At 40.0% G+C, this 72,089-nt stretch overlaps 4 protein-coding genes across 5 annotated transcripts in view; 3 read left to right on the plus strand and 1 right to left on the minus strand.

The window, feature by feature from the left end:
* LOC133648498 (adenylate kinase 9-like) overlaps positions 1 to 1,962 on the plus strand; it is a 45,606-nt gene extending 43,644 nt beyond the window's left edge. Inside the window, exon 34 of the mRNA XM_062044660.1 lies at positions 889 to 1,962. Within this exon, the coding sequence (XP_061900644.1) occupies positions 889 to 1,097 (209 nt within the window). The 3' untranslated portion in view covers positions 1,098 to 1,962. The remainder of the gene's footprint in view (positions 1 to 888) is intronic.
* Positions 1,963 to 9,970: 8,008 nt separating this feature from the next.
* LOC133648500 (structural maintenance of chromosomes protein 6-like) lies at positions 9,971 to 23,406 on the plus strand. 2 transcript variants are annotated; one of them, XM_062044663.1, is made up of 28 exons: positions 9,971 to 10,060; positions 10,121 to 10,223; positions 10,319 to 10,500; positions 10,560 to 10,695; positions 12,069 to 12,174; positions 12,653 to 12,789; positions 13,153 to 13,214; positions 13,295 to 13,375; positions 13,710 to 13,811; positions 16,573 to 16,692; positions 18,401 to 18,499; positions 18,561 to 18,707; positions 18,805 to 18,893; positions 18,976 to 19,140; positions 19,208 to 19,386; positions 19,462 to 19,663; positions 19,752 to 19,866; positions 20,428 to 20,588; positions 20,675 to 20,810; positions 20,882 to 20,962; positions 21,025 to 21,195; positions 21,300 to 21,437; positions 21,520 to 21,665; positions 21,785 to 21,910; positions 21,990 to 22,095; positions 22,174 to 22,326; positions 22,746 to 22,843; positions 22,940 to 23,406. In XM_062044663.1, exons 3-28 carry the CDS (start codon positions 10,366 to 10,368, stop codon positions 23,034 to 23,036), a joined length of 3,288 nt encoding a protein of 1,095 aa, XP_061900647.1. In that variant the 5' UTR covers positions 9,971 to 10,060; positions 10,121 to 10,223; positions 10,319 to 10,365; the 3' UTR covers positions 23,037 to 23,406. The 2 variants fall into 2 exon arrangements, with proteins under 2 accessions (XP_061900647.1, XP_061900646.1); XM_062044662.1 differs by having other exon boundaries at positions 10,004 to 10,223.
* A 9,712-nt stretch (positions 23,407 to 33,118) lies between these two features.
* LOC133647808 (transmembrane protein 18-like) lies at positions 33,119 to 40,221 on the plus strand. The gene is made up of 5 exons (XM_062043512.1): positions 33,119 to 33,382; positions 33,504 to 33,621; positions 39,525 to 39,579; positions 39,672 to 39,765; positions 39,837 to 40,221. The coding sequence occupies exons 1-5, from the start codon at positions 33,290 to 33,292 to the stop codon at positions 39,933 to 39,935; spliced, it is 459 nt and encodes a 152-aa protein (XP_061899496.1). The 5' UTR covers positions 33,119 to 33,289; the 3' UTR covers positions 39,936 to 40,221.
* Positions 40,222 to 44,716: 4,495 nt separating this feature from the next.
* On the minus strand, positions 44,717 to 65,516 carry blk (BLK proto-oncogene, Src family tyrosine kinase). The gene is made up of 13 exons (XM_062043514.1): positions 65,486 to 65,516; positions 65,248 to 65,360; positions 65,004 to 65,034; positions 60,632 to 60,725; positions 55,491 to 55,589; positions 55,325 to 55,428; positions 53,889 to 54,038; positions 49,969 to 50,121; positions 49,718 to 49,897; positions 49,577 to 49,653; positions 49,311 to 49,461; positions 45,274 to 45,405; positions 44,717 to 45,199 (listed from the first exon to the last, which is right to left on the minus strand). The coding sequence occupies exons 2-13, from the start codon at positions 65,332 to 65,334 to the stop codon at positions 44,997 to 44,999; spliced, it is 1,461 nt and encodes a 486-aa protein (XP_061899498.1). The 5' UTR covers positions 65,335 to 65,360; positions 65,486 to 65,516; the 3' UTR covers positions 44,717 to 44,996.
* Between the last annotated feature and the right edge of the window lie 6,573 nt (positions 65,517 to 72,089).

The following is a 72,089-nucleotide window of genomic DNA, read 5'->3' on the forward strand; positions in this document are numbered from 1 at the left end:
GTCAAACCGCCTGACCGGAATCGGAAATGGTTCGAGGGCCGCCTTTGTGTGCCGGTGGACTTTGGCGCGCTGACATGCCACGCATGCGGCTGCCCACTGCCTAACATCCTTCCTAAGGCCAGGCCAAACAAACTTGGCACCAACCAACTTGACGGAAGCCCGAACGCCAGGGTGCGACAGGGAGTGTATTGCGTCAAAAACCCGGCGGCGCCGAGGGCGGCCAGTGGAAACATCGCAGAGGAGGGCGGGACCGCCATCCTGAACTACCACCTCCTCGAGCACTAGCGCTGTACCGTCAGTTTTGAGTGCGCGGATGTCGGGGTCGTCGGGCTGGTCAGCGGCCATTCCCAAAAAATCTAAACCGAGCTGCACACAAGTACGCGTGAGAGACAGTCAGCCACAGGGTTGGCCTTACCGGCCACATGCTGAATGTCCGTAGTGAACTCTGAGATGGCCGACAAGTGACGCTGCTGACTACAATATACCCACCATGGGGCCAAAGAATGTTGGAAGTTGTAGCATACTGTTTGTAGAGTCACAACAGTGAGACACGTTGTTCGGTAAAGCACAGTCACTCGCGTTGGAAAACGTCTGTTGAGAAAAAAAGGCGAGTGAGCACATCGTTGTTGGTGCGTTCTTAGCTATAACACCAGTGCTAGTACTTTGATAAAGAAGGTGGGAAACACTTTTTAATTTGTGTAGCTAAGTAGAAAGGTGGCTCTTTTGTGGCTCTTATTTCTTACAGGAAAAATGGCTTTGATGGTCTTTGTCTGAGGTTTTTTACCACTTTGGTAACACTAATTTCATTCTAAATGATTAAATTCATAATAACAAGTGAAGTACGTAACAGAAAACAAAGTTACTGTTTCTTTGGTTTCTTTTCCACAGCGTTCAACCATCGCAGCACAGTGCACATTCGCCAGATGTACAAAAAGAAGTTGGCCTCATTTGAGGAGAGTTGCACACTCATTCCCTACCTGAGCTCGTTGATGAAAGCACCTTATAAGTTCCCCAGTGAACAACCAATTGACTTTGAGTTCAAGCTGAACAAGTTCCTAGCCTTGAATGACTCTCCTGAAGACGAAACCGAGCTCTAGCCAACATGCCTATATCAGAAATTCAATCTACAGAGTGTTTCTCTGGTTGAGGAATGTTTCTAGAATATTGTCAAAGTGTGACGAGGGCCTTAAACTTCAGAGTGGTCACAGTAGCGTGAGAAAAAAAAAAAAAACATGTTTCATAAATTCAGTGAAGCCAAAGGCACAAGTTATGTATTTGACCTTCTATGGTGAGAGAATGTACACTACCGTTCAAAAGTTTGGGGTCACCCAAACAATTTTGTGGAATAGCCTTCATTTCTAAGAACAAGAATAGACTGTCGAGTTTCAGATGAAAGTTCTCTTTTTCTGGCCATTTTGAGCGTTTAATTGACCCCACAAATGTGATGCTCCAGAAACTCAATCTGCTCAAAGGAAGGTCAGTTTTGTAGCTTCTGTAACAAGCTAAACTGTTTTCAGATGTGTGAACATGATTGCACAAGGGTTTTCTAATCATCAATTAGCCTTCTGAGTCAATGAGCAAACACATTGTACCATTAGAACACTGGAGTGATAGTTGCTGGAAATGGGCCTCTATACACCTATGTAGATATTGCACCAAAAACCAGATATTCGCAGCGAGAATAGTCATTTACCACATTAGCAATGTATAGAGTGTATTTCTTTAAAGTTAAGACTAGTTTAAAGTTATATTCATTGAAAAGTACAGTGCTTTTCCTTCAAAAATAAGGACATTTCAATGTGACCCCAAACTTTTGAACGGTAGTGTATATTACAGAAATATAGTTTTCTGGGGCAACTCTTATACATTGTCTGAGGGAGGCTCACTGTGCCACACATTGGACAGACTCCCCATGTAAAGTATTTTTTCTCCACTTAAATCATAGCTAAAAACCAACCAATAAACATGACTCTTACAGTGTGTTGTTCTCTCACTGCATATACTGTATTTTATCTTTTTTGGATTGTATTTTACCCTAATAACCTTGTCCAAATGGTCTCTCAGAGGCCTCAAAGTCAGGAGATCACGGTATTCTCCAGGTGTACTCTGGTTTCCTCTCACATACCAAAAACATACATATATAATTGGAGGCTGTAAATTGTGATGCCTATATGTGCCTTGCAATTGGCTGGCGACCAGTCTAGTGTAAAGCCTGTCCCTGGATAGGCTCCAGCTCACCTCTGACCTTAATGAGGACAATTGGTATAGAAAATGGATGGTTTATGAACAAAACACTAGCCCCATTATACAGTAATACAGCAGAACCATGTGGTTTTTTTCAAGCCAATCAACAAATATGGGTAATGATAACAATGAAAATGTATTTCATATCATTAAAAAAATTACAGTTATAGATTATTTTTGAGATGCATGTTCTCTCCGTGACTGCGTGGGTTCCCTCCGGGTACTCCAGCTTCCTCCCACCTCCAAAGACATGCACCTGGGGATAGGTTGATTGGCAACACTAAATTGGCCCTAGTGTGTGAATGTGAGTGTGTTTACACCAATACCAGTACAAGAGTTATCAACCCTGACGGAGAAACTGGGTCGTTTGAAATCAGTGCTGGCAGGGAGATACTCTAGCCCCTTTTCTTTTTATCATTGTCCTCGATTACGTCCTCCACGTCTCTCTTGATGCTAACAACAACATGGGGCTGATATTAAAGCCCCAAACTAGCCGCAGACACCCGGCGGAATACATCACAGATTTAGATTTTTGCAGATGACATTGCAATACCATCCAACTGGTCGGCAGATGCAGAGGCCCTTCTCCATGATCTAGAGGATGCTGCTAACTGTGTTGGTCTCCACTGCAACTCCTTGAAGACAGAATTTGCCTCAACCGAAACTGCTGTACAACTGTCCTCCAAATCTGGAGCCCCACTTAAGCAAGTTAACGATTTTAAGTACCTCTGTTCCTGGATCATGGATTCCGGTAATGAACTTCCGTACCAGGAAAGCCCAAGCCAGAAAGCATGTAATAAAATGGACAGCATATGGCACTCCAACCTGCCCAATTCACTTAAGCGAGACCTCTTCAAGTCTACCATCGTACCCATCCTCATGTACAGCTCCGAGACCTGGACCCTCAGCGCGCGCCTACACAAACGCCTTGACGGTTGCTATACCAACCTGCTTCGAAGGGTTCAAGGCTTGTTGTGGCAGTCCCATCCCACCTTGGACCAAATATGCGGCAACCTACCTCGAGCAAGCACCCGTCTGAGCCAACGTTGCGCTCAGTTTGCTGGTCACTGCTTCCGTGCCAAGACGGAGCTGATATCACAGCTTCTCCTTTGGAAACAATCTACCAGGGGTCGCCTCACCTACCCCGAAGTAATCGCACGGGACACTGGGATCCTTGTTTCAGAGCAGGGCTCTGCCATGGGTGACCCTGACTGCTGGCTAAGGTTTGTGCAAGGTCTCTCGGCTACGGCCGCACATTGATGATGATGATGAGTGTGAATGTTGTCTGTCTATCTGTGTTGGCCCTGCAATGAGGTGGCGACTTGTCCAGGGTGTACCCCGCCTTCCGCCCGTGTGCAGCTGGGACAGGCTCGAGCGCCCCCCGCGCCCGCATAAGGGACAAGCGGTTGAAAATGGATGGATGGATATTCAAGCAATGTACTATAAGTAGTAATAAGTAGTGTAGTGGTAGAGTCTAGGTCAATCTGTGGCTCCCGAGTAGCATGTGACTTAAAACCTCCTTGTTCTGGCTCCCTGAATATATCAATAATTAGTCAATAATTTCACACTAACATAAGTGTTATATTTTTTTACCTGAACCTAACCAATATTCAAATATTTTTTTCAGAAGTTGATAATATATTAATACTATGACACACTACAACTACAGTATGATGTAATAAACCAATGCAACTCTTCCCTTTCCCAGCAATAAAAACAAGAGTGACATGTAAATAATACCAGTTATGCAAATTGTCACTTCTTTTGTCAGAAAAGTTTTGTTAAGCTGTGATATCAATATTAAAGTTCTAGATCATAGGGTGTGTTATGTTTTGTCGCTCCTGACTATTTTCCTTTAGTTAAAGAGGGGTGTTGATAGAAAAGGTTATTGCTGCCAACCCCTTTCGTGTTTGCAAGAAAAAAAAATCATATATTGCCCAGAAAAATCAAAGCGTATGTTGTTGATTTTAAAGTAAGATGGGTCCATTAAAATGTTGACATGTTTGGATTTAAGCACTTTTTAGTTTTAAAATTACATCAATATTAGTGTTGACAAATGATCACCTTTTTTAATCAGACAAATCACACTTTAGCATTTTAATTAATTGCAGTAAATTATTTGAGTTCATCATTTAAATTCCATCCATCCATTTTTCTACCGTTTAACCTAGACATGGCAACACCGGTGTTGGTTGACCCAGGACAAGTCAGATTGATTCGGGCAACTTAGCCCGTCCATGGAAAGACAGTCATCGATGAATCAAATTTCTAGGTGTAATAAAAGATGATAAAATGAAATGAAAAAATACAACATAAAGTGGCAAGAAATACTTCAATAATGAAGAAAACAAAATATGTTCTGGACCAAAAATCACCCCATATTCTCTATTGCTCGTTAGTGTTATCATATCTAAGTTAGCATGTAGAAATATGCAGAAATAATTACAAAAGTACTCTTAAATCACTAATTGTGTTACAAAAAAGTTCAGTTAGGATGATACATAATGTTTGTTACAGAGAACATTCAAAACCGTTTATAGAGTCAAAAATATTAAAATTCTATGATTTTGTGCATTTGCAAACAACAGTTATGCACAAAGCAAACTATAACCTGCTACTTAAAATGTGCCAACAATTGCTCTTAACAAAAATAGACAAATATAAACTTAGATAAAAATCAACTTAAAGCATGTGTACCTTACCTTCAGTATATCAGTAAATTATGGATTGGATTAATAAACAATTTACTGATATGATTCAGTTACTTTTCAAATTTGGTGTTTACAAAGAACAAATATGTGATATTGTAAGTACATGTTCAAAATAAACCACCATAATGCCACAACCATAAAACATACTGCCTCCCCAGGCCACCATAGCATATATCAAAGTGGGTGTGTCTTGAATCAATCAATCAAAGTTATTTATATAGCCCTTAATCACAAAAGTGTCTCAAAGGGCTGCACAAACCACAACGACATCCTCGGCTCAAATCCCACATCTTGGCAAGAAAAAAGTAAATCCAATGGGATACAATGAGAAACCTTGGAGGGGACGCAGATGTGGGGACCCCCCGGGGCGACCGGTGCAATGGACGTTGAGTGGATCTAGTTAATAGTGTGAGAGTCCAGTCCATAGTGGATCTAGTTAATGGTGTGAGTCCAGTCCATAGTGGGGCCAGCAGGAGATCATCTTGAGTGGAGACAAGTCAGCAGCGCAGAGACGTCCCCAACTGATGCATAGATGAGTGGTCCACCCCGGGTCCCGACTTTGAACAGCTAGCGCATAGACATGGAGTTAACAGAGAGGAGAGAGTGGAAAGAAGATGATGAGGTGCCCATGGGCGAAAGATATGTGAAAACGAGATTCTATGGTTTCCTAAATATTTATAGAGACTGCTCAAAGGACCTGGTATCAGGAAACGTTGGGGAAGGAGTGTATATTCCAGATGTTGATGTGTCAATATGAAAAGTACTTTGTAATACCTGTCACTAGTCACAGCTGTAATGGTCGCTATCATACTAGCACTACAATGGATAGAGAAAATACAACCGCTGACAGCAGTGAACGGACACAAACATTTGACAGACAGTAAGTGAACGGGGACATACAGTTGACAGACAGTTGCAATAGCCAATCAGATCACGAGTTTTTGTCAGTAAGGCCTTCTAGCTGGCCTAAGGCAGATATACAGTATTGTGATGTTATGAGCTAGGTAATATAAGAACACCATTACCCAGCATGCCACAGTAGTGAAGAGCATGTGCAGTAGCCCCGTTTAGGTTGTTGAATGTAGACATGCCGGCAGCTTGATGTTATTGATGAGCACACTGTGAAGTAAACTTTAAGAACTCAGCCAACACGCCTCGTCTGCATCTTTTATGATTAGACAAGACAACACATATATTTGCAAGACCATTTTTAAGAAGGATATTTAAAGAGAAATTACATATTGTGAGACGATGTCGGCCAACCCCGGAAGCTAGCTCAGCTGTCCCGGCGATGAAATGTGAGTTCAGATATTTTATTTGTATGTATGTATTATTTTCGGGTCTCCCTCTGTCTAGCATTAAAAGATTACAGTTGGTAGAAAATGCGGCTGCTAGACTTTTGACAAGAACAAGAAGTTTGATCATATTACGCCTATAGTGTAAATACCTTTATCTACCTATATACACATATACCTAAATATATACCTATACTGGCTCACCTGCACTGGCTTCCTGTGCACTTAAAGGCCTACTGAAACCCACTACTACCGACTACCCAGTCTGATAGTTTATATATCAATGATGAAATCTTAACATTGCAACACATGCCAATACGGCCGGGTTAACTTATAAAGTGCAATTTTAAATTTCCCGCTAAACTTCCGGTTGAAAACGTCTATGTATGATGACGTATGCGCGTGACGTCAATCATTGAAACGGAAGTATTCGGACACCATTGAATCCAATACAAAAAAGCTCTGTTTTCATCTCAAAATTCCACAGTATTCTGGACATCTGTGTTGGTGAATCTTTTGCAATTTGTTTAATGAACAATGAAGACTGCAAAGAAGAAAGTTGTAGGTGGGATCTGTGTATTAGCGGCTGGCTCCAGCAACACAACCAGGAGGACTTTGACTTGGATAGCAGACGCGCTAGCCGCCGCTAGCCACCGACCGCACGGATGATCGGGTGAAGTCCTTCATTCTTCCGTCTGTCGCTGGAACGCAGGTGAGCACGGGTGTTGATGAGCAGATGAGGGCTGGCTGGCGTAGGTGGATAGCTAATGTTTTTAGCATAGCTCTGTGAGGTCCGGTTGCTAAGTTAGCTTCAATGGCGTCGTTAGCAACAGCATTGTTAAGCTTCGCCAAGCTGGAAAGCATTAACCGTGTATTTACAGGTCCATGGTTTAATAGTATTGTCCATCTTCTGTCTATCCTTCCAGTCAGGGGCTTATTCCGTCTGTTTCTATATGCAGTTAAGCACGATGCTATCACGTTAGCTCCGTAGCTAAAGTGTTTCGCCGATGTATTGTCGTGGAGATAAAAGTCACTGTGAATGTCCATTTCGCATTCTCGACTCTCATTTTCAAGAGGATATAGTATCCGAGGTGGTTTAAAATACAAATCTGTGATCCACAATAGAAAAAGGAGAGAGTGTGGAATCCAATGAGACCTTGTACCTAAGTTACGGTCAGAGCGAAAAAAGATACGCCCTGCACTGCACTTCAGTCCTTCACTCTAACGTTCCTCATCCACAAATCTTTCATCCTCGCTCAAATTAATGGGGTAATCGTCGCTTTCTCGGTCTGAATCGCTCTCGCTGCATTGAAAACAATGGGGAAATGTGAGGAGCCCTTCAACCTGCCACGTCACGCTACTTCCGGTCCAGGCAAGGCTTTTTTTATCATTGACCAAAAGTTGCGAACTTTATCGTCGTTGTTCTCTACTAAATCCTTTCAGCAAAATATGGCAATATCGCGAAATGATCAAGTATGACACATAGAACGGATCTGCTATCCCCGTTTAAATAAAAAAAATTAATTTCACTAAGCCTTTTTTTTTTTTTCCTTTTTTTTGTCCTGTCCAGCTTCTCAGGCAAATCATATAGTTGATGTAGATGCCCATATCGGCTGTTCAGATTTACTTTACAAAAGAGAAGTGTAGGATACTTCTCTTGTTGCCTTATTTGTATTTGACTTTATTAAATGTATTTATATTATCCTTTGGTGCAGCCGGGCCGGAGCAGGAGGGGATAGAAAGAGAAAAAAAGGAAGACAGAGGGGGGAATTGTGGGGACAAGAGGGGGATTAGACAGAGAGACAAAAACAACAACGGCAAACACAACAACGACAACAACAACAATAGAGCAACATCAGCAAATACGACATGTACAAATATGATGGTAAAAGTAATAGCAAATAAGCAGTTAGCGAAAATAAAAAATAATACAGAAATGACAATGAGCATTATTACACTAAAAATGGAGCAATACAAATACCAATAGAAATAGCGCTATTGATAATTAACATTGTTCATTTCAGTAGGCCTTTAAGATGTGACTTTAAGGTTTTACTACTTACGTATAAAATACAAAACGGTCTATCTCCATCCCATCTTGCCGATTGTATTGTACCATATGTCCCGGCAAGAAATCTGCGTTCAAAGAACTCCAACTTATTAGTGATTCCCAGAGCCCCAAAAAAGTCTGCGGGCAATAGAGCGTTTTCTATTCGGGCTCCAGTACTCTGGAATGCCCTCCTGGTAGCAGTTAGAGATGCTACCTCAGTAGAAGCATTTAAGTCCCATTTAAACTCATTTGTATAGTCTAGCCCAGTGTTTTTCAACCTTTTTGGAGCCAAGGCACATTTTTGTTCATTGAAAAAATGCGGAGGCACACCACCAGCAGAAAACATTAAAAATGCAAAATTGGTAGTTGATATTGACAGTAAAAAGTAATTGTTGCAATTGTTGGATATGAATTCAAATCATAACCAAGCATGCATCAATATAGCTCTTGTCTCAAAGTAGGTGTACTGTAACGATCTGTCACATCACGCCGTGACTTATTTGGAGTTTTTTGGGGTTTTCCTGTGTGTACTACGTCTTGCGCTCCTATTTTGGTGGCTTTTCCTGTTTTGTTGGTATTTTTCAGTAGCAGTTTCATGTCTTCCTTTGAGCGCTATTCCCCGCACCTGCTTTGTTTTAGCGATCAAGACTATTTCAGTAGTGCAGACGCTATCCTTCTGTGTGGAAATTGTTGAATGTCATGTCATGTACGGATGTACTTTGTGGACGCCGTCTGCTTCACACGCTGTAAGTCTTTGCTGTCGTCCAGCATTCTGTTTTTGTTTACTTGTAGCCAGTTCAGTTTTAGTTTCGTTTTCCATAGCCATCCCTAAGCTTCAATGCCTTTTTTAGGGGCACTCACCTCTTGTTTATTTTTGGTTTAAGCATTAGATACTACGTTTACAAAGCAATTAGCTACCTGCTTCCACCTACTGATATGGAAGAGTATTACACGGTTACTATGCCGAGCTCTAGACAGCACCGACACTTGCAGGTTATAATTACTGGCTGGCATAAAATATTTTTAACCCAAATAGGTGAAATTACATAATCTCCCACGGCATACCAGACTGTATCTCACGGCACACTGCCGTGGCACAGTGGTTGAAAAACACTGCTCTAGCCTTTAAATAGACCCCCCTTTTAGACCAGTCGATCTGCCGTCTCTTTTCTGCTCTGCCCCCCTCTCCGTCGTGGAGAGGGGGGCTAGCTGTTCAAAATCGGGACCCGGGGTGGACCACTCATCTGTGCATCAGTTGGGTACGTCTCTGCGCTGCTGACTTGTCTCCACTCAAGATGATCTCCTGCTGGCCCCACTATGGACTGGACTCTCACACTATTAACTAGATCCACTCGATGCCCATTGCACTGGTCGCCCAGGGGGTCCCCACATCTGCGGTCCCCTCCAAGGTTTCTCATTGTATCCCAATGGGTTGAGTTTTTTCTTGCCCTGATGTGGGATCTGAGCCGAGGATGTCGTTGTGGCTTTGTGCAGCCCTTTGAGACACTTATTTAGGGCTATATAAATAAAGTTTGATTGATTGATTGATTTATTATCAATAATATTATCATTATTATTATTATTATTATCATTATGTGTTATTAGGCTTTAGGTTTTGTGTAACCCAAGTACTCAGCATGAGAATACATCCTCCAGCAGGTGGCGGTGTGTACCTAATAACGTTGGTTGCGCCCTGCAATAAAACTAAAAAGACGAAGAAGAAGACAATGACATCCGGCCGGCTGACAGAACGGCGCCATGTAAGTACAACCTAAGTGTCCACCTCTGTCCAGTTCAAAAGTCCCGCCAACTTATTTCAGAAACGTATAAACAAACTCAAGACAAGAAACTAAACAATCGCTAGCTTTTTTGTCGTCATCACGATCCGTTTGGACAGCTGAGCTAATGCTATGTAGCTAGCAGGTGCGTATATCCGCCTTGATTTCGTTTCTCACTGTCTAATAAAATAGTGTTTGTAAAGGTGCCATACTTCTGCTGTGTATCTCGTAAACTGGCAGTGAACGAACAGTTGTCCCTCCATCTTTGGGTTGACTTGGAGCGAAGAATGTCAAAGAAGAAAAATAGTCCTGGTGGAGTCAACGCCTGCAAACGGGCCAAACCAGCAGAACATGACGAAGAGGAGGATGCAATGCAAGTTGATCACGACACTAATAAGAGAGATGCTCGATTTAGTAAACAGGTACGAAAGTATTTTGTCTTTTAAGTTTTTGATGGCGTGCTCAAACTGAACTCGTTTAGGTGCTCTTTGGTGGAGAGGTAGTGAGTGATGCAGGGATTGTGGAGAGCATCACACTGAAGAACTTCATGTGCCACTCCGTCCTTGGACCTTTTCCCTTTGGATCCAATGTCAACTTTGTGGTCGGCAAAAATGGAAGTGAGTGTAACCAGCATTTTCAGGAAATTCAATTATCATCCATCAATTTTCTACACGGCTTGATTAAGGGTCACAGACCACATAATAACTCACGTTTACTCAGTGGCGGGCCGTGCGTTTCCCACCTAGGCCTTCAGTGATGTCCGACTTCAATGCCCATCCATCCCATCCATTTTCTATCACTTGTCCCTTTTGGGGTCGTGGGGGGTGCTGGCATACTTGCCAACCCTCCCGATTTTCCCGGGAGACTCCCGAATTTCAGTGCCCCTCCCGAAAATCTCCTGGGGCAACCATTCTCCCGAATTTCTCCTGATTTCCACCCGGACAACAATATTGGGGGCGTGCCTTAAAGGCACTGCCTTTAGCGTCCTCTACAACCTGTCGTCACGTCCGCTTTTCCTCCATACAAACAGCGTGCCGGCCCAATCACATAATATATGCGGCTTTTACACACACATAAGTGAATGCAACGCACACTTGGTCAACAGCCATACAGGTCATACTGAGGGTGGACGTATAAACAACATTAACACTGTTACAAATATGCGCCACACTGTGAACCCACACCTAACAAGAATGACAAACACATTTCGGGAGAACATCCGCACCGTAACACAACATAAACACAAGAGAACAAATACCCAGAACCCCTTGCAGCACTGACTCTTCCGGGACGCTACTATATACACCCCCGCTACCACCAAACCCCACCCCTCCACCCCCCATCTCCCGAATTTGGAGGTCTCAAGGTTGGCAAGTATGGGTGCTGGAGCCTATCTCAGCTGTATTCGGGCGGAAGGCGGGGTAGACCCTGGACAAGTCGCTCCCTCATCGCAGGGCCAACACAGATTATTATCTCTGCCGTGAAATTTGCAGGACACAGCTAGAATGTGTCATCATCATGCATTATCTCGATGTAACGATACTATTAGAAGCTCTAGCGTTGGCCAAATTAACCCCACACTAAACTATGAAGTGAAATAGAGGGCCAAAAAATATGGGCTTGTGGACCACAAATAGCCCGCATGTCGTGAGTTTGAGACCACTGAGGATCCTCCAAGCGTAATTTTTATGGCTGTCACGTGGCCAGTAAAACATGGCCACAACGTGGAAATACTTAACTAAAGTGAGAGTAACATACATACTCCGTGTCAGGATTTGTTTTTTTAATTTAGTGTCCTTGGATTTACTAAAAAAAAGAGGTCGGTAGGTGAAAGTTGTCTTCTCGGAGAAGGATGAGGTAATAAGGGTCATGAGAGTCCTGTAAATCAGAATATAAAGTGTCAGCTCATAAGACAAACCTGAGTAGTTTTTTTTTTTAGTGATGTGGCTTTTTACATGCAGTGTGTTTAAGGTGCTCATTTTCTGTGCAGGTGGAAAGACTGCCATCCTGACAGCCCTCATAGTCTCGTTAGGTGGGAACGCACTGGCCACAAACAGAGGAGCGTCTCTCAAGGGTTTTGTGAAGGAAGGCGAAAGGTACAAATTAGTGCTGTCAAATCATTTTTGATTAATTGAATATGATCTGTAATTAATTAATCTATTTTTTAATATTACCTAAACAATGCAGTACTAAGAAAAACCCTCAACCTTGGGTATTTTTATTTAAAGTTATTACATTATTATAAGTGGAGATATATAATAACAAAAAATGTAGCCTGAAACCCATCCTGAAACCCAGAAGTGCCCGGATGTGCCTCGAGGTCACGTGATTGCAACCCACCTATTAAAAGTTTTAAGAAGTGAACTGCATCTCAACACATCTCAGTGTGATGCGATTAAATTTTGCACCGCCACCGTTATTTTGTAAAGAAAATTTTTTTGCTAAAGGACTGCGTTTCATTGGGTTACATGCGTGTCCCCTAGCAAAGTGTTTGATGTACTGTACGTATTTTTAGAGAAATTCTATGTCATTAACACACAAAGAGGCTAACCTGTTATTGCTTTCTTCTCCCAGCTCGGCTGATGTATCCATCACCCTGCGCAACAAAGGAAGGGATGCCTACAAATCTGAGGTGTACGGTCAAGCCATCATTATAGACCTGAGGATAACCCGTGATGGAGCGAGAACATATAAACTTAAGAGCAAAACTGGTAAAAAAAAGAAGTAACTACAGAGTTTTGACTTAAATCATGTCCACACAATCACTACTTTTTTGGTAGCCTTTTATTTTTGCGCCACTGTCAGTCCACAAGTATTATCCCCCCTTTCCACATTTTATCATTACTGGGTCTTTTCCGGAAATTAATTTCCTTCAAATTGTCCAAAATGGGGTTATTGAATCGCCTGTTGCTTCGGTATGTTCTTGACAACCAGCAAACAAAAAATGTGTGTTGACTTTTTTTAATACCTGTGAATGTGTGGACATAACATTAGGCAATATTTATATTTTCACAGTACAATATGTCTCCCTGTAAAAATGCAAGATGGTTCATTCAGAATATTTTTTCTTGTAGGCCATATTATCTCCACCAAAAAGGAGGAGCTTGACTCGATGCTGGACAATTTTAATATTCAGGTATGAACTGTTGTGGCGCAGGATACAGATTAATATTGTTCATAAGAGAAATAACCTAACCTGTTTTTTCCCCCAAAAAGGTCAACAATCCTGTGTCAGTTCTCACCCAAGAGATGAGCAAATACTTCCTGCACTCCAAAGGAGAGGGGGACAAATACAAGGTTTGCTTGCCTAACTTTTCTTGGTGAATTTGTGTTTGTTCATTGAAGAAATACATTATTTTACAAAATGAAGTACACTTGTCACATTTGAAGAATATTTTTGTCATAAAGGGTAATACTAAAGAAATACAATTTGAGAACACTAGGCAGTGTATGATTTGCTTAACAGTATATATGTACAATTCACTGAAAATGACTGAAAACACAGCCAGTATTCTTTAATACCATACTGGTAGAAGTGTCACTGTCTGTGGCTGCATGACTGCCGCTGGCACTCTGCAACGACAGTTCATGGAGATACTGTATTTGAAGGTGTTTCTCCTTTCTTGTTCAGTTTTTCATGAAAGCCACACAACTGGAGCAGATGAAGAAGGACTTTGTGCACATCAAAACTACCAAACATGTCACTGAAGATAAAGTGGATCAACATGGTGAGGTAAGTGTCCTAAAGGGATCATATTATAATGTTTTTCTTCATTTAAAACAGTTCTTTGTAGTCTACATAAGACGTAATAGTAGCTCTTTGGTCAAAATGTTGCATAGATTATGTTTTACAGACCGTCTTCCAGCCGCCTTGTGACCGTCTATTCAGGATGCGTCGACTTGTGGGCGGTCTTATTTACGTGCCTCCACTTTGACTGTGTCTTCTTTCCATAAGCCATTTTGTAGTTTTCAGCGCTTCTATATCTATTGCAGTGACAGATATAAGTTAGAACTATACTCTACTTTGTATCAAGATCGTTACTAGGAATTTTGGGCACTTTGAAAGAGTATCGGTGTGGGCCCCTCTACCCCATTTATTGCCACCTTCAATGTTCTTGTTTTTTTAGTGTTCTTGATGGTGCCTTGTGTACCCAATTTTACTTTTTTGTATTTAGGCTATTAACATTTCCCACTAATAACACATTTTACACCACCACATTGAACACTTCATGATAACATAACTGACCTTCGTCAGATGCTCATAATTACTAATATGAGTATCTGACAAAAGTCATTATTTAGTTTCTCTGTAAATATTAACAGGGATGTAACAATATCAAAATATCATGGTATGATATTATCACAGTATTAAGGCCACTATATGATCTTATTGTGGTTTATGTCCCAAAAAATACTTAAAAATGCCGTAGTGTGTAAAATGAAGTGGCAGGAATGTTTAGAATAAACACACTTACTGTTATTGAACACATAATGCTAAAATGTTCTAATCATATTTTTTACTACAAACAAGTATTTATAATTGCAAACAATTGTGCGGGAACACCCACTGTGTCTCAACGTTTACGTCAGACAAGCAGTGTCTACACTATGGACATTTTTTATCAGTTTTGAAAAGGCAGTTTCTCAGAAAAGATAACTCACATTTTAACTTTTAATAATGTAAATACCTCAAAAAAATACATTTAACTTCGCTGGCTTCATCTTTTCCGGGTGATGGTAGCTTATCAAGTAGTTTGATGTGCAGCTAATGCTTTCCAAGATCTTAGTAGGAGGCACTTGTCAGTAAAAGACAATTGTTTTTTTTACCACCTTAAAACTTGACACAAACTGCAGTGTGTGCTAGTAACTAAAAGGGTCAGAGGGAATATTGAACAACAAACCAATGATTGAAGTGATAAACTTGCCATCCAAACAATACCCTGTTTGTTGACAAGAACATGCAGTCATGGAAGCAAATTGAGAGCTAACACAAACCAGTGAAAGATTAAACGAAGTTGACATCAAGGCTAACAAACTGCTCCTGCTAACCTGTTGAGCTAACAAAAACGACTTAAGCGAAGATGCCTGTGAGACTCAGACTTGGCGTGGACTTGCTGACGTCACTAGGCAACAGGCACTGCCATTTGGAGGCACACTGACAGACGCACACACTGTTCTCATATGAAACTAATCTCAACTGCATTATGCCAGATATCAACACGGTGGCTCAGGATCTTTCTGTGTGGAGTTTGCATGTTCTCCCCGTGACTGCGTGGGTTCCCTCCGCTTACTCCGGCTTCCTCCCACCGCCAAAAACCTGCACCTGGGGATAGGTTGATTGGCAACACTAAATGATCCCTAGTGTGTGAATGTGAGTGTGAATGTTGTCTTTGTGTTTGCCCTGCGATGAGGTGGCGACTCGTCCAGGGTGTACCCCGCCTTCCGCCCGAAAGCAGCTGAGATAGGCTCCAGCATCCCCCACGACCCCGAAAGGGACAAGCTGTAGAAAATGGATGGATTAGATTTATTTTTATTTTTTTTAGTACAGGGCATCCGCAGGGTCTTAAAAACTCTTAAAAAAACAACAAAAATAAAATAAAATTCTAAATTCCACAATTTTAATCTAAGGCCTTAAAATAATTTGCCTAAAATGTCATAAAAGGTCTTAAACATAATTTTGAAAGGTCTTACAACGATTAAAGTTACTTTTTTCTAAAACATGCATTGACTTCAGTCTTGCTTTTGAATATTTAGATTTTTTAGGGACGCTAAAATGTAACTACAAAACGGAACTAAAGTAGGCTCCTTGAGCTGCCTGGTCGGAAATTATCGATAACCACTAGCTAGTGAGCTGCGCGCGTGCAGCGGTATGTTGTTTTAGCTCAGCATAGCAGCAGCGAAAACTTAACGTAAGCCCACAGTAATGCCCAACTTGCAAATGATGGGTAAGTGCAATTTCAACTTTAAATTCGGGCCTCCAGATTTCCTTCATTTCTTTTGTACTTTTTTACCAGCCGTGACTAGGCAACAGTGGAGGATGCATTTGCATGTATGAGCCAGTCTGCCTCACAACAAGAGAATAGAGAAAAATAGGGAACTTATTGACTACAGCTTTGGACAACGATGGCGGACTTGCGCAAAGCTAGTCGGGTAAACATCTACCATTAAAGGAGAAACCTAACATGTTGAAAAAACGTCACAAGATTTGCAAATTCCAAATGGCTTGTTTGGAATAAGTATGAAGAAAGGCCAGAATGTTTTTTAAATATCTCCGCCATGCCTTCATGATGTGATTTCACATTTTCGGGACTAATGCAGATCACAAATTCACAAAAACAGGTACCAATTGGTAAGAAAAGTTGGTTTTGCCCAATAGGTCCTCTTGAAGTTAATTTGTTAAATTATTTTTTTTATTTGGTATGAAAAAAATCTGCCCTCACAGTCATTGAAGTATTAGGGTGCACTCACACTGGGTTTATGAATGTATGTCACAGTGCTTGAAAGAACTGAAGCGGAAGTCCTTGGAGAAAGAGGAGTGCTACAAGAACCTGGCATCGCTTGATGAGTTGCAAACCAAACTGGAGGACTTGCAGAAGCAGATGGCCTGGGCTGTGGTCAGATCATTTTATCCCACCTTTAAAGAGGGTGTTTGCCATCTTTACGTGGATTCTTACCTTCAATGTATTTTGGGCCGTATCCCGCCCACTTATGGCTTTTAGGACGTAATGACTAGGGGCGGCAGGAATTATCGACATCAATGTTTTAATTATTGTGATAACCGCCACAGGCTGAGGTTTTTTGTTTTTTTATCTCTCCGCCATCAGCGGCATTTGAGTGACAGCCATGTTCGCCAATCAGAATTGTGAAGCCTCGCGTTTGTTCGTCTCTTGCTTCAAACAAAGAGAAAGACGTCTCACTGTGCATCGCTCTCAGCACCTGAGCGTGTTTATTTAACAGTAGAACTAACTAAATGCAATGAGCCCTCGTTTCAATCTTTGTTTTGGTGGATGGAGAGCAAGACCGCCAGCTCCACTCGCACAGGAAGCACAGATAGTTTTGTGACTCGCCAGTAAGAAGTGCCACAAAGTAACAAAAAATAGGAGGAAAGAAATGATTACGAAGCCAAATGTACCCTTGTGGGAATATTTCAGCTTCAAATTGGACGAACACGGACGAACGAGCAAGAATGCCGTGATGACATGATGCCAATAAACAAAAAGACAACGTCCGACTTCGTTTTTCCAACTGGGAAAAAAAAATGCACTTTAAGATGTTTGTTTATTTTAGATTTCATTTTTGCTTACAGAATTAAGCGTCCATTTTATTGTTTGTTTGTTTATTTAGTATAACTAAGTTATTTAACTTCCAATTACACTACAATAGTTAACAATTATACTATAATGACAAACAAAAGTGTATATTCTTTTCAATGGTTACTTGCATTATTATTACCGTATATTGTGATTACATTACATTATAAACATTGTATAGTTGTTACCGGTTATTTATTCAGTTTCAGAGCATAATGATGTAGACCAAAGCTGTGAGTCTGTGCATGAAGCCAAATATTTTTGAAAGTAAATTATTGCATTTTGTTCTAATGTGTGGCACCTTGAGACAAGAATGTAGATTGACAGTCTTAAAATAAAATTTCTTCCTTCACTTGTTACTTTCGCAGTTTTATGCATTTATATTTATAAAATATAAAAATCGCAAATCGAATTGCAAGTTTGAAGAGAAATATTGCTATCAGGTTTTTTCTCAGTCGTGCAGCCCTAGTAATGACGTACACTACTACGTACGTACGTACACTACTACGTACGTACGTAACCGTTTGTGTTGTTGGCTAATGATAGTGATTTGGATAGATAACGTTAGATATTGTTTATATATTCTATGATAACATTATTTATGAAAATTATTTGCTTCTCTTAGAATGCTTTTGTGTGTGCGCACGCGCTCCCTGCGTGTACATGTTGACGAGACGTGTGTGACATGCCTGAACACCATACAAATTCCTCTGGGTGACTTTTTCTTTTCAATACAAATAATTGTGAACAATATACATTTACTTACTTAAGTAACTACAGTTACTTGCATGTTCGAAATAAACTCAAACTCAACTTAACTCATTTATATACATGTATATTTATAATTTATATATGTTCTGGTAAACAACTAATGGTAACATAAGCTAGCTAGGTGGTTTTGTAAAAAAAAAATTTTGTTTGAAAAATGTTACTGTGAGCAAGATGCAAACAGCCCCTTGAACTGCAGTAAGATTAGTATTTGTCTAAATGTTGTGGATTTGGTGACTTACAGGTAATTGAGATGGAGAAAGAGTTGGAGCCGATGAAAGTGAAGCTGCAGTCGGACAAACATACCACTGTAAAATATGATGAAAAATTGAAAGAATGGAAGGTAATGATTGCCTTGCACTTTTCTGACATGCATACAAAGTTCTCATCCAATCTGATTGTAGAACAAGGTCAAGGACTCCGAGAAGAAGTACAAACAGATCCAAGAACAGTTGGAGGTGATCACACAGCAGGTCCAGGAGCTCCAGCCTAAATGTGCTGAGCTCAAAGCCAATACCCAGAAACAAAGCACTCTTTTCAAGTCCAGTGAGGTCCGTGTTCTCATTACTAGCTTTTGCACAAGTTTAAATGACACTTTAATCTTTATAGTACTAAATCTACAAGTTTATTTTTATTTTTGTGTTCTAGGTCACCGTCCATAGATGCAAGGCTAACCTGAGGGCTTTAGAAAAGGACAAGGCCCAGTTGTCCTCCAAGATAAATGATCTCAGGCTAAAGTGTGGCCCCTGATGACACATTCAGTTTTTTTCAAAATGTAACATGAATAATACAGTATTATCATTCTATTGATCTATCCAGCATCAGTCAGGTAACGGGGTCAGAGAGCAAGGCCAAGGAGGAGCGTATGCAGCAAATACAGACCGATCTAGAAGATTTGATTCACCAGATCTCCACTCTGGATCAGCAAATTGATCAGTATCAATACGCCTACAGTCGTGCAAGAGAGGAACATGGAAAGATAAGGTGAGGTCTTTTAAACTAAACATTAATGAGAAATAGTTACAAGCACCAAATGCAAATATGCCTTCAGGAAAGAGCACAACATACTCAGGAATTCAATAGAAGCCAACGGTAAGCACTTGCGCACCATGGAAGGCAGTCGATCTAATCGTCTGCGGCGGTTTGGGGAGCAAATGCCCGCACTGCTCAATGCCATTGAAGATGCACATAAAAAGGGCCAATTCAAGCACAGACCTCGAGGACCCCTGGGTATGACTTGGTGGCCAATGGTGTGAAACATTTCTTTGCTTGCATCTCTGTCATGTCCATGCCTCCCTACACTAGGTTACCTTATCAACCTGAAGGACTCTGAGCTTGCTCTTGCCATAGAAGTGTGTCTAAAAGGTCTGGTGAAGGCTTTCACTTGTGACAACTACGAGGATGAAAAAGTGCTGAAGGGACTTATGGACAAAGTGTTTCCGGCTGGGCGAAGGCCTCCAATCATCACCAGCCAATTTTCCCCACATGTCTATAATACAAGCAAGCGGTAGGGGCAACAGTGCTACTGAGAATATTGGAAACCTTAAAACTCAACCTTCCAATCAAGAGTTCATTGTTTCATTTGTCTCTTCCAGGGCTGTGAATCACCCAGAATATCCATCTGCGCTTCAAGCTCTAGAAATTGAGGACCCGGTTGTGGCCAATTGCCTGATTGACCAGATGAGTATCGAGTGCGTTTTGCTCATTAAGGTAATAAGCCCTAAAGCAGAACTGTTTAATTGGCGGACCCGGGAATAACATCAGACTCATTTTGAATTCAGTTCAAAATTTTGGGAGAGAATAACATTTTTTACTGCAGATTCCCAAAAACTCTAAAGTGATGTCTTAAAGATCTTTAGTTTTTTTGCTTAATGGAAAACATTTTTCTCCAAATTTTATAACTGTAACAAAAAATAAGAGACCGAAAATAAATGGCTACTGCAGTGTACGCTCATTCTCATGAATATACAAATGAATAATTATGAAATACTAATATTGATAATAGTGTAGGCCGAAGTTCGGTACTTAGTTTTCTAGAATTATGCTCCCCATAATAATTTAGTTGAATAACCATGCCCGAAAGGAAAATGGGCATAATGAAACCATGTTTTTTTGGCTGTGCTTTAGCGACTCGGAGACTCGCTGGTTTATTGAGAAGAGGCACTAATTGGAGCATTTACTGAGAATTACAACTTCACCTTTCTAATATTTGCTGGGCAAGTGTCTTTTAACGTACAAGCAATTTGCATTTAGGATTTTGTGTGTGTGTAGAATCGCACTGAGGCCCGACAAGTGATGCAATCCAGACACCCTCCCCCCAACTGCCATGTGGCGTTCTCCATGGACGGCGACCAGATTTTCACTAATCGCATTTACACCGCCGAACAGACTCGAGCCAACCACCTTTCTAAGGATGTCGAGGATGAAATACGGTGTGTCTGTGTGTGTGCGTGGCCAGTCACCATCTACTTGACCAAACACATCTGCTGGCATAAATGTAATAATATGCTATTTGTAGACACCTCCAGAGAGAGTTGGAAAACCAGAAAACTCAGGCATCATCCTTGCAGCAACAAATGAAGAAGTTAGATGAGGACATCCGAGAGAACGAGAAGCTGGAGAAGAGAGCCCTTACAGAGCAGAAGCTTGCCAATGTATTACTTCTCCTTATGTAATGACTGATGTTAAGTTTTCTCAGTGGTAGACTATATTTAATTTGTTGCAGGATGAAGCCACAAAGTTAAAACTGGAGCTTTCAGACCTCCAGAATGAGGAAGAGCATCAGATGGAGGACCTCAACCCACTGGTTTGTACCATGCAGCAGATCCCTTGTTAACAGGAGAAAATGTTAACAAAACTCCATCACAGGAGGAGGATCTTCAGGAGATTGTCAATAAGATCTCATCAAAAAGCACAGAGTACAACGATGTGCAAGCTCTGATGAATGAGCTCAAGATGTCTTACGAAAAGGCCGAGCAGAAGTACAGGGAACACAAAGAGCGTATCAGCACAATTACTGAAGAGGCCGACGCAATCAAAGTAAGATGAGACGAGCCCTTGTATTGTGTCTGTCTCTGAACATCCAGTTTCTGTCTAATTGATCATCCATTTTGTCTCTAATTAATGGTTGTTTCTTCATAAAGGAGGAACTAACCAAGGCCGACCAGGAGGTGATGAAATGCAAGCATTACAAGAACCAGTATGATGAGAAACACAGCGCTCATCTGCAAAGCATCAAAATGCTGGAAGCCACGCTGCAGCACAAGGAGCAGGACATTCAGGTTGAGTGTGTTGGAACCAAGTTTTAAAAGATCCCTCCATGTTGCATCAGCGATTCACTAGTTTGCTTCCTCGAACGTCCAGGCTCATGTTTCCAAAGCCCAAGAGATTTGGCCTCAGCGCCTGAATGTGCGTCGGACTGCCAGGAGTCTGGACACGGAAATCAGCCGCCTCAAGGACAAGATTGCCAGCCAGCGAGAGCAAGAGGGGGACCGCGAGGAGATTGTTAGGTGTTTATTCTGCTGAACCTTTTTGTCATGCACTCACCATTGCTTTTGCTGCTAAGCCAGAAGTCTAACAACTTTGTCTCTGCTTATGTTGGTAACTTAATTTTATCATGAACACTCAGGCAGTACCATGAGGCGCTGAGGGAGTATAAGAATATGGCACAGCAATTGAAGAACCTCAAGATGTTCATCAAAAGCCTAGACAGTGTTATGAATCAAAGACTTCATGTTTACGCTGAGCTCAGGAGGTAAATGTGGCGAGGTTAAGTTGTAATTACCTCTGACAACTTTAAAAGAACCTCTTCTTCCTTTCCCGGTGTGCCTCAGGTTCCTCTCTGCACGTTGTAAATATTACTTTGACAGCATGCTGGCTCAGAGAGGCTTCACTGGAAGCATGGTCTTTGACCATAAGAACGAAACCCTCTCCATCTCCGTAAGAACATTCCAGAGCTGGCTTGCCTGTGGATTCAGAGTAGAACATTAACCAACCTCCTCCTTTCATTTTTTGCAGGTACATCCGAGTAAAGGAAACACGGCCGACATGAGCAACATGCGCTCGCTGTCAGGAGGCGAGCGCTCCTTCTCCACAGTCTGCTTTGTTCTCTCTCTCTGGGCCATTACCGAGGCACCATTCCGCTGCCTGGATGAATTTGATGTTTACATGGTAGTAACAGTTATTCTTTATCCGTGTCCAATGTGTTTGTATGCAAAACCCTTTTATCATTTTTCAGCATATTTAGGTAACAAAACAAGATTGGTTCACTAGTGGCCACATCATAATATATAAATGACATAGTACCTTATTGTTTACAAGAAAAAGTGGAAAAAGCCTAGTTGTCTTCGGTTTAAGAGATTTATATGTGCATACTAAACGACTTCTCCTGAAGTGAGTCAGAGCTGTTTTTCCTGTCACTCACACATACACTAATGACCTTGAGAGGTGCAGATAGAGATTAGCTGGGAAAAAAACGGTCCTGTTTTTGGTGTATTCAATTTTCTTGAAAAGGAAGGGTTGTCTTCTATTTGGGTCAATGTGGTATTTTTGAAAACCAATGCCCCCATGCTTTGTGTGATTTGAATTAGGACATGGTGAACAGGAGGATCTCTGTGGATATGATGCTGAAAGTGGCTGATGGCCAGCGCTACAGACAATTCATTTTTTTCACACCACTAAGCATGAGGTAATCACAAATATTGTCCCAAATGTACTTCCTTATTTTTCGCTTATTAGGCAGTGTAATATTAGTAAGTCACGTTTTCCTGCCTTTTTGTTTTAGTTCTCTCCCGGAGAGTGATCTCATCAGGATCCTCCGTGTCAATGGTCCCGCCCGGGACCAAAGCACAGAAGACGATCAAAATGAGGTCCAGACCTGATCAAATGTTATAAGTTACATCTTTATGCACAGCATGTTGGTTAACTGTTATATATTTTTCTATCCCTGTTCGCGTGCAAAATCAAAAGGTCCTTGTGTTATAGATTTGTTTCTGATTGTTGACCAGCTCTAAAGAATAAATGTTAGAACTTGCTTACTAAATGCATATTGTGGGGGGAGTTTGTTCAGATATTGCTAAAATAATAGCTTATGCAAAAGATGCTCAGTAAGTCAACAAAAGCAGAGTTCAGGCTCTATCATAACTCAGTAGCCAATCAAGAAAAAGTCAGAACCCACCCTTTCCCACTTGTTGCTAGGCAGAGTTTATAAGGCTCGATTATAACTGCCATTTTGGCCAAAATGAAATGTTGTCCTAAACCAGGCTCACATTTGTTGCTAGGCAGATTTCATTACTGACCCAATTGAGAAAAAAAATTGGTCATACATCAACCTAACCCATTTGTTTGCGGGCAGATTTCATAGCGCCTCAAGGCCGATTTTAAAGAAATCAAATACAAGCCATGCCTTTTTTCCCCATATACTAACTATGCCCACTTGTTGCTCGGTGGAATTAACAGGGTTCAATCACAACTGACTTAAAGGTCAATGGATAAATTGTCATGAACCCCCGTCACCCATTTTTAGGGTTTACTCATAACTACCCCATGGTTGTGATGTGCGAATTGATACTGATACCCCCAATACTAGATCTTTATGCTCTAATGGCGTTTCTCAAATCAAAATACCGATAACTTTGCAACTTCAGTTATCTTAGATAATGTATATCATTAACAGGAACACAGTGTAAAGTAACTAAATCATTGATATCTGGTGTAATTGAAGCCCAATTGGTGGAAACTACGTTTTTTTCCCCGCTTCGGTATGTACGTAATACGCAATGGCAGCAGCACGCTGTGCTTCCATCATTCAGTCTGTCATTTGTTTAAGAAATTTACTGGCAATTGAAATGAGTCGCTCAGTATTATAAACGGCAAGTGTATGTATTCTTTTATTGTAGGCTATTAAGAGACACCCCATACAGAGTTAAATATAAATACAATAACGTATTCAGTGCAGAAGTATATGTTTAGTTTGAAGATACCGGTAATTCCCAAAGAGCAGCAACACTTGAGATGTACTACTTTTTAAATTTTATCAAACACATTAGATATATTTGCACAGAAAGAAAATCAGTGGTATTGCACATCACTACCCCATGGGCTAATAAAAAAACTGAGCCTATGCCAGCGACGCCTACATAAATGCACCAAGAAATTTAGTCCCAATGAGAGGAATATAAACATTACGGATTTCCAAAATATAATTATTACTCTGTATTAAACATAAAAATGTACGGTGAGTCGATACAGGAGGAGGATTTGCACTTTTCTAATAGCTTTTTGCCAGCTCCTTTGCATAAAGCAGTTTAGAATCTGGAATGCACTTGCACTCATGCGAATAATGTCTGTTGACAACATACATGACCCCCTTCTGCGGGAACCTAAGTTGTTTTTACAGCCCCTCCTCCGCCTCCTCCCAACACTACATCCTTCAAAGCCTCCACAAATGCCATGAAGCCCAAAGGTGTTCCATGGAGGTCGCTACTGCCCAGAGATGCAGAAGCAACACCGTACCAGCGACATGTGGACTGCTGTGAGGAGGACCGTGATTCTGATGAGTCCACCGTGAATTGCACTGAGACGCCAGGATTGGGTTTCAAGACAGGACATTACCAGCCTCTCATTGACCAAGAGAAGAAGAAAAAGAAAGAAAAGTACAAAAAAGTCAGAAAGGTTAGTGTTGTTACGCAGTGATGCATGTTGAGTACTATCCAAACACAATTTCTTCAAGAACATTCAATGATAACACTTTTAAGATAGAACATAACATTCTATGCGTCGTTGGCTTGCTTGTGAATATATTTTTCCAAATCTTCAGACTTCATATCCCCCAGAAGTCAGCCCTTTCCTGTTCCAAGCAGCATACAATAGAGTTTACAACGCTCAGTCCGTGTTTAGGAAAGGGCTTAAAAACAAACCCCTACTGTGCTTTTGTCATTCAATGCTGCACCTCTTTGGTTCCACTGGCAAAAGAAAAAAACATTCATCATGTGTATCGGGCAGTTTCAAAAAATAAGATGCAGCAGCTTGAAAAACGAAAAAAAAAGTTGACACGTTAGAATAAAATGCATCAAGAAAGGAGACAGACTTAAAATGTTCAACTTTTTCTTTCAAATCATAGTTTTCCATCCATCCATTTTCTACCGCTTGTCTCTTTCGGGGTGGCGGGGGGTCGCTGAAGCCTATCTCAGCTGCATTCGGGCGGAAGGCGGTGTACACCCTGGACAAGTCGCCACCTCATCACAGGGCCAACACAGACAGACAGACAACATTCACACTCACATTCACACACTAGGGCCAATTTAGTGTTGCCAATCAACCTATCCCCAGGTGCATGTCTTTGGAGGTGGGAGGAAGCCGGAGTACCCGGACAGAACCCACGCAGTCACAGGGAGAACATGCAAACTCCACACAGAAAGATCCCGAGCGCAGGATCGAACCCAGGACCTTCGTATTGTGAGGCAGACGCACTAACCCTCTCCACTATGCTGCCCCAAATAAAATTTTCTTAAAATGCAAATGTAATCTCATATCAGTACTTTTTTTTCATAAAGTTAACTTTTCTAAAATGAAAACTTAAAGACATTATTAAATTCTCGTTAAATAAAAGCTATTTATTAAGACAAGTGTACTTTCACAATGACTATATATAATTAACAATTTACTTGACACAATTGTTCCAAATTATAAAAAAATTCAAAGTCTTGTAAATTTTACATTTATGCTAACAGTACCTTTTTTTTCATGAAATTACAACTGTCACACTTAATTAAAATTTCACATTTAAATCTGTTCTTCTACCATTTTGACTTCATTTTCAAATTTCAGCATTAATTTTATTGAATATAACTTTTTGTCATAACATTACAAATTACATCTTGCACACGTGTGTGTATATATATACATATATATATATACATATATATATATATATATATATATATATTAGGGATGTCCGATAATATCGGCCTGCCGATATTATCGGCCAATAAATGCATTAAAATGTAATATCGGAAATTATCGGTATCGTTTTTTTTATTATCTGTATCGTTTTTTTTTTGTTTTTTTTATTAAATCAACATAAAAAACACAAGATACACTTACAATTAGTGCACCAACCCAAAAAACCTCCCTCCCCCCATTTCTTTCTGTTATCAATATTCTGGTTCCTACATAATATATCAATATATATCAATACAGTCTGCAAGGGATACAGTCTGTAAGCACACATGATTGTGCGTGCTGCTGGTCCACTAATAGTACTAACCTTTAACAGTTAATTTTACTCATTTTCATTAATTACTTGTTTCTATGTAACTGTTTTTATATTGTTTTACTTTCTTTTTTATTCAAGAAATTTTTTTTAATTTAGTTATCTTATTTTATTATTATTTTTAAAAAGTACCTTATCTTCACCATACATGGTTGTCCAAATTAGGCATAATAATGTGTTAATTCCACGACTGCATATATCGGTTGATATCGGTATCGGTAATTAAAGAGTTGGACAATATCGGATATCGGCAAAAAGCCATTATCGGACATCCCTAATATATATATATATACACGTGTGTGTGTGTGTGTGTGTGTGTGTGTGTGTGTGTGTGTGTGTGTGTGTGTGTGTGTGTGTGTGTGTGTGTGTGTGTGTGTGTGTGTGTGTGTGTGTGTGTGTGTGTGTGTGTGTGTGTGTGTGTGGATATATATATATACATATATATACACACACACAATTGCAATACAACTATTTGAATAAAAATTTCACAAACGTTTTTCCTCTTTTGTTCTTGTAATATTGCACATCAAACCTCATAGTATTAGGACTTTATTTGCATAAAAATTGTGTAAAACGACGACCTCATTGTCTTAACATTTCACATAAGTCGTCATACTACTACTTAATAAAATAATTCTCACTTGAGTTTAAAAATGTGAGGAGTCATTGATACCTTTATTTATTATGGTACCGTATTTGTATTTCACTGCAAACATTCTAAAGATATAATTGTTTTATTACATACACTGTGTGTGTGTGTGTGTGTGTGTGTGTGTGTGTGTGTGTGTGTGTGTGTGTGTGTGTGTGTGTGTGTGTGTGTGTGTGTGTGTGTGTATGTGTGTGTGTGTGTGTGTATGTGTGTGTGTGTGTGTGTGTGTAAATGCATAAATATATATATACTGTATATAATTTTTTACTATAACAAACTGTGTCTGTGTCTTCCAGAATGTTGGAAAGGCACTGCGCACCACATGGAAGTGCTTCATGCTGGGCTTGCACAATTTTGCACAGGCCTACTCAACTCCCATCACATTGGCTGCGACCTTTCAACCAAGGACGAAATAGAACTTGAAGGCCTCTGCTCCACTTCCTTCTGTCATGTAATTTAATACAGTAACTTAAAATGTATATATTCTTATTTTTTCAAATCAATCTTTCCTTGAAAAAGAAGAACAATTTTGGCATATAATTGTTTCAACAAGGAGCCAGTTATCAATACAATGTGAAGGGAAAGGGGCCGCAATTAATTAGGAGACCAAAATGTAATGACAACAGTGCCATTGTTGTCTTTACATTTGCAAGTCATACATGAATATATTAATAAAGTGTGCATTAAACCTATGTACCTTTCTGTTTGTGTAACATACGGTTGTTCAGCCCCCGGACATGAACCCTGGTCCCCCGCTTGAAAGGTGAGCGTGCTGACCACTGAGCTAAAAGCCCTGGCTGGCCAACTCTGCAGCCAGAACACCCTTGAAGTTGTCAGGGAGTGAGGTTTACTAAACTGTACACTGGTTGACCCGTTACAATCACGGCACCACTACAACCTACGTGGTTCGGCCCCCTGCCTTTATATTAGCCCACACGAGGACGTGAATCCTGGTCGTTCCCTTGAGCAGTGAGTGTGCCAGCCACCAAACTAAAATCCCAGCCTGGCACTCGACAGACAGCTGTACTCTTGAAGTTCAGGTTTACTAAAAAGCACATTGCCCAGCCACATCCGCTGGCCTCTGCTACATTTTTCATAATCATATGGTTAAACTCATTCAAATGTACTACAATAGATCCATATAACTATAGTAGTGCTGTCAACTGATTACATTTTAAAATCTGAGTTATCGTGATTAAACACAGGTTTTTATTTGCTTGCATAATTAAAACTAACTTAAAAAAAGAGCCCAATATTTTGAGACGGATTTTATTGTCAGATTGTTATACAGGAAAAAAATATATATATTTTAGTGGAATGCAGGTCATTTATATGCTCAAAACTTGGTAACAGTTTTATCTGCCTTTTGGGTAACCAGTTACCCGAAAGTTGAGGTAAAGGAGCATATGAGCAGGCAAAGTAAATTGTGTGATTAATCTGTGTTTATACATGATTAATGCGATATTAATATACAACTTCCGGACGGCTTCGAAGCCATTCTGGACTACCATGCGAGAGATAGGGCTGGCTTGGTTGACAAGACTGCAACATTCCGTGGACATCGTGGGCAGTACCTCTATATTAGCAGACCAGGGTGGTGGTTCTTCTCTTTAAGAAGAGAACCCGGAGGGTGTGTTCCAACTATTGTGGGATCACACTCCCCACCCGTTTTGGTAAGGTCTATTCGGGTGTACTGGAGAGGAGGCTATGCCGGATAGTTGGACCTCGGATTCAGGAGGAGCAGTGTGGTTTTTGTCCTGGTCGTGGAACTGTGGACCAGATCTATACTTTAGACAGGGTCCCTGAGGGTGCATGGGAGTTTGCCCAACCAGTCTACGTGTGCTTTGTGGACTTGGAGAAGGCATTAGACCGTGTCCCTTGGGAAGTCCTGTGGGGAGCGCTCAGAGAGTATGGGGTATCAGGCGGTCCGCTCCCTGTATGATCGGTGTCAGAGCTTGGTCTGCATTGCTGGCAGTAAATTCGACCTGTTTTCAGTGAGGATTAGACTCTGCCAGGGCTGCCCTTTGTCACTGATTCTGTTCATAACTTGTATGGATAGAATTTCTAGGCGCAGTCAGGGCGTTCAGGGGATCCGGTTTGGTGGCTGCAGGATTAGGTCTCTGCTTTTTGCAGAGACCTAATCCTGCAGATGATCCTGGCCAGATGATGGCTTCATCTGGCCAGGATCTTCAGCTCTCACTGGACCGGTTCGCAGCCGAGTGTGAAGCGACTGGGATGAAAATCAGCACCTCCAAGTCTGAGTCCATGGGTCTCACCCGGAAAAGGGTGGAGTGCCATCTCTGGGGTGGGGAGGAGATCTTGCCCCAAGTGGAGGAGTTCAAGTACCTCTGAGTCTCTTTCACAAGTGAGGGAAGAGTGGATCGTGAGATCGACAGGCGGGATCTTCAGTAATGCGGACGCAGTATCGATCCGTTGCGGTAAAGAAGGAGCTGAGCCGGAAGGTAACGTTCTCAATATACCAGTTGATCTACGTTTCCATCCTCACCTACGGTCATGAGCTTTGGGTTATGACCAAAAGGACAAGATCCCGGGTGCAAATGGCTGAAATGAGTCTCCTCTGACTGGTGGCGGAGCTCTCCCTTAGAGATAGGTTGAAAAGTTCTGTCATTCGGGAGGAGCTCAGAGTAAAGCCGCTGCTCGCACATCCGACCGGCTTGACTGTGACTCCAGGCTGGCCTGGTAATGCCTCGAGATACCCCGGAAGGAGCTGGACGAAGTGGCTGGGGAGAGGGAATTCTGACCTTCTCTGCTTAGACTGGCTTTCCCCGCGACCTGATGAATAACGCAATATTTTTTGTGATTAATCACATGAGTAGACTCCTTATTTTTGACATCCCCAATCTATAGACAGTATTTCATATGATTTCATTTATGGATTTTCCATCATTACATTTTTGTTTCCATTCATTCATCCATTTTCTACCGCTTTTCCCTCTCAGGGTCGAGGGGGGTGCTGGAGCCTATCTCAGCTGCCTTCGGGCGGAAGGTGGGGTCCACCCTGGACAAGTCGCCACCTCATCGCAGGGCCAACACAGAGACAACAGTCACACTCGCGCTCACACACTAGGGCCAATTTACTGTTGCCAATCAACTAGGGATGTCTGATAATATCAGGCGGGCGATAAATGCTTTAAATGTAATATCGGAAATTATCGGTATCGGTTTTATAATTATCGGTATTGGTTTCTAAAAGTAAAATGTATGACGTTTTAAAACGCCGCTGTGTACACGGACGTAGGAAGAGGTACAGAGTGCCAATAAACATTAAAGGCATTTCCTTTGCGTGCGTGCCGTCCGAGTCACATAATATCTACCGGCTGTTCTCATCACGAATTACTGCATAGCATACTTGGTCAACAGCCATACAGTTCACACTGAGGGTGACCGTAAAAACAACTTTAACACTGTTACAAAAATGTGCCACACTGTGAACCCACACCAAACAAGAATGACAAACACATTTCGGGAGAACATCCGCACCGTAACACAACATAAACACAACAGATAAAATACCCAGAATCCCTTGCAGTACTAACTCTTCCGGGACGCTACCCTCTACCCCCACCCACCCCAATCCCGCCCACCTCAACCTCCTCATAGTCTCTCTCAGGGAGAGCATGTCCCAAATTCCAAGCTGCTGTTTGTATAGATAGATAGATAGTACTTCATTGATTCCTTCAGGAGAGTTCCCTCAGGAACATTTAAAATTCCAGCAGCTGTGTACAGAATTGAGATCGAACTTAAAAAGTAAAAAGTAAATAATGTGGGTATAAATGGAAACAGAATAGAAAAATATTGCAATAATAATAAAAATAAAAAGCAACAATGAGAATAAAAATATAACAGTAAAATAAGAATATAACAAGAGAAACTAGGCAGTATGTGACCATGTTATGAAAAACTTGTTGCACTGTTATTGTTTTGAGGCATGTTAAAAAAAAAAAAATGCACTTTGTGACTTCAATAATAAATATGGCAGTGCCATGTTGGCATTTTTTTCCATAACTTGAGTTGATTTATTTTGGAAAACCTTGTTACATTGTTTAATGCATCCAGCGGGGCATCACAACAAAATTAGGCATAATAATGTGTTAATTCCACGACTGTATATATCGGTATTGATTGATATCAGTATCTGTAATTAAGAGTTGGACAATATCGGATATCGGTAAAAAAGCCATTACCGAACATCTCGTTTCATAAATGAAAATATATAAAACCAAAACGATAGGTTCATCTGAATTTAATTTCGAAATAAGTCTAAATTGGCCGTAGTGTGTGAACGTGAGTGTGAATGTTGTCTGTCTATCTGTGTTGGCCCTGCGTAGAGGTGGCGACTTGTCCAGGGTGTACCCCACCTTTCGCCCAAATGTAGCTGAGATAGGCTCCAGCACCCTCCGCGACCCCGAAAGGGACAAGCGGTAGTATATGGATGGCTGGAAGATTAAAATTAAATTAAAAAGTTTCCTCTTTTTTCTGTGTCAAAAACAAGAAGTAGCTTTAACAAACGGTTGGATGTCATGTATATCATATAACAAACATAAAAATAAGTCAGCAGAAATGAAAACAACAGACATGTTTATTTATATATACATACAGTACAGGGAAAAAAACTGGGGGTGTTGTATTCGGCTAGGAAGATCATCATGGATCAACATGTTACACTGCCCTTTCTCCCTTCAGGTCGCCGTCTTGTCTTTGAATAGCAACTCCCTGTTCTGCTGTCGCAGTAAAACGAAACACCTGTTTTTGGTATGTTTTCTTGGTTTCTGACTGTTTTGCTATCTTAAATATAAAAAAATTAATAAACCCGTTTTTTAGATGTACTTATTGTGCTTCGGCAAAAAGGTTTTTGGTTTTTTTTCAAACAAAATTTAAAATAAAACAATCGTTTTCTGTTTTTTGTCCTTCCCATTACGAAAATAAATTCTAATGAGCGAAACGGTCCTTGTACCTTCCGTTCATTCTATTTCCAATTCTAAAACGCAAATGAAAAAACAAAATTAGGGCCGCTTTTCGATTTTTAATTATATATGGCAGATTAGAAAACACACAAAAAAGGGTTGATTTTCATTAAAATACTGCCATAAAATTGGATTTTGTGATGTTGTCTTTATGGATTTTTATTTTTACAGATAAACACAAAAATCTAATTTATGTTTATACAAAATGCAAAAATGCTTCTTTATCTGTGTGATGACAAATTGAACCGAAAGCAGTATTTTGGATTTTCCTTTGCGTTTAGCATGTTTTTAGCATAATGCTAACATCTTTGTTCAGCAGGAGTCTTATTGTCGTTTTAAGAAAGTGTCATTAAATAGTTGTCCAACTTTTGTTTCAGAAATAAAAATAGAAAAAATGACCCGAAATGTGTTTTTGATTTGCATTTAGGAATTGGAAATAGAATAAACGGAAAGTACACGGACCTTAAAATACTGCTTCCGGTTCAATTTTTCATCACACAGATAAACAAGCATTTTGGCATTTTGAATGAACATATATTCGATTTTTTTGTTTATCTGGAAAACTAAAAATCCATAAAAGGAAATCAACTATTTTTTGTTTGTTTTAAAATCTGCCATAATATAATACAAAAACGGCCCTAATTTTGTTTTTCGATTTGCGTTTCAGAATTGGAAATACAATGACAGAAGGTACACGGACCTAAAACATTCAGTGGCCGTCTATACTAATACTCTGGTCCATCCATCCATCTTCTACCGCTTATTCCCTTCGGGGTCGCGGGGTGCGCTGGAGCCTATCTCAGCTACAATCGGGCGGAAGGCGGGGTACACCCTGGACAAGTCGCCACCTCATCACAGGGCGGACACAGATAGACAGACAACATTCACACTCACATTCACACACTAGGGCCAATTTAGTGTTGCCAATCAACCTATCCCAGGTGCATGTCTTTGCAGGTGGGAGGAAGCCGGAGTACCCGGAGGGAACCCACGCAGTCACAGGGAGGACATGCAAACTCCACACAGAAAGCAGACGCACTAACCCCTCTGCCACCGTAATACTCTGGTATCATTCTTAATTTATGCCATGGTCTCAATGGCGCTTGCTTGTGACGTCACTGTCATGCGCCTGCGCGGTAGATCGTTTCCGCGGTCTTGCTTTGTTGACATGCTACACTGCTACGCTACAGTCTTTACTGAGCGAACTTTTCCGTGTTTTTAGTGAACATGGTGACCCCAAAACCTCTCAACATTAGTTCCGTGCCTATTGACGGCTTCAGCAATTTAAGAATTACGTCAATATGGACTTTCCTCTTGTCTGTAAGTTCAACTCTGTCGCCCAATTGAACATGCTAGCATGCTAGGAGTAAAGCGTGGCGCATCGCTACTCCACACAATGTAATACATTTAGTTTTATCATTTACATTTTTGTCTGTTTTAGGTGCAGTGGTCAGAGCCCTGGCTTATTGGCTGTTTAGTGTTCCACTGTATGTGTCTGTGCCTGACTGTGTTGACGTGCAAGTATTACAGAGCTCAGATTTGCCACTTCCTCTTCATAGGTAAGTGAAAAACAATTGTTGTGTTGGTTGTAATGTGCTGGGGGCATTCCAGGTGGGAGGTTCAACAAACTCTGAATTTCAACTCAAGGCCTGGGTTGATTTATATATAAAGGTTTATTTTAAATAGGGACAGATACAGAAACATAGACATCTGAAACAGTTATCCAATGTATGCATCATAGTGTTTGTAGCCAAAGCTAATTTACAACACTTGTCCCTAACAACAACAACACAGATCCAACATCATTAAAATGGGAAAAAGAAAGAATAAGGCAAAGATGAGTCGATAATAATGATAATAGTAATAATTTCTAATCCATTTCTCTGTTTTCAATTGTTGATGACTGATGATAATCAACCAAACCTAACCCCAACCCCCCCCCCCCGGATTGTACATAATTCAATGTGATTATCTTGTGTGATGACTGTATTATGATGATAGTATATATCTGTATCATGAATCAATTTAAGTGGACCCCGACTTCAACAAGTTGAAAAACTTATTCGGGTGTTACCATTTAGTGGTCAATTGCACGTAATATGTACTTCACTGTGCAACCTACTAATAAAAGTCTCAATCAATCAATCAATCAATACAGACAAAGTGCAAACTAGATAAAAAACAATAATAATAATAACACAGACAAAGTGCAGACTAGATAAAAACCAATTAGTAAAAATTAGTAAAAACTAAACATGGGAACATGATTGTTTCTCAACTAGCCACAATTTTGTTTGTTTTTTGAAAGTGACAAGTGCAGGTATACCTTTCAAAGTGTCAGGTAGAGAGTTCCATAGTTGTGGTCCTTTTATTGAAAAGGCAGTCTGGGCAAAATATGTTCTACGGAATGGAACGCAATAGTTGCCTTTTGACCTTTACCTGCGGATGGGGAACTTTTCAGTGTCTGGTCCTAAACAGCTGATCTGAGTTAGATCAATATCCCGAGTATGTTGACTATGAGCTAAGACCATAATAAAAATCCATGATCAATGAATGATTCCACCATTCAGCATAGCAACTGTGGATAGAAAAGTATGGAAGTAGAATTGTCTCACATCAACTTATATATATGAAAATGATATTAATACATATCCATATATTAATAAATATACAAATACAAATGTGATATAAAAATATATAAATCATTCGTATAAATAAACGCGTATTTGTAAATATATTTTTGAGACTTGAAAATATATCAATCAATCAATCAATGTTTATTTATATAGCCCTAAATCACAAGTGTCTCAAAGGGCTGTACAAGCCACAACGACATCCTCGGTACAGAGCCCACATACGGGCAAGGAAAAACTCACCCCAGTGGGACGTCGGTGAATGACTATGAGAAACCTTGGAGAGGACCGCATATGTGGGTAACCCCCCCCCCTCTAGGGGAGACCGAAAGCAACGGATGTCGAGTGGGTCTGACATAACATTGTGAAAGTCCAGTCCACAGTGGATCCAACACATCAGCGGGAGTCCAGTCCACAGCGGGGCCAACAAGAAACCATCCCGAGCGGAGACGGGTCAGCAGCGCAGAGATGTCCCCAACCGATGCACAGGCTAGTGGTCCACCCGGGGTCCCGGCTCTGGACAGCCAGCACTTCATCCATGGCCACCGGACCTATGCAACTCCCCCTCGCAAGGGACAGGGGAGAAGAGGAGAGAAGAAAAGAAACGGCAGATCAACTGGTCTAAAAAAAGGGGGGGTCTATTTAAAGGCTAGATTATACAAATGAGTTTTAAGATGGGACTTAAATGCTTCTACTGAGGTAGCATCTCTAACTGTTACCGGGAGGGCATTCCAGAGTACTGGAGCCCGAATAGAAAACGCTCTATAGCCCGCAGACTTTTTTTTGGCTCTGGGAATCACTAATAAGCCGGAGTTCTTTGAACGCAGATTTCTTGTCGGGACATATGGTACAATACAATCGGCGAGATAGGCTGGAGCTAAACCGTGTAATATTTTATACGCAAGTAGTAAAACCTTAAAGTCGCATCTTAAGTGCACAGGAAGCCAGTGCAAGTGAGCCAGTATAGGCGTAATATGATCAAACTTTCTTGTTTTTGTCAAAAGCCTTGCAGCCGCATTTTGTACCAACTGTAATCTTTTAATGCTAGACATAGGGAGACCCGAAAATAATACGTTACAGTAATCGAGACGAGACGTAACGAACGCATGAATAATGATCTCAGCGTCGCTAGTGGACAAGATGGAACGAATTTTAGCGATATTACGGAGATGAAAGAAGGCCGTTTTAGTAACACTCTTAATGTGTGACTCAAACGAGAGAGTTGGGTCGAAGATAATACCCAGATTCTTTACCGAGTCTCCTTGTTTAATTGTTTGGTTGTCAAATGTTAAGGTGGTATTATTAAATAGATGTTGGTGTCTAGCAGGACCGATAATCAGCATTTCCGTTTTCTTAGCGTTGAGTTGCAAAAAGTTAGCGGACATCCATTGTTTAATTTCATTAAGACACGCCTCCAGCTGACTACAGTCCGGCGTGTTGGTCAGCTTTAGGGGCATGTAGAGTTGAGTGTCATCAGCATAACAGTGAAAGCTAACACCGTACTTGCGTATGATGTCACCCAGCGGCAGCATGTAAATACTAAAGAGTGCAGGGCCAAGAACCGAACCCTGGGGAACTCCGCACGTTACCTTGACATAGTCCGAGGTCACATTGTTATGGGAGACGCACTGCATCCTGTCAGTAAGATAAGAGTTAAACCAAGACAAGGCTAAGTCTGACATACCAATACGTGTTTTGATACGCTCTAATAAAATATTATGATCGACGGTATCGAAAGCGGCGCTAAGATCAAGAAGCAGCAAAATAAATATACAAATAAAATTTATAAATATAAATATGTGACATACAAATAAATGAAGAATTTGTATAAATAAACGTCCGTCCATCCATCTTCTTCCGCTTATCCGAGGTCAGATCGCGGGGTCAGCAGCCTAAGCAGGGTAGCCCAGACTTCCCTCTTCCCAGAGAATCCAGAGGCGTTCCCAGGCCAGCCGGGAGACATAGTCTTCCCAACGTGTCCTGGGTCTTCCCCGTGGCCTCTTACTGGTCGGACATGCCCTAAACACCTCCCCAGGGAGGCGTTCGGGTGGCATCCTGACCAGATGCCCGAACCACCTCATCTGGCTCCTCTCGATGTGGAGGAGCAGCGGCTTTACTTTGAGCTCCTCCCGGATGGCAGAGCTTCTCACCCTATCTCTAAGGGAGAGCCCCGCCACCCGGCTGAGGAAACTCATCTCAGCCGCTTGTACCCATGATCTTGTACTTTCGGTCATAACCCAAAGCTCATGACCATAGGATGGGAACGTAGATCGACCGGTAAATTGAGAGCTTTGCCTTCCGGCTCAGCTCCTTCTTCACCACAGCGGATCGATACAGCGTCCGCATTACTGAAGACGCCGCACCGATCCACCTGTCGATTCACCAGTCGATCTCACGATCCACTCTTCCCTCACTCAAATAAACATGTATTTGTTCATATATTTTTGAGATTTGAATATAAATATGCTTGATTTTGTATTTGTATTTGTATTGAATTTGCATATGTGGATCGCTTTTTTGCTTTTGTGTCGATGAGACATTCCTCCCACAAACCAGATGCACAAATAAATGTGACCTACACACTTCCCTGAACAACCAGCAGAGGGCACTGCAGCCTGAGCGTGCAGACATGGTCAGACACTGGCGAGCCAATCAGAGGCACACCAGGGAGGGTCATATTACGTCATGACTTTTGGCATGATTTGACACACATTGCACTGATAAGAGATCAGTATCTACATCAGGACAAAGTCATTAAACGGCATTGATACAGTAAAATAAGCAGCTAGCACGGTCTTTCAGATTAACTGGATGAATTAGCATTAGCTAATACAACGCTAATGTTAGCTATCTCAGACCCATTGTGCGTTGTCCCTGTAAAGACGCGGATTGTTTTTGTGCAGAGAACTCCGGGCATTTTGCATATAATGCAGAAAATGCTCTGTGACCCAGACCGCTCTGGCTGCAGTGCCCTCTGCTGGTTATTCAGGGGAGTGTGTAGGTCACATTTTTTTGTGCACCTGGTTTTTGGGAGGAATGTCTCATTGACACAAAAGCAAAAAAGAAAGCCACATATGCAAATTCAATACAAATACAAAATCAAGCATATTTATATTCAAATCTCAAAAATATATTTACAAATACATGTTTATTTATACAAATTCTTGATTTATTTGTATGTCACATTTTTATTTTTATATCTTTTCAAATCTAAAAAATATATGAAGAAATATGTGTTTGTTAATATAAAATATTTATTTGTATATCAAATTTGTATTTGTATATTTATTAATATATGCATATGTATCAATATCATATTGCTATATATAAGTTGATGTGAGACAATTCTACTTCCATAGAAAAGGCGAGTATGAACACTTACTTGAAATAAAAGTAATACAGTAAAATAATATTAGACTGAAGTGACAGACAATTACTACCAGAGTCAATTCTTAAGTTGAAATGTAATAGTTTATTGATTTAACGTTTAATCACATTTCCTTATTAGCCCACGGGGGGGGGGAAAAAAGGCAGAGGATTGTTGTCTCATTTTAATTTAGGTGCAGTCCAACCTGAAAAAAAACACATGGAGACAGCTGAAAATAATATCAATAATTATATTTCACATGTAAAGTCAATGCAAAGTAAATATCATTGACTGGTGTAGACATATATGTATATATATATATATATGTGTGTATATATATATATGTGTGTATATATATATATGTGTATATATATATATGTGTGTATATATATGTATGTATATATATATATATATGTATGTATGTATATGTATGTCTTAATTAGAGTATCCAAAAAAATAGTGCTCAATACCGTGGTAAAGCGCAATATATGTATGTGTGGAAAAAAACCACCAGACTACTTCATCGCTACAGGCCTGTTTCATGAGGGGTTCCCTCAATCATCAGGAGATTTAAAAAAAAAAAAATCTCCTGATGATTGAGGGAACCCCTCATGAAACAGGCCTGTAGCGATGAAGTAGTCTTGTGATTCAAAGTTTATTTATATATCCCTTAATCACAAATGTCTCAAAGGGCTGCACAAGCCACAACGACATCCTCGACTCAGATCCCACATCAGGGCAAGAAAAAACTAAAACCAATGGGAACAATTGAGAAACCTTGGAGGGGACCGCAGATGTGGGAACCTCACTATTGCGCATTTGGAAGAATGGTCGAAAATTCCTATAAACATACTCTGCAACCTTGTGGACAGCCTTCCCAGAAAAGTTGAAGCTGTAATAGCTGCAAAAGGTGGACCGACATGCTTTCTGGAATACCCGCCTGCACCATGATGATATTTACTTTTTCCAAAGAAAATATGAATGTAAGAAATATAAATAACATACAATATAAACATAGGGGCGAATCTCTCATTACGATGCAATGCTGTAAACTGCAACCACTATCATCATTATCTTAACATGGGCGTGGCGAAGTTGGTAGAGTGGCTGTGCCAGCAATCGGAGTGTTGCTGGTTACTGGGGTTCAATTCCCACCTTCTACCTTCCTAGTCACGTCCGTTGTGTCCTTGGGCAAGACACTTCACCATTTGCCTCTGATGGCTGCTGGTTAGCGCCTTGCATGGCAGCTCCCGCCATCAGTGTGTGAATGTGTGTGTGAATGGGTAAATGTGGAAATACTGTCAAAGCGCTTTGAGTACCTTGAAGGTAGAAAAGCGCTATACAAGTATAACCCATTTATCATTTATCATTTAACATAGGCTGGAATTTGCATAATGTGCAGGTGTTCCTAATGTCATGGCCTGGCCATTTCTGTGACTTATTAGCTGATATGTCACCACAGTTGCCTTGGTGTACAGTGCTGAATATTTGAACGAGCTGGCAGCCATGAACTGGAGGTAAGTTTGTGATATTCCCACCATGTGTTTAATGCACACAATCCTGTGTGTGTTTTTGTGTCCATGTATAATCAGACACTCGTCTATTGCAGGTCTTTTTCCCAATTCCAGTACTTTGATTCCACGGGAATGTTCATATCGCTTGTCTTCTCTATTCCGCTTCTCTTCAATGCAGTTATCATTGTGGTGAGTAATACTATCCTTTTAACACTTTGTCTCACATTAAGTGTGTTTAAAAAAAAACGTGGTGTCTACAGATGGTGTGGGTGTACAGGACCTTCTCCACCATGGTCGAGCTGAAGACACTGCAACTCAAGCGAAAAACACGCCGAGAGAACAGAGCCAAAAATGACTGATCCTTGTGTTTGTGTCAATAAATGGGCTTCACTGACAGATTGTAAATGCAAGACCTTCGCTCATTCCTTGTTTTTTAAAGTAGTTAACCTCAGAAGGGCCTGGGTTTCTTTCTACAGTAAATAGTTGAAAGGATTATGGTTATGGTGTACGTTTATTTCAAACATGCAATGTGAAACATATAATTTATGTCTCTTTAAAACATGTCCGAAAAGAAGACCAACTGTTTTGTATATATAAGGATATTTTATATTTTGTTCAGTTGCAAAAATAAAGTATTTTAAGAAACTCATCACTCAATGTTGCTTCTTGTAAACCATCATTACATTTACAGCACTGTATAAAAGTCATTAGATTTGTTGATTTTGTAATGATGTAATAGCAATATAACAGATATTAAGTACAAAACCCAAAACCAGTGAAGTTGGCATGTTGTGTAAATGGTAAATAAACAACACTCAGTAAACGTTTGGGAACTGAGGTTGGCATGTTGTGTAAATGGTAAATAAACAACACTCAGTAAACGTTTGGGAACTGAGGAGACCAATTTTTGAAGCTATCAGGAGGAATTCTTTCCCATTCTTGCTTGATGTACAGCTTAAGTTGTTCAACAGTCCGGGGTCTCCGTTGTTGTATTTTAGGCTTCATAATGCACCACACATTTTCAATGGGAGACAGGTCTGGACTACAGGCAGGCCAGTCTGGTACCCGCACTCTTTTACTACAAAGCCACGCTGTTGTAACACGTGCAGAATGTGGCTTGGCATTGTCGCTGAAATAAGCAGGGGCGTCCATGAAAAAGACGTTGCTTGGATGGCAACATATGTTGCTCCAAAACCTGTATGTACATTTCAGCATTAATGGTGCCTTCACACAAGGGTAGGTTACCCATGCCTTGGGCACTAATACACCCCCATACCATCACAGATGCTGGCTTTTCAACTTTGCGCCTATAACAATCTGGATGGTTCTTTTCCTCTTTGCTCCGGAGGACACGACGTCCACAGTTTCCAAAAACAATTTGAAATGTGGACTCGTCAGACCACAGAACACTTTTCCACTCTGCATCAGTCCATCTTAGATGAGCTCAGGCCCAGCAAAGCCAGCGGCGTTTCTGGGTGTTGTTGATAAATGGCTTTCGCTTTGCATAGTAGAGTTTTAACTTGCACTTACAGATGTAGGGACCAACTGTAGTTACTGACAGTGCTTTTCTGAAGTGTTCCTGAGCCCATGTGGTGATATCCTTTACACACTGATGTTGCTATTTGATGCAGTACCGCCTGAGGGATCGAAGGTCACCGTCAATGTTAGTTTTCAGCCTTGCCGCTTATGTGCAGTGATTTCTCCAGATTCTCTAAACCTTTTGATGATATTACGGACCGTAGATGGTGAAATCCCTAAATTCCTTGCAATAGCTGGTTGAGAAATGTTGTTCTTAAACTGTTGGACAATTTGCGCACGCATTTGTTCACAAAGTGGTGACCCTCGCCCCATCCTTGTTTGTGAATGACTGAGCATTTCATGGAAGCTGCTTTTATACCCAATCATGGCATCCACCTGTTCCCAATTAGCCTGTTCACCTGTGGGATGTTCCAAATAAGTGTTTGATGAGCATTCCTCAACTTTCTCAGTCTTTTTTGCCACTTGTGCCAGCTTTTTTGAAACATGTTGCAGGCATCAAATTCCAAATGAGCTAATATTTGCAAACATTAACAACATTACCAGTTCGAACATTAAGTATCTTGTCTTTGCAGTCTATTCAACTGAATATAAGTTGAAAAGGATTTGCAAATCATTGTATTCTGTTTTTATTTACGATTTACACAACGTGCCAACTTCACTGGTTTTGGGTTTTGTGTTTGTAATGGGTCTAGGTAGGGCTTATGTCATTATTAGTAATGCCTTTTCCACAGATATAATTGAATTAATATTTAAAACGCTGTTAAATAATGCATTTTATGTTTAAAAAAAAATACAAATGAATGTAAATGTAATTCTATAATTAAACAGGCCACGAAATGGATACATTATTCAATATATGAGTCATAGAATAAATAATTAGTACTGTAATTCGTTTTATAGGATTTATTTAAACAGTTACATTAATTTAAATAACATTTCAGCTTAATCACTTGATATTTAAATTATATATATATTTGGCTTTGCAGTATTTCATTTTGGCTCAAATAACTGTAATGTCGTCACACTGACCCCTGCCGGTTAACATGAGTAATGCATGCATTTTCCAACTGATGGTATAAGTTTTTATTTTGCTATATAGTTCATAAGAACAAAGTAATCATGACATGCTCAATTTAGAGTCCTTGCCAAAATCAATACTTTTCTGAGTGGCCACAGCATTAGGAACACCCACAGTCATTATTTAAGTCATGCGGTCACATAAGTATTAAAAGGAGGATGGAGTGCGTCTGGCTGTGTGGCATCTGTGGAATGCTGACCACTATTTCCTGTTTTCTGTCTGTCCAGGAAATGGCAACCCCCCGCTGTTATCTTCTAGATGCACGTTGACCCTTCATTAGAGGGGGGCTTAAATTAAAAGTGTTTACTGTCTATAGCACTCATTGTGCAATTATATGAAACATTGTTTTGATTTACACGCTGCAAAAAAAGGGATTTTACTGTCATGTCAATGCCACCTTCTGTGTACTGCCCTCAGAGATGTTGTCATTATTGTGAGGTCTATAGTAGTTCACACATTTTCCCATGAGAAATCATTGAAATTGTCATTTCCAGGATCAAGCTCCAACTACCACGCAACCTTTATTTGCTTTACAGGCAATATTTTGTGTCATTTTATAGTATTCTTAACGGTCATACAAGTGTAAAAAGAAGTTAACCTTAGTATACTTATATGATAAAATGTTGTAACTGATGCTTTAGTCAAAAAATATTGCTTTATGAGCCTCAAAAAGAATATATATATATATATATATATATATATATATATATATATATATATATATATATATATATATATATATATATATATATATATATATATATATATATAGTACAGGCCAAACGTTTTGGACACACCTTCTTCAAGAGGTAGTCACCTGAAATGGTTTTCACTTCACATGTGTGCTGGAAGCTCATTGAGAGAATGCCACTAGTGTGCAAAACAGTAATCAGAGCAAAGGGTGTCTATTTTGAAGATACTAGAATATAAAATATGTTTTCAGTTATTTCACCGTTTTTTGTTAAGTACATAACTCCACATGTGTTTATTCATAGTTTTGATGCATTTAGCTTCTACAATATACATAGTCATGAAAATAAAGAAAACGCATTGAATGAGAAGGTGTGTCCAAACTTTTGGCTATATATATATATATATATATATATATATATATATATATATATATATATATATATATATATATATATATATATATATATATATATATATATATATATATATATATATATATATATATATATATATATATACAAACAAACACACTCACCCACACACACGATTAGATAGTTTGGCCAAATTATTTTAACCCAATGTGGGCCTTGAGTACCACCCCTGGATTAGTAATTAGTAGACCTTTGAATTTTTTTTGTGTCTAATTCATTTTAAATGTCTGATGCCTTAATTTAGTACTATATGATATTGTATAATACAGTAATAATTGTGTTTTATACCATGACAAACATATATACAGTATTAGTTGATTGCAATATTTTATTCTTATTGATTTATTTGTGTATTTTATTACTTCTTACAATAAACACCATATCTAAATAAATCCCAAATAGTGTGTTTTTTAAACAATTATAGTTATTAAATAAAACCAAAAAGGTTAAAATATAATCCACATTTTTACTCACAAAAATTTGCAAATAAATGCAATTGTTAAATTATATAATAATTATAATACATGTATAATTAATACATTATATTGAGCTTATAAAAGAAACACAACTAAACATAAAATTGTCTCTTTAAAACAAATTTAGCATTTAAGTTACCGGTAGTTAAAGCACAAAAACAGTTGTAAGTGTAAAAAAATGACAATTTTAAATTATGTAATAATTATAATACATCCATCCATTTTCTACTGTTTGTCCCTTCATACATTATTAATTAAATATATAAAACATTAAATGTATACTTTTTATACAACTTCAATTAAATTGATAATTAAACCAATAAATACATGTAAAAAAAATTATATAATTAAAAAATATATACATATAACAAATACTAAAGATGATATACAATAATTATATAAAATTACAATTATGTTCACAATATTTGCTAATTATTAAAAAAACAACTGTATGTTTACGAATAATCTATATTTAAATTACCAAATGTGTGTAAAAAAAATTAATTATTTAATGATTATAATACATAATACATAATACATATAATACATATATAAAACATTCCATTTATATTTTTATACAGTTTCAATTAAATTGATAATCAAACCAATAAATAAATATAAAAAAATAATTGAATTGAAAAACTATATTCATATAACAAATACTTAAGATGATATACAATAATTATATAATATTACAATTCTGTTCACATTATTTGCTAATTATTAAAAAAAAAAAATAGTGTTTACAAATAATCTATATTTAAATACCCAAATATGTGTAAAAAAAGACAATTTTAAAATATGTAATAATTCTAATACATATATAATTAATTAAATATATAAAACATTAATTGTATACTTTTTATACAGTTTCAATTAAATTGATCATTAAACCAATAACTAAATATTTAAAAAATAATTGAATTGAAAAATCATGTACATATAACAAATACTTAAGATGATATACAATAATTATATAATATTACAATTCTGTTCACATTTTTTGCTAATTATTAAAAAAAAACCTGTATGATATCTACAGCATGTAGTGTAAATATGGTGATTGAATGAAAAGTGTGTGTGTGTAAACCATGCAGATGTTTCCCTGTGTTGACCTTTGCCCGTCTGATAACTGCTTTACATCCAACATGTATGTTGTCCTGTCAGAATCCACAATGGCGTCACCTACAACCCAATTTTTAGTCACGGCTGCATTTCGTATTGTCCCTCGGTGGCGACGAAGAAATCGTTGAGGATGTTTTGCAGGAATTCAAACGTGGGCCGCTCCTCGGGCCTCTCCTTCCAGCAGGCCTTCATGATGTGGTAGAGTTCCTCAGGACAGCCTTCTGGACATGGCATCCTGAACGAGCACTCCAGGTTTCGGATCACCTCCGGGTTTGTCATCCCTGCAGAAGTAAGGGTCATGTGAGGAGGTATTTCATAACAAGCTTCATATATATTGGATGTGAACAATATTAACCGGGGTATGGTATTCTTCCATAGGTGACAATTTCTGTCAGGAGGATTCCAAAGGACCATACGTCTGACTTGATGCTGAATGTGCCAAAGTTGATGGCCTCTGGGGCTGTCCACTTGATGGGAAACTTAGCACCTGATTACCACAAAACAGGTGAAAACACAAGTTAATTAAATAACACACCTGTGCTGACCGATATGACACACTATTGACTATGCGATTAAATAGCTTTCATTTCTCGGTTTCTTTTGATGGATTTATGTACATCATATATATACAAACCCCAAAACCAGTAAAGTTGGCACTTTGTGTAAATGGTAAATAAAAACAGAATACAATGATTTGCAAATCCTTTTCAACCTATATTCAATTGAAAATACTGCAAAGACAAGATACGTAACGTTCGAACTGGAAAACTTTGTTATTTTTTGCAAATATTAGCTCATTTGGAATTTGTTGCCTGCAACATGTTTCAAAAAAGCTGGCACAAGGGGCAAAAAAGACTGACAGAGTCAAGGAATGCTCATCAAACACTTATTTGGAACATCCCACAGGTGAGGACGTTAATTGGGTACAGCTGTGTGCCATGATTGGGTATAAAAGCAGCTTCCATGAAATGCTCAGTCATTCACAAACAAGGATGGGGCGAGGGTCACCACTTTGTGAACAAATGCGTGAGCAAATTGTCAAACAGTTTAAGAACAACATTTCTCAACCAGCTATTGCAAGGAATTTAGGGATTTCACCATCTACGGTCCGTAATATCATCAAAAAGTTCAGAGAATCTGGAGAAATCACTGCACGTAAGTGATGATATTACAGACCTTGGATCCCTCAGGCGATACTGCATCAAAAAGTGACATCAGTGTGTAAAGGATATCACCACATAGGCTCAGGAACAGTTCAGAAAACCACTCTCAGTAACTACAGTTTGTCGCTACATCTGTAAGTCCAAGTTAAAACTCTACTATGCAAAGCGAAAGCCATTTATCAACAACCCCCAGAAACTGCCGGCTTTTCTGGGCCCGAGCTCATCTAAGATTGACTGATGAAAAGTGGAAACATGTTCTGACGAGTCTACATTTCAAATTGTTTTTGGAAACTGTGGACGTCGTGTCCTCCGGACCAAAGAGGAAAAGAACCATCCGGATTGTTGGAGGCGCAAAGTTGAAAAGCCAGCATCTGTGATGGTATGGGGGCGTATTAGTGCCCAAGGCATGGGTAACTTACACATCTGTGAAGGCACCATTAATGCTGAAAGGTACATACAGGTTTTAGAGCAACATATGTTGCCATCCAAGCAACGTTATCATGGACGCCCCTGCTTATTTCAGCAAGACAATGCCAAGCCACGTGTTACAACAGCGTGGCTTCATAGTAAAAGAGTGCGGGTACTAGACTGGCCTGCCTGTAGTCCAGACCTGTCTCCCATTGAAAATGTGTGGCGTATTATAAAGCCTAAAATACGACAACAGAGACCCCCGGACTGTTGAACAACTTAAGCTGTACATCAAGCAAGAATGGGAAAGAATTCCACCTCAAAATCTTCAAAAATTGGTCTCCTCAGTTCCCAAATGTTTACGGAGTTTACTGAGTTGTTAAAAGGAAAGGCCATGTAACACAGTGGTAAAAATGCCCATGTGCCAACTTTTTTGCAATGTGTAGCTGCCATTAAATTAAATTAATGATTATTTGCAAAAAAAAAATAAGTTTCTCAGTTCGAACATTAAAAATCTTGTCTTTGCAGTCTATTCAATTGAATACAGGTTGAAAAGGATTTGCAAATCATTGTATTCTGTTTTTATTTACGAATTACACAACGTGCCAACTTCACTGGTTTTGGGTTTTGTATATATATGTATATAAATATTGTATATATTGTATCTGCAAAATCATCAATGGTCTTACTAGGGTTCATGAGGTCAATGTTGAAGTCGCCACATAAAAAAATGACTTTTTGACTGATTTCAGTAAAGGTTGCTTTAACCCAGTTCTCAAACATATTAATACTTGACTTAAGTGTTACAGCTGATCAATACATTTTGGGTTTTTTCATGACATATTTCAATCGTTTTCCACTCTAAGATATTATCAATAGCCAATGACATATTTTCTACCACTTTGTAGTTTAAGTTCTTCATCATGCACACAGCTACTCCTCCTCGGTTCTTTTTGGTTTTGTTAGTGTAATTTAGTTCATATCCTTCCAGATCAAAATCTATTCCTTTTTTTATCATCGATCCATGTTTCTGAGGTAGCGATCACTTTGAAGGGTTCGTTGAATTGTTCCAAAAATGCTTCATGTTCATAGTTTCATCTGTATAATAAAAACAATTATTCCTGATGTGGGAGAAAAAAGTTGGATCTGGATCTATATCGTTCTCCAATTCTTGACTTTTATGTTCTTTGTAGCAAAAAGTTTCCACTTCCATATTTTCCTGTTCAAAAATATTTTTTGTTGCTTCAATATTCTTTATGAGTGTTGATGAATGTGCTCCCAAATCCAGGTCTTCTTGTTCAATGATTCCTTGGAACATGGTGGTGTTGATATTGAATGTCGATGTTTGTTTTCCGTCAGACTCCATTATAGTTGTTGTTGTTGTTGTTGAAGCGCTGTAAACTTTGATAAAAAAAATACCTTCCTCTATCAAAATGTAAAAATAGAGATAAAGGCATCGTGAAATGACAAAAAGCTGACAAGTTTATATTAATAATGAATTGAAAAAAACATATAGTGTATATATCAATGATGAAATCTTAACATTGCAACACATGCCAATACGGCCGGGTTAACTTATAAAGTGCAATGTTAAATGTCCCGCTAAACTTCCGGTTGAAAACGTCTATGTATGATGACGTATGCGCGTGACGTCAATCGTTGAAACGGAAGTATGCGGACTCCATTGAATCCAATACAAAAAAGCTCTGTTTTCATCTCAAAATTCCACAGTATTCTGGACATCTGTGTTGGTGAATCTTTTGCAATTTGTTTAATGAACAATGAAGACTGCAAAGAAGAAAGTTGTAGGTGGGATCGGTGTATTAGCGGCTGGCTCCAGCAACACAACCAGGAGGACTTTGACTTGGATAGCAGACGCGCTATCCGACGCTCGCCGCCGACCGCACGGATGATCGGGTGAAGTCCTTCGTCGCACCGTCGATCGCTGGAACGCAGGTGAGCACGGGTGTTGATGAGCAGATGAGGGCTGGCGTAGGTAGACAGCTAATGTTTTTAGCATAGCTCTGTGAGGTCCCGTTGCTAAGTTAGCTTCAATGGCATCATTAGCAACAGCATTGTTAACCTTCGCCAAGCTGGAAAGCATTAACCGTGTATTTACAGGTCCATGGTTTAATAGTATTGTTGATTTTCTGTCTATCCTTCCAGTCAGGGGCTTATTTCTTTTGTTTCTATATGCAGTTAAGCCCGATGCTATCACGTTAGCGCCGCAGCTAAAGTGTTTCGCCGATGTATTGTCGGGGAGATAAAAGTCACTGTGAATGTCCATTTCGCGTTCTCGACTCTCATTTTCAAGAGGATATAGTATCCGAGGTGGTTTAAAATACAAATCCGTGATCCACAATAGAAAAAGGAGAGAGTGTGGAATCCAATGAGCCAGCTTGTACCTAAGTTACGGTCAGAGCAAAAAAAAATGCGTCCTGCACTGCACTCTAGTCCTTCACTCTCACGTTCCTCATCCACAAGTCTTTCATCCTCGCTCAAATTAATGGGGTAATCGTCGCTTTCTCGGTCCGAATCGCTCTCGCTGCTGGTGTAAACAATGGGGAAATGTGAGGAGCCTTTCAACCTGTGACGTCACGCTACTTCCGGTACAGGCAAGGCTTTTTTTATCAGCGACCAAAAGTTGCGAACTTTATCGTCGATGTTCTCTACTAAATCTTTTCAGCAAAAATATGGCAATATCGCGAAATGATCAAGTATGACACATAGAATGGATCTGCTATCCCCGTTTAAATAAAAACATTTCATTTCAGTAGGCCTTTAAATCATTTATGCGTTGAAAATAAAAGACCGAGTGAACCTTCTTGAGCCGTGTATTCAGACTCCACCAGCCTGGCCAGACCAAAGTCTGCGATTTTACAGTGCAACGTGTCGTTGACCAGGATGTTTGCGGCTCGCAGATCTCGGTGGATGGAGTTCTGGCTCTCGATGTACGCCATGCCTTCTGCTATCTGTCTTCAACAGGAGCACAAAATTATCTCGGATATTATATCAAATGGATGTGCTTGATAGTGGATGGGAAAACGATGGCACCAACAACTGTAAGGAAGTTAACAGAAGTCGCACCTGTGCTGACATGTCTATCAGCTTATTGAGCCTCAGCCTTTTTCCGTCGTCCGTTTTTAAGAAGTCCAGTAGGCACCCTGAACGTGGAAGGGCAATTCAGATGTATTGATAATGAATATCGAGCTGCATGGATTGTCCTACCATTGACCATGAACTCTGTGACGATGAGAATGGGCTCCTTTGTGACCACAGCGTGCAGTCGCACCAGCCGCTCATGCTGCAGCTGCTTCATCAGGTTGGCCTCCTGCAGGAAGGCGTGCGGCTCCATGGTGCCCTCCTTTAGGGTCTTCACGGCCACCTTCAGCATGTTCTTATAGTAGCCTGTAGTGGAGGGAAACCAAACATGACTCCACATTCGGGCCAACTGTTTCTTTTCATCAAGTTCCACTCACCCATCCACACTTCTCCAAACTGGCCGGCCCCGAGTTTCTTCACCAGTTTTAGGGTCTCTCTGGGGATCTCCCATTCGTCCGGAGCCCATGGCTGCAGGGGGGGCTTCTTCTTGCAGGGGGCATACAGACGCTGGCACAAACCGTCAGCCGTACCTATGCACAGACATTAGAGCCCCATAACCCAGATTGACTTGAAATTTTTCATACACCTCTACAAAACACCTACTGTCCAGTCCCTCCAGGAATTTTTGATGTTGTGAATGCGCCAATTCACGCAAATTATGTCCAACATTGTCCAATGGCACATTTTGGCCAATCAGTGTCATATTTGCCAATCGAATTTGTCACTGAGCGGCGCTCAAACACGCTCGTCAACTGTCTGATCCAAATCTATGTATGTAAAAACTGGAAGACTTTACAATATATGAGGTTATTATTGCTCAAACGGCACAATTGTAGTCCTCCTCCGTAGCTCAGATCTACTCCTGGTTCCTGTCTACGACGCTAAGCCTTCTGGGCAATAGAATGGAATGGAACTGTTATTGTTGTCATTGCACTTAAAAAGTACAACAAAATACATGTTGAAATACAAAATATTTCCTAGTTTACATTTATATATTTATCCATGGTAAGACAATTAAGAACATTTACGTACTTATATACGTTTACATGACAGAGATGTTGAAGTGAGATGATAATCTATCACCCTTTTGCCAGTATCTGCTATCTCTTTTAGCTCATTTTGCAGGTATAAAGCTCAGTCATATTTTGGTACCTGACACATGCTAACTGTTGACATGTTAACGTATGTTAATTTAAGTCCCATCTTAAAACTCATTTGTATGCGCTAGCCTTTAAATAGACCCCCCTTTTAGACCAGTTGATCTGCCGTCTCTTTCCTGCTTTGCCCCCCTCTCCTGCGTGGAGAGGTTATTAGGTGACCACAAATGAAGCGCTAGCTGTTCAAAGTCGGGACCCGAGGTAGACCACTCATCTGTGCATCAGTTGGGGACGTCTTTGCGCTGCTGACTTGTCTCCACTCAAGATGATCCCCTGCTGGCCCCACTATGGACTGGACTCTCACACTATTAACAAGATCCACTCGACGTCCATTGCACTGGTCCCCCCACATCTGCGGTCCCCTTCAAGGTTTCTCATTGTATCCCATTGCCTTGAGTTTTTTCTCCCCGGATTCCCTCTGGTCTTCTTGCTGCCTTCCCTGATGTCGACCTCTCGCTTGGACACGGACTCTGACGCCTCGCTCCTGCCCTTGACCTCTTGCTTGCCCACGGACCTCCGAGCCTGCCTTGCCCCCCCTGGACTTCGGCATCTCTCACATCTCTCACATCTCTCTGTATGTCTTTAACATATTACTTTGCTGAAACTACTCTGTGACATGTGCTGTTGACCTCTTGGCCAGGTCACCCTTGTGAAAGAGATCTTGATCTCAATGGGTTTCTTATCTGGTTAAAAACAGGTTGTACAACGCGCACCTTCAACATTGTACGGTAACACTCACGTAACACTACATTCAACAACCTATACGGGGCTACTGCGCATGCTATTCATTACTGTGGCATGCTGCGTAATGGAGTTATTATATTACCTAGCTCATTATATATATCTGCCACCTAATCAACATTTTGTTGTCTTTCTTTGAGTGTCAACACTTCCCGCTTCCTGCTAAGTTGCAATTCGTGAATGGATACTCCCTTTGAAATGACAAGTGAGTTTCCAATCACAGTCTCGTTAACATCAGGCTACTTAGGATAGGCTACTGTCAACAACTTGTGATCTGATTGACTATCGCAACTGTCTATCAACTCTATGTGTTCTCAAATTCATCCGCTAACGGTCCCGGTGAGTATCCAATCACAGGAAGCGTAAATGTCACATTTAACCTTAGACCATCAAGAAGGCCTTACTGACAACAACTCGTGATCTGATTGGCTATCGCAACTGTCTATCAGCTGTTTGTGTCTGTTCACTAACAGTGCACGGACGCCCGCATTGTTGATTCTGAAGACCCGGGCAGATTTCGTACAGCTTATTTTGGTAATTTTAATCAATAGCGGGACTTCCTTCTGCCGCGCATTTATTCCCGTTTTTATAGCAGCGCACATCCGACTTCCGGCATGTACTGTGTTCCTACTTTCGCAACAAACACGCGGGTGTGTTCTAATCATGGCAGACTTGGTAACAAACAATGACGACTATTTTTGGACAAATGAGGATTCACAACCTTTTCTTTTTGAAGCTGAATATACGAACGGAAGATGAACTGCTGCTTCTAGAAGTGAGCACAGAGAAGAGGTCGAAACGTTGGAGCAGACAGAAGCGCAGAGAGTGAGGTCAGTGCAAATCTGGAACTTTTGAGCCAAGCTATGCCGAATTATTTGAGTGCCCAAATCAACTGGAAACGTCCCCGGCCAGCTTGACCAACTGTCCATCGAGTAAGTCGCTATAACATTAATCATGATACACGCAGCACGTCATGCGTGTTATTACAACTATAGTACATACGCTGTCTGTCTAGCTGTGTACAAACAAAACATGAAATGTGGGCTAATACTTTACAGATACTGTAATATGATTATTCATGTTTTCAGTCAGTACAAATTGGTGTCTTATCGCATTGTGTTGTGTATTGCAAACTCAAACACGCTTCGTGCTGATGTAGAAGCTGGCTAATCATTTTCTTTATCTAGCTTATACCGTAGCATGCCGATGTGTTACTACGCTATTAAAAAAGTTCCTGTGTTCGCTCTTACAATAACAATGTCACTACAGCTGGGTTATTAAACGAGTTACAAAAACGTAAAGGAAGTATTGTTGGCGGTTTTTTAAAGCATTTTTAAAGTGATTTATAGGTAGAATTGATTGCTCCCATTAGCTGCATTACTAGCTGCATAGAATGAGTCGATTTTTATATGTTAGAAAGAGAAAAAAAACAACACCTTTTTTGACGTCTCGTCTCTCATAAGTTTTGTGAACGATAAGCAAAATTCCAAATAAAAGTGCAGTTCCCATTTAAGGATACAAGAACAACTTAACATAACAAATTCATTCAAACAAGCCTCAAAAATATATATTTTTTAGGTTGTTTAGCCAAATCGCCTCAAACCTTTAGGGCAGTGGTTCTTAACCTGGGTTCGATCGAACCCTAGGGGTTCGGTGAGTCGGCCTCAGGGGTTCGGCGGAGGTCAAGACACACCAGACTCATCGTGTAAATAAAAACTTCTCCCTATCGGCGTATTACGGATATGGCAACAGCAGAAGTCACACTGATTCGCAGGTGTGTAATTTGTTGTGAGTTAATGCACTGTGTTGGTTTTGTTGTTTGAACAAGGTGATGTTCATGCACGGTTCATTTTGTGCACCAGTAAAAAAAACATGGTAACACTTTAGTATGGGGAACATATTCACCATTAATTAGTTGCTTATTAACATGCAAATTAGTAACATATTGGCTCTTAACTAGTCATTATTAATTACTTAATAATTCCTTATTCGGCATGGCCTTATTATAACCCTAACCCTCTAACCCTGGCCCTAACCCTAACCTTATAACTGTAAATTAAGTCTTTGTTACTTAGAATTTGTTCCCCTAGTGTCCAAATAACTCTAAATTAAGTCTCTGTTACTTAGAATATGTTCCCCATACTAAAGTGTTACCAAAAACATATAACTTTGTCTTGAATTTGGAAAAAAAACAATAGATTTTATTTTTCACTAAAGAAGGGTTCAGTGAATGCTCATATGAAACTGGTGGGGTTTGGTAACTCAAACAAGGTTAAGAACCACTGATTTAGGGTGTACCGACAAGCACGTGTGTGAAATTTCAGGGAGATTGGCTGAAAAACATGGCCACCATGGACTCAGCATGCGCAGTAGTGCAAAATTGAAAGGAGGTGACTCACAGGTGTAGTGTTTGACCAGCTCCTGCAGGGAGGAAAAGGTGCTAGACGGGGAGATGTAGTAGCCTCCGTTGTCCAGAGAGCGGATCTTGTAGTGCTTCACCACGTCGGCCGTTTCCGCTGTAAAATCTCTGACGGACAGCGAGAAGGAACCTACCACAAACACCACTTTAAACATCGACTCAGTAGTTCTTGACTCTTTTGTTGTTTTACTTTTATAAGGTCTGTCAGAAAAGTTCATTTTACCCCCTTTGAGATTGGGCGAGAGGAAATAAAATCACACATTGGTGCAGGCCTGGGCAATTATTTTGACTCGGGGGCCAAATTTAGAGAAAAAAATGTGTCTGGGGGCCGGTATATCCGATTTTTAGGAACACTAATACAAAACCTCACAATATTGTCTGATTAAATGCTAAAAATGTTATGACAGACTGCCTTAAAAGACGGAATGGAATTAAAAAAATTTTTTACTGAATGAGACACCCAGAATGTACATGATAATAATGTGGGATTTACAAGATTAACTATGAACGATAAAACACTGAATATTGACAAACGCAACAAAAATGCAACAAACACAGCAAAAAATAATGCGAAGGGTAAAAAAAAAAACCCCTACAATCTGATATATCTGATATATCACTAAGCTTTAGAACTTTGTTGTAAAAATCTCCTTCCGGGTCTGTCCCTGACACCCACATTTCAGGCTGGCCGCTCTGGAAACACTCTATGGAAACACTCTATGGAAACGCTCCCCACCCACACTGCTTGGTACCTCGTCTGAGCTGCTGTGACTTAGATTACCATAGTAACTAATTAGATTACCATAGTAACTAACTAGATGACTATAGTAACTCATTAGATTACCATCCATCCATTTTCTACCGCTCGTCCCTTTCGGGTCGTGGGGGGTGCTGGAGCCTATCTCAGCTGCATTCGGGCGGAAGCGGGGTACACCCTGGACAAGTTGCCACCTCATCACAGGGCCAACACAGATAGACAACATTCACACTCACATTCACGGACGAGGGCCAATTTAGTGTTGCCCATCAATCAATTTAATTAGTTACCATAGTAACTAATTAGATTACCATATTAACTAGTATATCATGCAAAAGCGCAGATTGCAACCATTGAAAGACTTTGTATCGTTCAAGACTTACGGTCATTTGAAAACATCACTGCACATCATAATGGCAGCTACGATCTCCATCTTAAAGATCTAAAAAAATTTGGGGGGGAATGTCCGGCGGGCCAGATTGAAAAGCTTAGCATGCGGTCCCCGCAGCTTAATTTGCCCAGGTCTGCATTGGAGGTTGCGTGGCGATGTTCTCACACGACATCAACATCAACAATCCTGGAAATTTTCTGACACACCTCGTACATATTACGCGAGTTAGCTGATAGACTCCCAAAGACGATGGAAGTATCCGCGTTACCTTTACACGTCTCACTTTCCCGGATGAGGAAGGCCCCCGGTTTGTTTCCAGGCGCCAGGAGCAGCCTTTCGGTTTCTCTTCTGCTCAGGTCCTTAAAGAACCACCTGTATGCATGCAGGCGTACGTCACATTACATCACGCTTCGTGCATGACGTGTACAACTTACTTCTCCACCTCCAGCGTGTCGGCTCTTGCGACGTAATTCGACGGTATGAAACCCTCGTGTCCGGTGGACAACGACCGAGCCAGCAACCATTCTCCGTTCCTTACAACGACACAGGTGTCACATTAAAAGCGCTTGGTGTACCGCAGCAGAGTTCAGTGGCACCTGGAGAGTGTTTTGAGATAAGAGCTGATTGTTATGCTTTAAGTTACATGCAAAAATTGGAGTTACAAGCATCCCCGCCTTTCGTCGTCAGCGATCACTCGAAACGAGTATGATTGTCCTCCTGTTGCTGGGATTGCCTTCAGGAGAACGCCTGTGCGTGGAATCTTTTAAAGTGGGGAGACTGGTGCACCGACAGCCACCACACTGTCCTTGGCAAAGAGAAGGCCAGGGTCCAATGGCATGGAGACCAAGACAATTGGGGGCCCATCTTTGCTGCAGCCTTCTTCCGCCTTTGTCACCGTTGTGGAGCTTCTATGCAACCATCATCCGCCCACTCCGCCGTTGAGGTCTTTTAGTTGGTGTAACACAGTCCTTCTCAAATAGTGGGGCGGACCTCGGGGAACATGCTTTTTTTGCCATACCAGAATATGGTGAAGTGAATGTAGCACTTGGCTTCACTGTAACCATGGTGGGAAACAAGGAAGACCTTGTTTCCTTTAATGTTAATAAACTTACAATGTTATGCAGAGGTATAGTTATAAAAATGTTATAGACAAATTATACTTTTTATAGTCGTGGTGGAGAGTGGGAGGGGGCGTTAAATATTTTATTCTTCATAAGGGTGGCATAATAGAAAATATTTGAGAAGCACTGGCGTGACAAATGTCACGGTGAACCCCGTAAACATTGACAGTCTTACTTGCTAGAATTAGCTTGTAGCTAAAGATCAACATAACTTTGTAATTCCATCCATGGGAAGGAAGAAAGTGAATGTGAAGGACGGTGCTGAGAAAGTGTGTTGCCATTTTGGCAAAGCAGTTGAGCGTATCACTGCTGACTTGCAGCATACTGTAGCCAAATGAGTTGATAACGCCAGCCAAGTATGTTAAAGGCCTACTGAAATGAATTTTTTTTTATTTAAACGGGGATAGCAGATCCATTCTATGTGTCATACTTGATCATTTCGCGATATTGCCATATTTTTGTTGAAAGGATTTAGTAGAGAACATCGACGATAAAGTTGCAACTTTTGGTCGCTGATAAAAAAAAGCCTTGCCTGTACCAGAAGTAGCGTGGCGTCAACAGAGGAAGGACTCCTCAAAATTCCCATTGTTTTCAATGCAGCTAGAGCGATTCGGACCGAGAAAGTGACGATTACCCCATTTATTTGAGCGAGGATGAAAGATTTGTGGATGAGGAACGTTAGAGTGAAGGACTAGAATGCAGTGCAAGACATATTTTTTTCGCTCTGACCGTAACTTAGGTACAAGCTGGCTCATTGGATTCCACACTCTCTCCTTTTTCTATTGTGGATCACGGATTTGTATTTCAAACCACCTCGGATACTATATCCTCTTGAAAATGAGAGTCGAGAACGCGAAATGGACATTCACAGTGACTTTTATCTCCACGACAATACATCGGCGAAGCTCTTTAGCTACTGGGCTAACGTGGTAGCATCGGGCTCAAATGCAGATAGAAACAAAATAAATAAATCCCTGACTGGAAGGATAGACAGAAGATCAACAATACTATTAAACCATGGACCTGTAAATACACGGTTAATAATTCCCAGACTGGCAAAGCTTAACAATGCTGTTGCTAACGACGCCATTTAAGCTAACTTAGCAACGGGACCTCACAGAGCTATGATAAAAACATTATCTCTCCACCTACGCCAGCCAGCCCTCATCTGCTCATCAACACCCGTGCTCACCTGCGTTCCAGCGATCGACGGAAGGACGAAGGACTTCACCCGATCATCCGTGCGGTTGGCGGCTAGCGTCGGCTAGAGCGTCTGCTATCCAAGTAAGTCCTCCTGGTTGTGTTGCTACAGCCAGCCGCTAATACACCGATCCCACCCACAACTTTCTTCTTTGCAGTCTTCATTGTTTATTAAACAAATTGCAAAAGATTCACCAACACAGATGTCCAGAATACTGTGGAATTTTGAAATGAAAACAGAGCTTTTTTGTATTGTATTCAATGGGGTACCAATACTTCCGTATCAATTGTTGACGTCACACGCATACGTCATCATATCCAGACGTTTTCAACCGGAAGTGTGGCGGGAAATTTAAAATTGCACTTTATAAGTTAACCCGGCCGTATTGGCATGTAGGGATGATACTCGAAACCAGTTTTCCCGGTTGTTCGACAAGAAAAGAACAGAGTCCTCGGACTCGAATTCCTTTTTGAGAACCGGTACCCGTTATCGAGACCACTATAGTAAAGAAAAAGAGTTGGTTCTTTATTCGAATCCCTGGGACCAATCCCGTCCCGACCAGAAATGCCCCGTGAGACATCACAAGAAATTACGTCACATAGCTCAGTCATTAGGCACAGATAGCGAAAGCAGGAAAAACAATGGACCGGAAAAAGCACTCCAAGGTGTAATAAAGTTCAAAACAAAAGGTATAATCCAATTAATAACTTTACTGAGAGATTTGAGCAGGATACAAACACATGAAGAACACTTTTACGACCAACCGGAAACATAGCAACCAGGCTAGCAACGCACCTCCTTTACGGCAGCTGTCGCAACGTTCTTAAAGCAACCGCAGCACATACATATATACAGTATACAACATATGACATCTCCCTTTTTTAACTTTTGTTTTTCTTTCCTTGTAAACAAAACAAAATCACACTGTATATGTGTTGTCTGTCTAATTATAAACAATGCAGAGGAGGCGTGTTGGCTGAGTTCTTGACGTTTACTTTCACAGCGTGCTCATAACCTCATTCTTAGCTGCCGGGTGGTGACATGCAACAACACTTTTCGGGGCTACCGCGCATGCTCGTCACTCCTGTTGCATGCTGGGTAATGTAGTTGTTATATTCCTAGCTCATAACATCACATATTTCCCCCTATAAAGAACTAATGTTAACTCAATAAAGTGTATTTCTTTTTTTAGCTTTAACTTTTCATTTTTTAACATTGTAACCACATTTGCAAACAACTTTTCTCTTCATAGAATTTTCTTTTAATAAAGAAAGTGCAAAAATGTTAAAGCATCATAACAAACAGTTTTGTCTAATAGCAGCAGAAGTGTACTTTTTGGAGAGCTGTATTATTTTCAGTTTTGTGCCCAAGGGACTGATTTTATTTAACACTATATTATTATTTATACACCTATAGTGATCACAGAGACAGCTTGTTTTTATGTTACTGTATATATTTGTTTTTCTTAAAAATCCCACTTAATATACTTTGGGTAACAACAGTCAATATTCATTTATTTTATTTTATTTTTTTAGGGGGGTAACAGTCAATATTTATTTATTTATTAGATTTTATTTTTTTCTTATATAATAAAAGTGAGCTTTTGTTAAACCAAATATTGTGTTTTTTTCCATATACAACAACCTATCTGGACTCGATAAGAGAATCGATAAGGAATCAGTTCGATAAGAGGATTCGATAATAGGTTCGAACTCGATGATTTCTTATCAAACAGCATCCCTATTGGCATGTGTTGCAATGTTAAGATTTCATCATTGATATATAAACTATCAGACTGCGTGGTCGGTAGTAGTGGGTTTCAGTAGGCCTTTAAAATAATATCCAAACGGTGGACATGTATCCATGAAAATATGGAAAAGCTGCTGATGTTGTGTTTGACGGAGAAGCTGCTACTCTCCAAGGTAAACTTTTTAGACCAGTTGATCTGCCGTTTCTTTTCTTTTCTCCTCTGCTCCCCACTCCCATGTGGAGGGGGAGTTACACAGGTCCGGTGGCCATGGATGAAGTGCTGGCTGTTCAGAGTCGGGACCCGGGCTGGACCGCTAGCCTGTGCATCGGTTGGGGACATCTCTGCGCTGCTGACCCGTCTCCGCTCGGGACGGTTTCCTGCTGGCCAAACTATGGACTGAACTTTCGCTGATATGTTGGATCCACTGTGGACTGGACTTTCACAATATTATGTCAGACCCACTCGACATCCATTGCTTTCGGTCTCCCCTAGGGGGGGGGGTTGCCCACATATGCGGTCCTCTCCAAGGTTTCTCATAGTCATTCACATCGACGTCCCACTGGGGTGAGTTTTTCCTTGCCCTTATGTGGGCTCTGTACCGAGGATGTCGTTGTGGCTTGTGCAGCCCTTTGAGACACTTGTGATTTAGGGCTATATAAATAAACATTGATTGATTGATTGATTGAAATGCTGTACATCAGGGGTGTCAAACTCATTTTAGATAGGGGGCCACATGGAGAAAAATCTACTCCCAAGTGGGCCGGACTGGTAAAATCACGGCACGATAACTTAAAAATAAAGACAACTTCAAATTGTGTTCTTTGTTTAAAAATAGAACAAGCACATTCTGAAAATGTACAAATCATAATGTTGTTGTTGTTGTTTTTTAAATAATGTATTTGTTATTTATATTTTCTGAATAAATGATGTGATAAGGTTGATCACATTGGTGTTATTTTTAAATTTATCAAGATAAAAACAATTATATCAACATCAAATTACCGGATGTTATTTATGTAGTTTGATCATTTTCCTAGACTGATGTACTAACATCATGTGGTTTATTTTGTTCATATGTAGTATCATCTACAAAGGTACAAAGAATTGCTATTGCGACATCCAGTGGACACATTTAGAGCAGCAGTTTCTTTCATAAAAAAATTTCAGGTTAATTTTTTTTAGCAAACTCATCCCGCGGGCCTGATCTGGCCCTCGGGCCGTACATTTGATACCCCTGCTGTACATTATCATTAAACTACTTCATAAAACTAACGTAGTTGTTAGTACTACATTCTATTGTAATGTTTTTATATATTTGTTTCTCTTTTTAAAAGGCCTGTTACATATTAAAATGATGTTGTTTTGGGTGAGCCTAGCACCTATTATATTGATTTCATTTCATTTCAACACTGATCTGAGATGCAAGTGTTTTGAGTTAGGAGGCTGGTCATGGACTCAGTACTACTCGTAATTCGAGGTAGTACTGCACCAACATGTACTTACTCTTGCAGCACCTGGAACTGATCCCCCTTCCCGAATGAGAGATCTCTGTGGTTGGTTGGCTTGAAGTCATGCTGCGCCACAAACACCACATCATCTAAACACCCGGATGAAAATCTGTTTGTTAAGCTGGTCAGCCAAGGACAACGTAAGCTAGCAAACGCCACACATGATGGTGTCCCACACAATGCCAGCCTTTTCCTTTTCCACACCACTTATCCCCTGTGAAAACGTACAAATGTGAATAAAAATATGCTTTGGTGTATGAACTTTGTCTCAGTCTATGAACGTTTTATCCACCCACTGTGTTTCTGCTGTGCAGCCATTTTGTGCCCGGCAGCACATCCATTGTGGGCACGTACACGTAATAAATGACTAAATAAGCTTGTGCTTATTTAGTCATTTATATTGTGTGCTTTTCAAGTGATTTATTTTGCCTTTTTTACAGCATTTTTCTAGTTTAACTAACTCTATACGAGTCCAAGAAAAGCAATGGACAAGCAATGAGTGGTTTGAAACATTCAGAAAGTATCCACAGCATTGTCAACACTGCCTTCCCCCTTCCCTTCCACTGTGCACCAAAAACATTAACAAACAAGGTAAAGTGGATTTAATTTTTTAGTCCAATCATTGTATCAAAGTTAAGAGTTTTGTGACTTCAAAGTGTGAGTGCACCACAGGGCTAGCGACAATGTGTGTGTGTGTGTGTGTGTGTGTGTGTGTGTGTGTGTGTGTGTGTGTGTGTGTGTGTGTGTGTGTGTGTGTGTGTGTGTGTGTGTGTGTGTGTGTGTGTGTGTGTGTGTGTGTGTGTGTGTGTGTGTGTGTGTGTGTGAATGAACACAGATCACCTACTTGTTGTTTTTACTTTGTTATTAAATAGGAAGTTGATCCATCACCCCCTTGTTATGTTTGTTTGATATACAGTACGGTATATCACTTTATATTGTGTTCAAATTAAAGTTAAAGTTAAAGTACCAATGATTGTCATCAATGTGTACAAACTTGAACTTTCATGGACTTTTGTCGAGGCAGGAGCACAATATTCATGTTTACATTGTTTCTTATGGAGAAATTTGCTCCAGTATATAAATTTGTATGTTTACAAACCCTTTTCAAGTTAAGTGCGTAAATCCAGGTTTCGCTGTAGTATGCATGCCAGGCCACTGGGTGGCGATGTCACCGTTTAAGACCCTTGTCACATAAACAAATAAGCATAACGCCGTTTTTATTAATTTTCAGTTCAACACTACAAAACCCTAAACCAGTGAAGTTGGCACGTTGTGTAAATGGTAAATAAAAACAGAATACAATGATTTGCAAATCCTTTTCAACTTATATTCAATTGAATAGGCTGCAAAGACAAGATTTTTAATGTTAGAAATGAGAAACTTGATTTTTTTTTTTAAATAATCATTTACTTAGAATTAAATGGCAGCAACACATTGCAAAAAAGTTGGCACAGGGGCATTTTTACCACTGTGTTACATGGCCTTTCCTTTTAACAACACTCAGTAAACGTTTGGGAACTGAGGAGACAAATTTTTGAAGCTTTTCAGGTGGAATTCTTTCCCATTCTTGCTTGATGTACAGCTTAAGTTGTTCAACAGTCCGGGGTCTCCGTTGTGGTATTTTACGCTTCATATTGCGCCACATAGTCTTGTACCCGCACTCTTTTACTATGAATCCAAACTGTTGTAACATGTGTCTTGGCATTGTCTTGCTGGAATAAGCAGGGGCATCCATGATAATGTTGCTTGGATGGCAACATATGTTGCTCCAAAACCTGTATGTACCTTTCAGCATTAATGGCGCCGTTACAGATGTGTAAGATACCCATGCCTTAGACACTAATACACCCCCATACCATCACAGATGCTGGCTTTTCATCTTTGCGCCAATAACAATCTGGATGGTTCTTTTCCTCTTTGGTCCGGAGGACACGACGTCTACAGTTTCCAAAAACAATTTGAAATGTGGACACGTCAGACCACAGAACGCTTTTCCACTTTGTATCAGTCCATCTTGGATGAGCTCGGGCCCAGCGAAGCCGGCCGCGTTTCTGGGTGTTGTTGATAAATGGCTTTCGCTTTGCATAGTAGAGTTTTAACTTGCACTTACAGATGTAGCGACCAACTGTAGTTACTGACAATGGTTTTCTGAAGTGTTCCTGAGCCCATGTGGTGATATCCTTTACACACTGATGTCGCTTTTTGATGCAGTACCGCCTGAGGGATGGAAAGTCACGGGCTTGCCGCTTACATGCGGTGATTTATCCAGAACCTCTGAACCTTTTGATGATATTACGAACCGTGGATGGTGAAATCCCTAAATTCCTTGCAATAGCTCATTGAGAAATGTTGTTCTTAAACTGTTCGACAATTTGCTCACGCATTTGTTCACTAAGTGGTGACCCTCGCCCCATCCTTGTTTGTGAATGACTGAGCATTTCATGGAAGCTGCTTTTATACCCAATCATGGCATCCACCTGTTCCCAATTAGCCCGTTCACCTGTGGGATTTTCCAAATAAGTGTCTGATGAGCATTCCTCAACTTTTTCAGTCTTTTTTGCCACTTGTGCCAGCTTTTTTGAAACATGTTGCAGGCATCAAATTCCAAATGAGCTAAGATTTGCAAAAAATAACAACATTTCTCTGTTTGAACATGAAATATCTTGTCTTTGCAGTCTATTCAATTGAATATAAGTTGAAAAGGATTTGCAAATCATTGTATTCTGTTTTTATTTACGATTTACACAACGTGCCAACTTCACTGGTTTTGGGTTTTGTATGTAGCGGAAATTTCCCTTAAAACAAGAGACTCCACATTTTTTCTAGCGATGGCTGCGTACAGAAAATGAAAAGGAGGCCACTTTGATACATTTTGTACATTAAATACGCAAAATGCAATGCAATATAGGCTAACCAACATATAGTATTTTGAACTATATATTTTAGCATTGTACACATGGTCACGATGACAGGAGGCACAGAAACCATCAAAGCCAGGCCAGTTGTTTATTTTGTTTGTATGTGTCATTTTCTTATCCGGGACATTGTTATTATGTCTTTAGAATGTGTCGCGGGCCTATAAAAAGGGCTTTAGACACACCGGCTTTAAATAAAAAGCCACCGCTGAGTAGAAGTGTGTCCCCAGGGGGACGCCAGAGCAGCTTGTAAAATAGTGATTTGTAAAAATGTGATTTTCTATTTAGAACTTTCTTTACCTGTTAAGGCAAGAAACAATTGGATGTTAGTTGCTACCCTGATAAAAGAGACAGGACATGTTCCACACTGTACCACATACACTATATTGCCAAAAGTATTTGGCCACCTGCCTTGACTCACATATGAACTTGAAGTGCCATCCCATTCCTAACCTATAGGGTTCAATATGATGTCAATCCACCTTATGCAGCTATTACAGCTTCAACTCTTCTGGGAAGGCTGTCCACAAGGTTGCGGAGTGTGTTTACACAAATTTTCGACCATTCTTCCAAAAGCGCATTGGTGAGGCCTGGCTCTCAGTCTCCGTTCTAATTCATCCCAAAGGTGTTCTATCGGATTCAGGTCAGGACTCTGTGCAGGCCAGTCAAGTTCATCCACACCAGACTCTGTCATCCATGTCTTTATGGACCTTGCTTTGTGCACTGGTGCAGCTGCTCGGCCATGGAAACCCATTCAATGAAGCTCTCTGCGTACTGTACGTGGGCTAATTGGAAGGTCACATGAAGTTTGGAGCTCTGTAGCAACTGACTGTGGAGAAAGTCTTTGCATTATGTGCTTCAGCATCCACTGACCCCTCTCTGTCAGTTTACATGGCCCACCACTTTGTGGCTGAGTTGCTGTTGTTCCAAAACTCTTCCATTTTCTTATAAAAAAGTCGACAGTTGACTTTGGAATATTTAGGAGCGAGGAAATTTCACGACTGGATTTGTTGCAAATGTGGCATCCTATGACAGTTCCACGCTGGAAATCACTGAGAGCGGCCCATTCTTTCACAAATGTTTGTAGAAACGGTCTCCATGCCTAAGTGCTTGATTTTATACAGCTGTGGCCGGGCCAAGTGATTAGGACACCTGATTCTGATCATTTGGATGGGTGGCCAAATACTTTTGGCAATATAGTGTAGCAAAACCCTTCTCCTTCGTTCATTCATCTTCTGCAATCATCTCATGTAAAGCTGCTGAAACGGAACCCGGCACACATTTGAGATAAGTGTTTCCTTCCGTTGCTAATGACCACGTCCCCTGGCATGGTCTACGTACTGCACACGCTCACAAATGGCTTGTACAGTATAGCCTACTATTATTACAGTACTGAACTCCCTCTTACAATGATGTAACAGTCTTCCCATGCACAGTGTTAAGTGTTATTACCGTTGTCACAATAAGTGTTTCCGCCCCGAACCTGGAGGACAGAAAGAACAGCGTTGTTTTCCACAGGTTGTTAGCGATTGTTTTTATGTTGATGTTCAAATGTGACTTCAAAGTGTGTACGGTGGTCCCAGTTTGACACTGGAACAGACTTTTCCTATTGCTATTACCTCCTATCGGGAAATGGTTCCGACATACGAACTTTCTGCATTTTTTTAGAGGTCCAACTTCCAAGTTGTGTGCTTACCGTGTGATTAGACGCGTAGGAATCCTGAGAATGTCTTCTTTTGTGGACATTGTCGCCCAAACGTTGGCCACTGCAAGTACATCCCATCCTGAACGTACAGTTGTCAATTGATTCTAAATTAGGGGATAAGAACATTTAGCAAGACTGTGGTTTCACATTGTTAGTTGGTAAAATACCCTGTTGTTGTTCATAACTACGCTTTGTACAGTTAACTGAGAGGAAATAGAAAACCACGTACTTGATCTTGTTCTTGGTCGTCCCCCAGATGTAAAATGTCTTGTCAGCGTGTCACTCTCGCTCTGTTTCTTCCCCTCAAAACCTTTCTCTCTCTCATGATGAAGTCCCTCAGGAGGCCTCGTTATGTTTGGAACACTTTCTGTTCACTTCTTAGCCATCGAGACTTTAAAAGCTGAAGACTTATATAAAACACTTGTTGACTGAAATACAAATAAATAAATAAATCAAGTATCAACAGTTGGATAAAAAAAAAAAACATCTGCCTTTACTTAACTAAAATGATAATTAATCATAATTAAATAAAAAAATAGATGTTCATTCTTATTAAATTACACATTTCCACTAAAATGTTGACTTTATACTCACGTTCAAATTCCAATTATTTTCTCAACTGAATTGATCTATCTTTCTGTAAGTTACCACATTATTCTTGTAAAATTGTCACACTCTTTAACAATTTTTCCACAGAATTTACAAATGTATATGACAATAAGACTGCAACTTTATTCTTGTAATATTTCAGAATTGTTCTCGTAAAATTCCCATTATATGTTCAAAAATGTTAAAATTGTCGTTTAAATTTTACTCTTGCGAAAAATTATAATCTATTTTCATTAAATTACAAATTTACTCTAAAATGTTGACTTTATTCTCACGTTCAAATTGCAATTATTTTCTCCGGTATATCAGTATGTGGAATTAAATTATGGAATGGATTAAGCAAAGCAATCAAACAATGTACTAATATGATCCACTTCAAGAAACTCTTCAAACTTAAAGTGTTTACAAAGTACAAAGAAGAAGAACCATGATAAACATCATTCATCCATTCATCCATTCTTTCACTCTCATCTTATTTATCTCATCATATGAAATGTAACTTACTTCACCAATTATTATTTATTTATTTATTTTTATTGTGATTACTTATGGAGTATATTGTGAATAAATTGAGAACAGGAAGTGAAGAAAAGTTTTAGCAACTGTTATGTAAAAGAAAAAGGGTAGGATTAAATAAGCTCTGCTTCTTCCTACTCCTTTTCGAACATGTTGAAAAAAGAAACTGGAAATTGTGATGTATCATGTTGTATGCTTGCATGTTCCAAATAAACTCAAACTCAACTCAACTCAACTAATTGATCTATCTTTCTGTAAATTACCCCATTATTCTTGTAAAATTGTCACATTCTTTAACCATTTTTCCACTAAATTTAAAAATGTATACGACAATAAGACTGCAACTTTATTATTGTAATATTTCAAAGTTATTCTCGTAAAATTCCCATAATATGTTAAAAAATATTGAAATTGTCATTTGTGTGTATGTATGTGTGTGTATGTGTGTGTATATATATATATATATATATATATATATATATATATATATATATATATATATATATATATATATATATATATATATATATATATATATATATATATATATATACAATAGGACTGTCAAAAATAACGAGCTACCGGTATCTTGTGATTCATCCCAAAAAATATTGCATTAATCATGTGTATATGCAGATAAAACACACAATTTATGTTGACTGGTACTCCGATAGGTTGAAACTAGTGTGTGAATGTGAGTGTGAATGTTGTCTGTCTATCTGTGTTGGCCCTGTGATGAGGTGGCGACTTGTCCAGGGTGTACACCGCCTTGCGCCTGAATGCAGCTGAGATAGGCTCCAGCACCCCGCGCGACCCCAAAAGGGACAAGCGGTAGAAAATGGATGGATGGATGTACACGCTCCTTTACTTTAATGGCAGGTTGTTAGGATCAGGATCAGGGCAAAGCATACACTAGCAAATTTTACTCTAGTTAGAACTGTTCACAAGTTTTGAGCAAATAAATTATGTGCATTCACATGAAACTTTAAAAAAATATTCCTGGATGAAATTCTTACAATAAAATTACATTTGTGTCCAAATATTGGCAGGGTCTTTTTTTTAAATATTAATTTAAATTATGCAACCCTCGACTAAATATGATTAATCCAAAATGTGAATAATCTGATTTAAAAAAAATGATAATTGACAGCACTATATAAACATATATCAATATAGATATTTATAGAACAATAAAACATACAAATATATGTATATGTATATGTATATGGGACGGCGTGGTGAAGTTGGTAGAGTGGCTGTGCCAGCAATTGGAGTGTTGCTGGTTACTGGGGTTCAATCCCCACCTTCTACCTTCCTAGTCACGTCCGTTGTGTCCTTGGGCAAGACACTTCACCCTTTGCCTCTGATGGCTGCTGGTTAGCGCCTTGCATGGCAGCTCCCGCCATCAGTGTGTGAATGTGTGTGTGAATGGGTAAATGTGGAAATACTGTCAAAGCGCTTTGAGTACCTTGAAGGTAGAAAAGCGCTATACAAGTATAACCCATTTATCATTATTTATCATTATATTTATTATGTACATGTTTACATATAGAAATGGAGACAGTGAGCCCATACAAACAAAATATTCCATAAAATTCACATGTAGACATACAGCAAAAATATCATCTGTAAATATCGATAAAGTATATATAAAATTGTTTCATGAAAATCTCTATGTTTCATACATGTCGTTAAAGTTTATTAAACGATAAGCGCTAACAACTTGTCAGTCCGAGTTCAGCTGGGATAGACTCCGGCGCCCATGCGACCCACAGGGCGATGAGCGATAGAAAATGGATGGATGCATGATAAACGCTATGGCATGCACTGAATACTGTAGTTATATGTTGACATTTCCAAAACCTGCCACTAGGTGTCGACAAAGTCTAGGTTGTACTGCTCCTAACCAATGACGCCATCTTTGTTTGACACACGATTGACCCTTGTAGTGACCTGTAGTGTATTCAAGTGACGCAACATAATAACCATGACTCATATATTCTTTGTTTTTTACATCCTAAATGACAAAAAAGCCCTGAAAGGAGGGTCTCATTGAACTGAAGTGGCGGCGAACAATCAATCTTACAACAGCGGAAGTCTTTGCTTCCTATGGGGGGATTCATCCAACACGCAACATGGGGGGATATTACTCTACTGGGCAACACTTCACAGCTTTTGCTTTGGACCACCTGTCCTTTGTTTGTGTGTGTGTGTGTGTGTGTGTGTGGGAGGGGGCGGGGCGGGGGGGTGGCTATTGTAATCACACACACACACACACACACACACACACACACACACACACACACACACACACACACACACACACATGCTTGACGCAGGTGCACAGAGAGTGTTATTGAGTGTGTCCTGGTTTACTAAAACTCCTGTTCCGTTTTTGTTTTTCAAGCTTCCTTCAGGCTCCCTTGTTTTCTTCCCAAGGCTTGGCGGATGCCGCTTGGGGTCCCCAGACATCGCATCCTGCCTGCAGGAGCCTCCTAAGTGGCCCCACAGGATAACCTCAACAACGGTGGGAAAGAAAGAGAGTGTGGGTCTCCTTTGGAATCCCACTCACCCCCTGTGACACCCGTTATTAATGTCACTCTGTGTCTTTATGTGTGTGTGTGTGTGTGTGTGTGTGTGTGTGTGTGTGTGTGTGTGTGTGTGTGTGTGTGTGTGTGTGTGTGTGTGTGTTCTTGTATTTCTGCCCTTCTTGAGTCATCAACAAGGAAAAGTACTTTCCATATGAGGACCAGTGAACAAGTTAGGACCAATACGGAAAACCATTGCATGTAGTAGAGAATGTCTCATTTGGTGAAATCTATCAAATCTATCAGACGTTGTGTGAATGGTAAATAAAAACAGAATACAAAGATTTGCAAATCCTTTTCAACCTATATTCAATTGACTGCAAAGACAAGATACTTAACGTTTGAACTGGAAAACTTTGTTATTTTTTTGCAAATATTAGCTCATTTGGAATGTGATGCCTGCAACGTGTTTCAAAAAAGCTGGCACAAGTGGCAAAAAAGACTGAGAAAGTTGAGGAATGCTCATCAAACACTTATTTGGAACATCCCACAGGTGAACAGGCTAATTGGGAACAGGTGGATGCCATGATTGGGTATAAAAGCAGCTTCCATGAAATGCTCAGTCATTCACAAACAAGGATGGGGCGGGGGCACCACTTTGTCAACAAATGCGTGAGCAAATTGTCCAACAGTTTAAGAAAAACTTTTCTCAACCAGCTATTGCCAGGAATTTAGGAATTTTACCATCTACGGTCTGTAATATCATCAAAAGGTTCAGAGAATCTGGAGAAATCACTGCGTAAGCAGCAAGGCTAAACACCAACATCGAATGACCTTTGATCCCTCAGGTGGTACTGCATCAAAATCCGACATCAGTGTGTAAAGGATATCACCACATGGGCTCAGAACACTTCAGAAAACCACTGTCAGTAACTACAGTTGGTCGCTACATCCGTAAGTGCAAGTTACTCTACTATGCAAAGCGAAAGCCATTTATCAACAACACCCAGAAACGCTGCTGGCTTCGCTGGACCCGAGGTCATCTAAGATGGACTGATGCAGAGTGGAAAGTTGTTCTGTGGTCTAACTAGTCCACATTTCAAATTTTTTTGGAAACTGTGGACGTAGTGTCCTCCGGACCAAAGAGGAAAAGAACCATCCGGATTGTTCTGGGCGCAAAGTTGAAAAGCCAGCATCTGTGATGGTATGGGCGTGTATTAGTGCCCAATACATTGGTAACTTACACATCTGTGAAGGCACCATTAATGCTGAAAGGTACATACAGGTTTTGGAGCAACGTTGCCATCCAAGCAACGTTATCATGGACGCCCCTGCTTATTTCAGCAAGACAATGCCAAGCCACGTGTTACATCAACGTAGTAAAAGAGTGCGGGTACTAGACTGGCCTGCCTGTAGTCCAGACCTGTCTCCCATTGAAAATGTGTGGTGCATTATGAAGCCTAAAATACCACAACAGAGACCCCCGCACTGTTGAACAACTTAAGCTGTACATCAAGCAAGAATGGGAAAGAATTCCACCTGAAAAGCTTCAAAAATTGGTCTGCTCAGTTCCCAAACGTTTACTGAGTGTTGTTAAAAGGAAAGGCCATGTAACACAGTGGTAAAAATGCCCCTGTGACAACTTTTTTGCACTGTGTTCCTGCCATTAAATTGTAAGTTAATGATTATTTGCAAAAAAAAATAAGTTTCTCAGTTCCAACATTAAATATCTTGTCTTTGCAGTCTATTCAATTGAATATCAGTTGAAAAGGATTTGCAAATCATTGTATTCTGTTTTTATTTACCATTTATACAACATGCCAACTTCACTGTTTTTTTGGGTTTTATATTTTCTCGTGGTAATCACAAATTTATTCTCATGAAATTACAACGTCACACAAAAATTGTGACTTTATTCATATTCGCACATTTAAACTCCAATTATTTTCCTCAAAAAATGGCAACTTGATTAATTTCATTCATTCATTTTCCAGTAAAATGACCAAATTATTCTTGTAAAATTGTTCAAGTTAAAGTTACAGTACCCATGATTGTGTCTCACACACACTAGGTGTGGCGAAATTATTCTCTGCATTTGACCCATCACCCTTGATCACCCCCTGGAAGGTGAGGGAAGCAGTGAGCAGCAGCGGTGGCCGTGCCCGGCAATCATTTTTGGTGATTTAACCCCCAATTCCAACACTTGATGCTGAGCCAAAACTATTCTATATTGTGTTTAAGAAAAAGGTTGTCATAAACGTTACTTAATTCATAAAAAAAATAATAATACAAAACAAAACACATTTTTATGCATATGTAAATATATTCAGTTATAAACATTCATTCACTTTCTTCTTTCCTTCATGGATCTAAACTTTACCGCTGCCGGTATTTTTTAAAATATTTTTATTGTAATATTTTCAGAATGTCTATTTTTGGCCAAAGTAAGACAAAGAAAACAATCTGAAGTTGTCTTTATTTTTTAAGTGTTAATGCCATGATTTTAATAGCCCAGCACAGATTTTCCTTAGGGCGGAATAGCTCGGTTGGTAGAGTGGCCGTGCCAGCAACTTGAGGGTTCCAGGTTCGATCCCCGCTTCCGCCATCCTAGTCACTGCCGTTGTGTCCTTGGGCACACCTGCTCCCAGTGCCAGCCACACTGGTTTAAATGTAACTTATATATTGGGTTTCACTATGTAAAGCGCTTTGAGTCACTAGAGAAGAAGTGCTATATAAATATAATTCACTTCACTTCACTCCATGCGGCCCCTTAGCTAAAAATGAGTTTGACACCCCTGCTCTACAGTAAAACTGCAACTTTATTCTCATTACATAATCTCATAAAATCTGGATTTTATCCCCATAATATTTTTAAAAAACAGACTTTATCAATATGTAAATGAAATTACCACCCATAATATTACAACTTCACTTTTCTTACAATTATTCTCATATTCTCATAAATGTTCGACTTTATTGTCATCGTTTGATTTGTGTACCTTTTCATGGTTCCGGTCCCTCCTACATGAGTACATATATACATCTGATCTTGACCCCCACACCCCCTTTTCTCTGTGACAGAAGGCCCCTGGCGGACTTCCTGTCAGTGTGGGAACCACCAGTGTCCACTGTCACACACGGAAGTGAGGAGAGGGTCCCCTCTTTCTCCTGCTGCCGTAG

This window comes from Entelurus aequoreus, linkage group LG04, assembly GCF_033978785.1.
Source record: "Entelurus aequoreus isolate RoL-2023_Sb linkage group LG04, RoL_Eaeq_v1.1, whole genome shotgun sequence".
Lineage (NCBI taxonomy): Eukaryota > Metazoa > Chordata > Actinopteri > Syngnathiformes > Syngnathidae > Entelurus > Entelurus aequoreus.

What these genes read in the sequence shown, in the direction of transcription:
- LOC133648500 (XM_062044663.1), top strand. Translation starts at nt 10,366, where the DNA reads ATGTCAAAGAAGAAAAATAGTCCTGGTGGAGTCAACGCCTGCAAACGG. An exon ending in TGGAGGACCTCAACCCACTG is followed by an intron (nt 20,963 to 21,024) that starts GTTTGTACCATG and finishes ACTCCATCACAG; the next exon opens with GAGGAGGATCTTCAGGAGAT. An exon ending in ACAAGGAGCAGGACATTCAG is followed by an intron (nt 21,438 to 21,519) that starts GTTGAGTGTGTT and finishes TCGAACGTCCAG; the next exon opens with GCTCATGTTTCCAAAGCCCA.
- LOC133647808 (XM_062043512.1), top strand. Translation starts at nt 33,290, where the DNA reads ATGGTGACCCCAAAACCTCTCAACATTAGTTCCGTGCCTATTGACGGC. An exon ending in CTGGCAGCCATGAACTGGAG is followed by an intron (nt 39,580 to 39,671) that starts GTAAGTTTGTGA and finishes CGTCTATTGCAG; the next exon opens with GTCTTTTTCCCAATTCCAGT. An exon ending in TCAATGCAGTTATCATTGTG is followed by an intron (nt 39,766 to 39,836) that starts GTGAGTAATACT and finishes TGGTGTCTACAG; the next exon opens with ATGGTGTGGGTGTACAGGAC.
- blk (XM_062043514.1), bottom strand. Translation starts at nt 65,334, where the DNA reads ATGGGATGTACTTGCAGTGGCCAACGTTTGGGCGACAATGTCCACAAA. An exon ending in GACACGCTGGAGGTGGAGAA is followed by an intron (nt 55,429 to 55,490) that starts GTAAGTTGTACA and finishes GCATGCATACAG; the next exon opens with GTGGTTCTTTAAGGACCTGA. An exon ending in GCTGGTCAAACACTACACCT is followed by an intron (nt 50,122 to 53,888) that starts GTGAGTCACCTC and finishes GTCTGTGCATAG; the next exon opens with GTACGGCTGACGGTTTGTGC.